The 72,089-nt window shown below is 32.6% G+C and overlaps 2 protein-coding genes across 2 annotated transcripts; both read left to right on the top strand.

Moving 5' to 3' along the window:
• Positions 1 to 838: 838 nt before the first annotated feature.
• LOC108217119 (SKP1-like protein 21) lies at positions 839 to 7,452 on the top strand. Its single transcript, XM_064092146.1, has 7 exons — positions 839 to 964; positions 5,627 to 5,848; positions 5,986 to 6,177; positions 6,275 to 6,385; positions 6,510 to 6,594; positions 7,043 to 7,185; positions 7,327 to 7,452. Exons 1-7 carry the CDS (start codon positions 839 to 841, stop codon positions 7,450 to 7,452), a joined length of 1,005 nt encoding a protein of 334 aa, XP_063948216.1.
• Positions 7,453 to 48,052: 40,600 nt separating this feature from the next.
• On the top strand, positions 48,053 to 54,383 carry LOC135152279 (SKP1-like protein 21). Its single transcript, XM_064092145.1, has 8 exons — positions 48,053 to 48,150; positions 51,865 to 51,937; positions 52,602 to 52,823; positions 52,961 to 53,152; positions 53,267 to 53,377; positions 53,510 to 53,594; positions 53,973 to 54,124; positions 54,258 to 54,383. Exons 1-8 carry the CDS (start codon positions 48,053 to 48,055, stop codon positions 54,381 to 54,383), a joined length of 1,059 nt encoding a protein of 352 aa, XP_063948215.1.
• The last annotated feature ends 17,706 nt before the right edge of the window (positions 54,384 to 72,089 follow it).

The raw sequence follows: 72,089 nt of genomic DNA, 5'->3' as shown, positions 1-72,089 counted from the left end.
TAATAAATTCGACCGGAAATGGTCGAAAATAATAATTTCGACCAGAATGGTCGAAATTAGTTCAAAATTTTTTGAACATAATCATGCGGCAATTTTCCCGCTCAAAATTTTTGGGCGGGAACTTTCCCCCTCAATTTTGTGGTCAAAATAAATTCGACCATATTTGGTCGAAATTATTAATTTCGACCTTTTTTGGTCGAAATTAATAATTTCGACCAAAAATAGTCGAAATTAGTTGAAATGTTTTGGGCGGGAACTTTCCCCCCTTTATTTTGCCATCAAATTTTTCGACCAACTAAAAAAATGGTCGAATTTATGTCTATTTTCGACCAACTAAATTCGACCGGAATTATTTTCGACCAATTAAATTCGACCGGAAGTATTTTCGACCGAGTTTGGTCGAAATAATTATTTTCGATCGTTTACGGTCGAAAATAGCCGCCAGTCGAAATTAACCGGTCGAAAATAACCGCTTTTCTTGTAGTGAAATATATATTTAATTTCATTAAGTCCGAACCTGATCGATTATAATAGCCATACTTTAAAAGACTATAAGAGCTTGTTCATAAATAAGAATAACAATAAACAACAATGAACAAGTGCTTGAGAAGTTGGTACACTATTATTCAATGGTTGTGTGGAAATTGAAGAGTTCCTCAATTTCCAAACTGATGTTGATAATTTTTTTTGATATTATAAGGGATCCTGAAATTAAGTTCGGAAAAATAGTGGTTCGATTGAAGATCGCCACTTCTATATGCGGGTATAAAATTGTTCTTCATAGACAACGACAAAGAAAAGATAATCATAGCCTGGCGGCGAATTAAAAAGGTCGATGATGGATAAGGTTTTAGCACATGACTATGAGCTGGTCTCATTTAAGAGTAGTCATTATGATGATATTGTTCATGTTGATAATGTGTTTGATGAATATCCACAACTAAAACTAGGTAATTCGTTGGAGGTAGAGATAGTTGACAAAGACTAAAAGATAGGATGCAAGGATGAAGATAAAGAGAAACAGGTACAATAAAGATAGTCTAGTCGGTGTTTATGAATACAATAAAGACAATAAACAAAGCGAGTAGTCAAAATTTTTGGATTATGTTGGATGGTGAAAATAATGAGAATTTTATTTTAATATATGTGTGTGTGTCTATATATATATATATGATTATTTAAATAAAACTGCCTACAAAAATTTATGAAGAATCACACAAGATTGTTTGGATTATTCAATTGATCAGTAGTAGAGTATGTAAAAATTCTTTGACTAACATCTACAACTTTGGTAATTTTGATGCGGATGAATGTCAATTAATATTGGATAAGCCGTGTCGGTTTATTTTGAGATTATGTTAGAATAGTTGGAAAAGATAATTAACTTAAGAGATGATAAAACAAATTATGTTTCATACGCATTTGAGGATAAGTAGGCATCTTGAAATTTTCGTTGGGATATATTTTGGTGTTGATTTGTGTAGCTAAAGAGTTTAAATGGATTGGAACTAATTCAATTTACATGGAACTAATCCAGTTACATGTTAATAATGCTTGATCGTGGTTGTGTTGAACTAGTTCAATTGTTGTTGTTATCGTGTATTGACCTTCGAGAGGGTTAAAGTAAAAAGTTTCAATAAGATGTTTATCTACAATGTACCACCATAAAGAGATGAACAATAAGTAGATATAGTTCTTATGTAGATGAGAACTCATGATCAAGCTCTTTAAAGTTGAAGTAGTCTGATGTAGTTGAATTTTCATATATTTATAGATTTTATTTTAAAAACAAAAATGATAAAATTATATATTATAAATCATATGTACTAGGATTAATTAGTCTTATCAAACAAAGAATTGACTATACATATTGTGACTTATAAGTTATAACGTCCAAGAAAGCCCCCAAGATTTTCATATATTTCTCATTTTTTTTATTATTATATTTTTTCATTTTTTATTAGTTATTAATAGTATATTATATTTTTGTTAAACTTTTACATTTATTTATATTTTTAAAATTAATATTAGCAAAATATTTTAATAACACTTTTATTTGAAACCAAATATTATATCATAATATAATAAATAATTAGCATTCTTTTTAGAAATCGTTATCAATGGGTGAAAATTTTTCTCATGGCACTAAATACTTCACTAAACAGGGCGAAACCCCCCACCCCCCCTCCCCCCCCCCCCACCCCCAAGGTTATTCAAGAAAGCCATGAGTTGGAGTATGCTTCATGGAAAATCACTTTCATCTGTTAAAGCTTCGATTGACAATTACATGTCAGGCATGATTATATGTATTGTTTGAACTCATATCTATTTACCATCGGCAGTTGGATTTAGATGGTTGTGATTTATCCAATAAGGGCATGAAATTCTCCATGGAAATAGGTAGAACGGATTGTTAGGAAGTCAAAATGCTGTGTTTAATGTCTCTAGAATGCATGATATGGAAAATAGGCTTGATTGTATTTTTAGAGAAGCCATTAATACTCGGAAGAGGTTAATGGTATTTTATAGGGCGCATCTTTCCTCTTGAGTATATATTTGATTAGTTGGGGTAGGGAATCGTAATTGCATTGATTCATGCTAGTGGGGATACTGGATGTTTTTAATTAATTGATAAAATCCTTATTTGCTTTCGTATAATTAGTTTAATCATCTCGAACTGACTTGCCCTGCTACATTGTTAGGAGGAATTGTTAGAATTATTATTTGATAGGTATACGACAGCCTTGTCACTTGTTGAGTACGTTGTTATAAAGGTGGTTAGTCGTGCACAGTTTATATGGTATTTTGGGAGATCAATACGACTCACATATTTTGGGAGCATTTATTACTCCCCAGGGAGATTAAATAAATGCATATGGCTCATTCTTTAGTAGATTTTATAGATTTACTGTTGAGCCTCCCTGTGGGTCGCGTAAAAGTCCCATACTAATGGAGTTCTTTGACTCCTTATATTCAAAATAAATCTTCTTTATATTTACGATGTGGGACTTCAGAATTGGGTTGACACCCCCTCAACTCCACATTTGTATGATACTGTTTCTTCTTCCCGTAGCCAAGCCCACATAGATTTATATTTTGGCTCCTTCCAAAAGTCTCCTACAAAATGGAGTTCTTTCACGTCTTTGTTCAAGAAACATCTTATTTATTATCACGATTTCATGATTATGTTCTAACTCAAATGATTTTGAATCCTAAATATTTGATTTTTTATTTTCACAACATACGTCCAAAATTTAAAACTACTACGAGCAAGGATATCTCGATATCTTTTCCCCTGAATACTATCCAAAACTAATCCTTCATCAAAAACACTACTATTATCTTTATTCATTCTTCATAATCGACAAATAAATATACGAGCATATATTTCAATTACTTTACCACACCTATTGTGACATTTGAATTTTTAAAGCAAATCCATTTTTCAAAGCTTATTTTTGAAGAATTTTTTCCGCCCCTCAATAAAGCTTCGTAAAAATCAAGTTACATAACCATAGCCACAACGGTAAATAATGTTGGAGAGCTTGTAAAACTGGGTTTGTTTGATTATATTGGTTGTACCCCATTTTTTAACAGTATATATTTTCCAAGTTATACCACCTGAAAAAGAAAAAACTAAAATCTCTAGATGTAACATGGCAAGTTTCATATTTTATAGTCTAACATATTAGTGAGATGGCCTTCTGGTTTGTAGAATACTTTTTATTCTTGGGATGTAAGATACCTATATCTAGGTGGATGTTTGAAAAATTGAGTAGTCCAAATCAATTGCAAATCTTTCCAAGGATAATGTATTTATAAACTCCAACACCATATTTTAAAGGAATTTTAAGTAATATTCGGTATTAAGGATCCTTAATACCGAATATTATAAATAAATTATATATATATATGTTACTTAAAATTATAATTGAGTACCATGAGATTCTAATGAAATATTTAATATACTTGTTAAATACCAATGAATGTTTATTGTTATGCTATCTTTTAAAAGGATTATATATTGTTTACAAGAATGAACAATCTTTAAATATCTAGGATCTCTAAGAATGGAGAATCTTCTAATATCTGTGATTTATGTACTTTTTTTTATTTTCGAGGCTTAGTTGCATTTCTTTTTCATATTTATTCAGACATGTTTTGGGTATGTGTTACATATTTTAGTGAGAAATAATATAAAAAAGATTGACATAATATTAGAAAAGTATCTAACTTTTTTATTATTACATTATCCTATATTCTATTTTGATATCTCTGACTTTTTTTAGATATCTTTTTTACAACTACCATATATGGATCAATTCATTCTACTTTTATTGTCTCTATCATTACAAATTGTTTCACCATTTGTGGAGTCATTGTTTTAAGTGAAGCAACCATTGTTCTTCTGCAACAAAACATCTGGTTAGTGAGTCTCAAGATTTCTTTTATTCTAGTTTTATAATGATGTACTACTGTTTTGTTATATACAATTAATAATATATATATCATAATTTTAGTAATTAAGAGTGTTGTTGTAGCAAGTATGGTTATTTGTTTGACTTCATGATTGAAAACTTTGTTTACATCTCCAAGTACATACAAATATCTCGGTCTTTCACTCCAATATCCTCATATAATGAAAGGTTTTTAATTAATTATTAAATCTGACATAAAAAGTTTCATCCGGTTACAAACTACTTTTACTGGATTTGTTAACATCATCTCTCTTTGACACCATCACTCATGGGTGCATATATAAAAATTCATGAGAAAGTGATATATGATTCATTTATATATTTATATGTAGTGTTAAAATAATTATATTATAATATAGACATTTGAATATATTATGATTTGTTGAATGAATGCAGGTTATCAAATATGCCGGTCACTCTTAACAAATCTTTATTGTCAAAATTGGAAAAAAAACTGAAAGAAGAGGAGGTAACAATAGTTTTCTCATTGTATCACTTAAGATTTTCAATTTCTTTTTTCTCAATAATATTCATGTCTCTTTATGTCCAATATTGATTTGATCAATAAGGGTATACATTTCTTATTTGTTTAGACTATGTGCATGAAAGTGAAATGGTAAGAATGAATACTATAATATTATACTCTCTTAATTAAAAATTTATAATCTTTTTTGACTCTTTAGCATGGTAAAATCATATTAAAATTTGAGTGATTTTAAAAATATTATTTTATTATTTTAAAATACATTATAAAGTGGGTAAATATATTATTAAGATGGAGTAATAACTCACTTCAAAATTTTATAAATATAATGTTATTCATAAATCACTATTGTCTTTTATGTTAAAAATAAATCCTTAGTATTTTTAATATCCTTGGTTAATAGCTGTGAGGATACTCAGGTAAGTTTGGCCTATTCTTTTGTTATTATCATTAGTTTATGTATGTTTAAAATGCTCAAGTCTTACACTACTCTTGCCTATGGGTCTTTAACAACATATGACCAGTGCCAAGCATTTCATGCACTACATGAATTATTCCTCAAACTACATTAGCAATTCAAGTTTTATAGGGCCATTAGTAAACATTGTTGGTGTTGTTGTATATGTTGATGAGTTAATGTCTTGAGATGGTTTTTTACTAACAGGCTGCCAAGTGCACGGTATGGCTTCAAAGTGCTGAGGGAGACATGATAGAATTAGAATCTGAGCTTTGCTGGTTATCCCCCATATTATCCCATTTCTTTAATTGTGGAGTTGGGTTTTCAAGGAGCAACCCCATTTGTCTACCTCCAAAGGTTGCAGCAGAGGGAATGAAATTGTTACGAGATTACTTTCAATTCTTTAATCAACCTAATCAATCTGACGAGGTTATAAGCCCCTTTGCTTGTTTTTTCGGGTTAGGACGGGTTTCCATGCCCGACTAACGCTCATTCTCATTTTTAAAAAGTCTGTAAATCAAGGATAGAAATAATTTAAAAGTAATATATGTTTGTTCATTGACCAGGAGTGCGATTTGTTTTTTGATAAATTTCTGAAAAAGGACACACCGACTCTCCTAAAGTTGGGTCATGCTGCCAATTATCTTCAAGTGGAAGGAGCAATGGATACAATCTGTGATGCACTTGCTCAAAACATTGGTAGCAACTCAGGGGATGTGAAGAAAAAATTCATGAATTATTTTGAGAAGTGTGCAAAGGTTTTTTTTTTTTTACTTGCACCCACCATGTTAAGTACTTGTTTTTGGATGCCATGTTCCCTTTCCTTTTTTGTGTTGACTTTATCCATTGCTATAGGAACAAGTGCTCGAGCCTCAGAAAAATTTGAATGGTGATTCGCGTATTAGACTTTCAAATAAACTGTTGGCAAAACAAAAGAAAGAGCTCAAAGGCCTACATGATGTGAAGGTAAAAATCTTACGTCATCTTTCACTGATTAGCAAAAATATTCATATTATTAACAACTTGAATATATTCCTTAATATCTATATATTTTTATCATTCTTTAATTATTTTCTTGTTGGTTTGATAGAAAGGGGAGGGAAAAGACCAAGCTCATAAGCATGAAGAAAGTTCAATTGATGACCTCGTTTCTTTTATTAACCGGGGAGATGGAGGTATCTCTATTTTTTCTAACTAATTTAGCATGTGTGCCTTATATTCTCTTGAATAAAGGCAAATCAACATTTTCACATATTTTATATATATTAGCCATTCTTGAGCTCCTCCTCAGGTTTGTCTACATTTTCAAAGTAACTAAGACATCCTAAAATGATTTGTAATACGTACAAGTATTCATCTTAAGTGTGTCTAAATTGTCAAAGTAACTAATACATCCTAAAATGATATCTACAATATACATGCATTTATCTTTTGTTTTCTCGAGTAGAAAGTAATGAGCCACTTTTATAGTCTGTATATGGTTTAATGGCAGTGTTGAGTTTTTTTTTAAATATTTCTTAGTACCCTAGTGTTCTTTATTGTAGTTTTAAAGATACATGGTGTTTTTTCTTTTTTATATTTAAAAAATGCGATCATCAAATTTTTAATTTATCATAATGGCAGATTCCAAGGGGACTGGAACTTTGAAGCAAAAGAAGAAAAAGAACCGTAACAAAGGGAAGGAGAAATTGAAAACTTCTTTTGACAGTGTCATTCCTTCATCTGTAGCATTGGCTACAAAAAATGTCACTGACAATGGTGAAGAGGTGAGCCACCTAATTTTCAATTTGATATTGTTGGTTATTTCTTGCACTTCTTCCTAATAGTGCACTGTGTTGTGTGCTGCCTGATATCTTCGGGGGTTGATTCTTAGTATGTAATAATTTGTATATTCACACTCTTTTCAGGACATACATGATTCTGCTTTTGCAAACCATAGTGGTACAACTACCGATTCATTAAAACTATTGGGCACTCAAATTGAGAGCTCTAGTGTTGAGGGTGACACTGATGATGATAGGTTTGGCTATTAACACTTTTGTTTTCAACTTTCCAATTTTTGTTTTTTATTTTTGAGAGCTTTAATGTTGAGGGCTTGACACTGATGATAATAGGTTTGGCTATTAAGGGAGGTACTTAAGAACTATATACCCTTTTTAACAAAAAGGTCCGCAGTGTACTCATAAAAACCTGCCTTCATTGCTGGTTGAAACTTTTTGCACAATAGGCATCAAACTCAACTCTAGCTTTCAAGATTTATTACTCAATTCTCGCATTTATTTTCAACCACTACACACGGAAAACAAGTTCACATCCATAAACTAGTTCTTGTTAAAGTTTTCTAGGTTTAGCTCTTGTTAACTAGAATGCTATATTGCATCTTTTCTTACATATATTCTTATATTTGAAAACAAATATACTTTTCAATTATTTTCGATAATGTTATGACGTTCTCCTTATGCTTGTCAAAAGTAACAATAATAGTGTACCAGGTGCGGTCAAAACTATGTGAGTATTACTTTCTTGTTATTTATATTTTACCTGATTTACTTTTATTTTTCACCGCTAACATGCTCCGGCCATTTTCAGGGAATTAGTGGAGTCATTTAAACGACGATTAACCAGTATTGTTTGTCCCAAAAAAAGGCTCGTTCTTAATGATGAAATAAAGGCACTCATAAGGTACAAATTTTTTAAAAATCTTTGATTTTATAGTAATATTCTTTAAAATTGCTAAAAGCATTTCCAATGGTGCTCTTAAACCACTCTTTAAAACATAATATAATATGTGGCTTTTAGTGAGTTAAGACATTGAATAAGATGACAACTCCAATGCTCCTCTTTATGCATACTCTTTATTCATATTTTATTCATATGAGAGAGAAAAGTGAAAGAGAGACAAAGGTTGGATGTGAAGTGAGAGAAAAATTAATATTATATTCATGAATAAAAAGTTAGGAGCTACTAGAGGCTCTTTAAAAAGAGGAGAGATGATAGGCTCTTAAATTTTTAAAGAGCTTCTAGGAGCCCATTGGAGCACTATTTTTTGATTTGCTATTTAAATTCAAGGATAAGAGCTTGTTTAAGAGTCTCAATAGAGTTGCTCTAATCTAGTCCTTAAAAGTTTTCTCGATGTAGCTATACTTATATGTTAAGTTTCTCTAGGGAGGGCATTAATTCATTCAAATCATTTTGTTCAATATTTTTTGTCTTGTTGTCAAAGGTTAATTCAATGATAAAATAATTATATAGTACAAGTTAAGTTATGTGTGTTGGATTACTATAAAATTAACATTAAACATGAAAGTCTTAATTATGCTTTTACACGATGAGATGAGGAATGTATTACCGAAAATGGAATAAATTTCCCTCTTTTCACGTTAATTATATCTTGATTTAGTTTATTACACGATTAGTTTACGACTCAAGCATGATAAATTATCGCCATCATACAATTTACTATATTTCATGGTTCTTTTTAATTAGGCTCTGACATGATGCCAAAATTAATTTATAAATTCACCAACACATTTGCTCTTAAAAAGATTCTTTAAGCACCGTTGTATCTTTACTAATTTAAACATTATGGTGTCACCTTTACAAACAAAATTCTTATGCGTGACAATTAAGTTTGGAATTGCAGGACCAGACTACTTTCCTGCTTCATGGAAAGTAATTTTTCTATGTCAACACCTCTGGAGAATAGCTTATGAGTGGATGCTTTTGATGTTGAAGTTATATATTGAAGGTAAAATTGGTGGAAATTGGTTGTGAAGAAGTGTACACACAGACCAGCCCAGAGGGAGGGTATCCAGGTGGACGGATCAGGGTTCAAAAAATTAGGTCCAAAAATTGTACAGTTCATGTATTATCACTAGTATTACATCAGTAAGAGGAAAAATAACTTTTAACTTTTTATTATTTTAAACTCGTGTACATTCATATGCATTCACAGGTAAATATAATCAAGCATATGTTTGATCTTTTGTTTTTGTACATCCATTAACACATTAACTTGACAAAGTTGTTAATTGAATTATTGTTAAAACTTGGTTGTTTTAAAGTTATTTTCTTATTGAAGTAGACTAAATTTGAGTTTCCATTAGTACAAGTTCTATGTTATGAAATTTAACATAGTAAAAAATATTAGGGCCCATTCTCTTTTCGCCTTTGGCCCTCAAAAGGTATGGAACGACGCTGAGTACACATAGTATTATTATTAGTTTCTTCTTATACAGTGCTAAGTATCATTGGTGGTCAGTGTAGATAATTTGAATATTTTCGGTTGTGGTCTCTAATGAAGTTATCATGCTCTAGTCACATGTACTTTTTTATCAATTATTTTTATAAATATTTTTTTTTGAAAGAAAGGTGTTAATCTAATAATAAAAGGCCATACGGCATCTACACCAATGATCGAGTCGAACAAACAGTAAATTGCAATCGCCTGTTCTCACAAAGAGACAGTTAAACGATATTTTGAAGAAAATGTATGTACAAATACAAGTACCCGCTTCATGCATTCTCGTTGAATTACTGGTACCCTCTTCATCATGCCCCGATAGAGCTATCGACCAGAACTGTGATTCCATACAAACTTTCATCACCAAATTAAACCCCGCTTACAATTAAGAAGCGAAAAACAAAACTCTCACCAGGGAGAGAAAACAACCTTAGATGGAACCACAGAAACAAGAGGAATCCGCCTGAAAATCCACCCACTTGAAATAGAGAAGAAAGACAGCGAAATCTCCGATGGTTTTAGATCTAAGAATCCCCCGAAAATAGATCTGGAGCAGAACCACAAAAACAAGAAAAATCGGACTGCAACTCACCCGCTTGGAAGAGAAACAACGAAATCTCCGATGGCTCTGGATCTAAGTTTCCCGAAAAGAAATATTATTTAAAAACTAAGAATAAAACAAAGTAGTTAACTGATTCGGGGCTGTCCACCGGTGAAAACCGATGGAAGCCCCAGGCGGCTACGACAAGAGAGAGGTTAGAGAGAATTAGGGTTTTTTTCGAGAGAGAAGGTTATAACTTCTAAGGGCAAAACTTTTAATTATAAATATTTTTAAGATCCAAGTCACATATTTTTATTATAAAAAGTTTAACATTACTTTGTCGGATCGACCAGGACTTTAACTAATGAGTTAGCTATTTATAACATCCAAAATCCTCTACTTAGATAGTATTTTGGCCTTTATAAACACAAGAAGGCAACTAATATATTCGAATTTTCTAGCTTTTTTGGACTAATGGGTGGTGGATTGGTGGATCTGTATGCATTTGTTGTAGGATTTAATATTAGAATATTATTTATATCAATTAAAAAAGAAAATGGTAGAGGCTTTGAAATATAACATGTCAAGTTTCATATATAATAGTTTATAAGATTAGTGAGAATGCCCGGGTTGAACCATAACAACTATGGTGTTATAGCTTAGTTATTCAATTGGTTAAATTAAATAAATATTAACTTTTGTCTCATCATTCATATGGTGATATACACAAATATAATCCATTCGTGTAAACATTTTTAGTTACGGAAAGAAAAGATTCCTCTTAAATTTATCAACAGATTATATATCCATTACTTTCCATCAAATTAACAAGATTGTGCTTAAAAATACAACATTCTTAGATATCTTTTATGACTCTTGTGTTCTGTCCTTTTTTAATGGGTCGTCACTATTTCTTCTAGACACATTTCCGTTCCATAATTACAAATGATAATAATTAAGAATCGTTTTTTCAAAAAAAAATCCATTCATCACATAATTTATTTCTATATAATTAGGCACCTTTTGAGCATTTACTTCATTATAGAGTTTGAAGAGTAGATTGGTCTTGAAAAAAATTATATTTTGGACTTTGATACCTAAATAAAAATGGGTAAAAGTTTAATGATTGCTCAAAAGTGTTTGATTTTTAAGAATGATAATGAGATTTTCTTCATGCAATTGGGTATATGGAAAAACCACATCATTACCATGTGGCTGGTGCTTTTACTACTTGATTGATTATTTTCATGATGCAAAAGAAAAAAAGAAGCAAAAATATTATAATCTTGCGCTAAATGCAATTTGCAATACAAACGCCGGAACTCATTGCAAATTGCTGCTACAAAGTAGTTTATGTGGAGCACCTTTAAAACCTCCAGTTTCAGGAGATGGTGCGATTTTCTGGGCGAAGCCGCTACAAAATGAAGTGAAGATCACAGTTGATGCAGCAATATTTGAGTCTCATGGAGTTACGGGTATAAGCTTTGTTGTTCGTGATCATGAAGGTCAGCTCCTCTCAGCTAAAACCAGATGCTTCCCTGAGGTCATGCACCCAACCTTAGCTGAAGCTTTATCAGTAAAAGAAGCATTAAGCTGGGCTAAAGAGTGGCCGAATAACACAGTCATTGTTGAGTCGGATTGTTTAGTGGTAGTTCAAATGATCAGAAGCACTACTCCTTTGCGCTCTCGACTTGGCAAGATAATAGTGGATTGCAGAGACTTAGTTCATGAATTAAACAACAATATCAAGTTGTATTTTATTAAGAGGTCTGCGAATATGGCGGCCCATAAATTAGCCTATAGATCATAAATAAGATGTTTTAGGATTAATTAGTCTTATCAAACTAAGCATTGACATACATTTTGTGACTTATAAGTTAATTATAACGTCCAAGAAAGCCCCCAAGATTTATTTAGAAAAAAAAAAAGAAAAGAAAGCCCCCAAGATTTTCATATATTTCTCAATATTTTTTATTATCATATATTTTATTTTTATTAGTTATTAAATAGTATATTATATTTTTGTTGAACTTTTACATTTATTTAAAATTTTAAAATTAATATTAGAGAAACAAACTTTTAACACTTTTATTGGAAACCAGATATTATATTTAATATAATAAATAATTAGTATTGTTTTTTGAAATTCTCATCAATTGGCTCAAAATTTGCTCAGGGCATCTCCGACAACTTTAACCAATAAGCTCAAGTTCTCTTTGATAAAAAGTTGAGAACTAAAGACTTCATTAAACAAAGCAGCCCCCTCAGAGGTTATTCAAGAAAGCCATGAGAGGATTGTATATTGTCTACCATTACAAACAATCTTCAAATATCTATGATCTTATACAATCAAGAATCTTCAAATAAAAGTATCAATTTTTTTGTTATTATCACATTATACTTGTAACATGTTTACAACTTATTGAATATCACTACTTTAGCAAATAACATCACTAGGACACTGCTGAACATGTTCTAGATGCTAAAGTAGTTTTCACGAAAGCAGTAGTGATTTTGTTGATGTTCTCTTGTTTGCTTAAATTGCTTATGGGGACGATAGTCAGACGTCTCACCAACCACCCTCATCCTTCACATCAATGAGTACATATTGGTAGCTTCAAAAATTTATATGGAAGCGCAGTGAATCTAAAATAGGAAAATCAGGTTTACTTCTGAATCAAGCAAGTGGAATCATTTGTCATAAATGATGATTTGCAAGTGATTCCTTACATTTACAATTCAACACTTGAATCATTTGAAACTTGTCAGGTGCAGAACCTGGAGAACGAAATGGTATATTCAAATTCCACCCCCATATATCAACATCAACATGTTTTTCATTAATGAACTTCAGGCTGGAACTCTAGGGGATTGGACCAAATGCTAGGGTCTTGTTGCAACTTCTAGAGGTTAACAAATAAGCGTGTGCTAGCTGAAATATTGAAGCCTGCTACAGTGCCATCTTCTGTTGCTTCATGGGGTGTATTAAGTGGTGCAGCTGGGTATAATCGTAATGTTTCCTTTGCAATGACTCAAAAGTAAGTTAGATTTTTCATATCTGATTCATTTTCCTGTCGATTCTTTTTAACATGCTTTTCCAATTCATCTTGAGCTTTTCTTAGCACGTGGCAGTTGTTAAGTAGCAATGAGAGTGCCCATGTAAGCGTGAGTACCATTGCTATCTCATATCCACCTATGAGAAGACTCTGCAGATAGCAGTCCAATGAAATATCTTAGTAAAAACTAATTAATCTTAATATTAATTAAGATTAATTAGTTTTACTAGAGGAATTCAAATATTAATGAAGTACTAGAGGAATTTACTTTACAACCAGAAGTTGATGAAGAATCAGTTAAATTACTGTCGCATTTTTTGTTGAAGGTGTTGGGCATAAAAATCTGAGCTTCAGGGTCAGATTCCCTGATAGATAGCATAACATGCATAAAGTCTTGCTCCGATCCATTGATGCTTGAAAGTTTCCTTCTTTTTTTTTTTTTGCTCCTCCATCCACCCCTCAAGTATGTTATTCATAGCTATAAGCTGTTTATTATCTAAGTCCCTGTCCAATTTTTATCAATAATGTGATCTTTAAACTTTTAAACTTTTCTAATTTGCACCATTTCATTATTAAAAGTCCACTAACACACATTAGTCAATGCTTATGTGGCAAATAAAAAAATTAAAATTAAAACATTAAAATCTGACTTGTTATCTTATGTGGAAAAAATTAAAAAATCAAACATTCATATTTTATTATTACAAAATAAAATTAATTTTGGGCATGCACAACTACCGAGTTCGTACAAAAATATTAGAAAAGCCTCTCAAAAAATAGAAGCGCCCATTATTCCCATTAATTGATCTTGAATTATTTCAATTTACACTCATACTTCGTTGGCATTCTCTTCATACCTACAGCATGCTAACCTCGAATTCTCCTTGGATGTTGATGGGTGATTTTAATGCTATGTACAGAATGATACTGAGATGCAAGGGGGTGTTGTTAGTCAGTCTCCTCCTATGCAAGTATTTTAATATTGTGTTAATTTGATTTAGGTGCAAGACTTGTCTTATTCTGGTATTCATTTCACATGGGCAGGGGGTCGGCATGGTGTTGGGGGCTGTTAAGAAATTAGACAGAGTGATGGCCAATATGCATTCTCTTCAAAATTTTGAAGGGGTTCCAATCAAAGTTTCTTCCGAGGGGAGTTGGTAATCGTAGCCTAGCCATAGTGGACTTGCAGCAGATTAAACGGAAGTATAAGAGACCTTTTAAATTTTAATTTTCTGGCTTTTCGTAATAATTTTCTAGAATTGGTTTAAGGGGTATGGATTAAAAGAATTGGAGTTGTTCATATTTACCAGGTTACGCAAAAATTGCATAGATTAAAAAGAATCTTTATATCTAAATCTTTGAGGGGTGGTAACTTATTGGAGTGGCGTGATATGTTAATATCTAAGTTGATGGACATTCATCAGCAGTTGGATTTAAATACGTTTGATGAGGATTTGAGGGTGCAAGAAGGATCTGTTTCCAGATATTATAGAGCTTGCAAGTTAGAGGAGGAAAGGTTTCTGAAACAGAAGGCTAAAGTTCGCTGGCTAAAGGTGGGGGATCTAAATTCTAAGGTTGTGTTAACTTGGAGTGAATGGAACGGAGGGAGAATGGAATGAATTTCATTCCTCCAATCATTCTAATCTTACTATTTTAACTATAACTCTAACCCACATGTTTTGGAAGGAATGCTCATTCCATTTTTACATCATGTTTCTTCACAATCTTTCTCACAAAAAATTTAACTACATTCATATTTTGTCACTATTATTTCATACCTTCTTCTTTCTCCTTAAAACTTCTATATAATTTTTCATTCCATTCTCTCCTCATTCCATTCCATAAAGTGAACACAACCTAAATTACTTCACAGGAGTCTTCAGGTTAGAGCGATGCGAAAAACAGTGCTAGAAATTACTAATGAGGATGGAGAAGTTCATCAAGGGGATTGTATGAATGCCCACTTTGTAGAATTTTACAAGAAGCTGATAGGTACAAGGGATGATTAATTGTGACAAATGTTTGGGGTTGAAGCCTTCTGCCAATAAATTAGAGCTTTCTTCTGTTTCCGATTTGGTCATGGAGGTCTCTAATGAGGAAATTAAATATTTTTGCAATGGAGATGATAAAGCTTCAGGTCCGGATGGGTATTCTGCATTTTTTTCAAAAGCTTGGCTTGTTATTGGAGATGATGTGTATGCGGCACTTAAAGAATTTTTCATTACCGGAAAGTTGCTTATAGAAATGAACTCTACTTTGATTGCTTTAATTCCTAAGACGGATCAGCCTACAGTGGTTGGAGAGTATCCCCCGATTGCTCTCTGTGTTGTGATTTATAAGTGCATTACTAAATCATTGCTAATCGTATTAAAGGTTGTTTGTCTAATTTGGTAGATGATACTCAGAATGCTATTATTCCAGGGCGTCAGATTAATTATAATATTTTACTTACTCAGGAGATCTTGAAAAATTATAATAGGCAGGTGGGTTTTCCTGGATGCGCATTTAAGATTGATATTAAAAAAGTTTATGATAGTGTTTGGTGGGAATTTCTTATTGATACTCTTCGGCTCTTTGGGATTCGTGAGTGCATCTCCATGCCGTCCTATTCTGTTATTCTCAATGGTCAGATACATGGTTATTTTCAGGGGTGAAAAAGGTTTCCGTCAGGGAGATCCTTAATCTCCGTATTTGTTTATATTGGTTATGCAAATGTTATCTTTAATGATAAAAAGGAGAATAGCGGAGGAAGGGGTGTTTAAATTTTATCCCAAGTGTGCTAAGCAGAGAATCACTCATCTTTCTTTTGCGGATGACTTGTTTTTATTTAGTGCTGCTGATCCCTATTCTGTTCAGATTTTGAAAGATTCGTTGGATGAGTTTGGGAGGTGTTCAGGTCTCTGGCTAAATAAAGAGAAGAGTAATGTTTTCTTTGGTAATGTTCCTAATGAAGATAAATTGCTGATTCAAGCTATTCTGGAATTTAATGTTGGTTCTCTGCCAGTTCGGTATTTGGGTGTGCCTTTAATCTCAACCAGGTTATGGGTAAATGATTGTAAACCTCTAATTCAAAAAGTTCGAGATAGAATTAATTCTTGGGAAAATAAGTGGTTGACATATGCTGGAAGGGTGCAGCTTGCTACGTCGGTGTTGATGTCGTTGCAACTTTATTGGGATTCTATTTTTCTCCTTCTGATTTCTGTTACAAAACATGTTCAGAAATTAATTAGAGGTTTTATCTGTGGTGGAACGGATGCCTCTAAAGGCAGGGCTAAAGTTGCATTAAGGTGGATTCATGAATTTAGGATTCTTGGAAGAAGTTTTTGGGACGTGAAGGAAGCATGGGATTCTTCTTGGAGCTGGAAAATATTCTAGCTTTGAGGGAAGAGGTGAGGCAGTTTATTCAATCGAAGCTAGGGGATGGTCAGAGGATAAATTTTTGGTTTGATTTGTGGGCCTTGAATAAGCCGTTATCTTCGTTTTGCAGTCGGAGACATTCCCAAGATGGGCATGAATAAATTTGGTAAAGTTGCTGATGTTTTTGCTGATGCGAATAGAGAGTGGCCACCAGATCTTCTAGAAAAAATTCCTCTCCTTCAGGGTGTCCCCTCGTTTGGCAGATCACAGTGATAAGGTGGTGTGGGTTTCGAAATCAGGGAAACCAACGTCTTTTCTGTGATGGATTTTGTGATTCCATTGACCATTTGTTTTTTGGCTGTGGTTTTGTATACGCATTCTGCTAGAATTTCAAAATAGGGGATATTGTTTCGTGTATGGTGACAATTGGGTGGAGTTTATTCGTATGTCTGCTGATTAGTGGAGGGGGGGAGTCTCTGCATGGTTTCATTAATAAGCTGGTGTTGGCAGCTGTAGTTTTTCATATTTGGCAAGAAAGAAATAGAAGATTATTTCAGCCCAAACTGAAGTTTTTCATAGTGGAGTGTCAGTTGGTGCTCTGTTCTATATATTTGGCTAGTTTTTGTTTGTTTCCTGATCCGTTGGAGAGCCTGTAATTTTTTCTTCTGTTGGTAGGTGTAGTTGCTGACTAAGTGCTCTGTGCTTAGTCTTTTTGTTTGAGAGGAGTCCTCTCTTGTATATTTCTTTCTTTTGTTATAACAATTTGACGAGGTGCGGTCCTCATTTACCAAAAAAGAAACAGAGAGACAGTAGAGAGTTGGCCTGAAACAGGAATATTACTGCTAATCATATATTTCCTCTTACTGAAGAAACAGCTTCAAAAATTACTTGGAATAGAACTATTGTCTCTGTAGAGTACAAATACTACCTAATATTCTAATTTGTTAAGACTCTAAAGAGTAGATTCCTAGAGAATTGAGATTTCAAAGAGTAAACAGATGACACTAACTGTCCATATCCTGCTATATAAATGTACACTAGCTGTCCAGATCCTGCTGTATAAATGTTATATCTAGATATATCCCAAGGCTGATCTTGCACTCTGAACTCATTTTTGTGCAGGCTCCAAATTTGTTGTGGGAATCTCTGACATGTACATCAGTTTTAACCAATGGCCTCAAGTACTCTCTATCGAAAAATCAAAAGCCGAAACTTCACCAGACTAGCCAAGTCCAAGGAATTGTTAAAGAAGGTAAAGGTAGAGAAGTAGAAATTCAGGCTCGACAAATTAATATCTAATATATTGTAACCTGAATTTACTGATATTGTCTCCTTTTGTGATCACTAGAAGCTCTTGTGCATTGGACTTGATATGCAAAGTTAAAATGTGAGAAGAGTAAAGGGAACATGAGATATATCTCAGGCTCCTTTCCTGAGATATGATATAATACTGCGCCTTTCATATGGTAATCTGTTTTTTTTGTTCTCCCACTTGGTCGCCTGATGTAAAAACTAGTTTTGATTTTATGATTAAAGAAACAGAATTATTAAAACCAAGCATAATAATCAAATCTCAGATTCATTTGGGTTGATCATATCACTTAAAGTATGTTTTCAAAGTGTACAAGTGGAGTTGCCTTATTTTCCAAACTTAAGATTTTAATCTCATTTTCATATCAGAAACAAGTAAGAACATGGAGAGAGGAAACTCATTTTCACTTTTGTGGAAGGATAGACCTTACTTTTTCATTTATGTGGGTGTAAAATAAGAGCATTAACATGGATGGAAAAGAGAACGGTGAAGTGGAGAAAGAATGCGCGTAGTTTTGTATCATATCTCAGGAACCGAGATGGGATATATCTCAGGTTCCTAATTTCTCATCTGAGAAATATTATTGCTAAACATTGCACAACCAGATGCAAGTTGAATTTCACATTTTACAAGTTAAAGAATATATGGAGGCAACTATTTAAGTTACAAGAGCACTTGGTGGACGTGTATTTTGGCCGTGACGTCACTTTCAATATTAGAGATTCAAAACATTCAATTGGAATACTAAATTTTGAAAGTCGTCACAGAATGTGCAATTCCGTTCATCCTATTTAATTTTGTTAGATTTTTTTAGGGGTATTTGTTTATTTTCATTTCACTAATGACTTTTTGGATTATTTAATGAAGTAGACAATCCGAAAATATTACGCAGACGTCTTCAGTAAATCCTAATTCATTATTTAGTGTGGGTGTTATGAATATAATTTTATTCATAAATGACTTCAACACAAGCAAGTGGTAACTTACTTAGTAAGAGCAAAGATCACTTTATGTACCTGTATTTTGGTCATGACACCATTGTCAATATTAAAGTTCCAAAACAGTCAATTGGAATACCAAGTCTTGAAAGTCGTCAGATAATGTGCAATTCCGTCCATCCCAATTAACTCCATTAGATTTTTTGGGGTATTTTTATATTTTCATGCCACTAATGACTTTTTGGATTATTTAGTAGAGTAGACAGTCCAAAAATATTAGGCAGTCATCTAGAAATCATAATTCATTATTTAGTGAGGGTGTTAATAATTAAAAGATTAGTTATGATATATCAAAATATTGTGTAACATTCGGGGATTGTATGCTCTATTCAATAGGATAGAGAGTTGTTTAGATGAACAAAAAAAATCAAATATCCCCCAAAAATCTACCAAGTTGATTGGGATAGACGGCGTTGCACATTCTCTGGCTAACGAAAAGTTTGGTGTTTCAATTGATTGTTTTTATATCTAATCTTTTGTCTTTTTTGGGTTATATCTTGTTGAGTACGTTGTTATAAAGGTTGTTAGTCGTGCCCATATTTTTGGGATGTTGGTGTGTTATATTTAGATATTTTTGTGTGTCTTGATACGGGTTTCAGTAGTTTTTCGTAGTACAATTTATATGATATTTTGGGAGATCAATAAGACTCACATATTTTGGGAGCATTTATTACTCCAGTATCAATTAATGTAACTGAGCATTTATTACTCCAGTATCAGTTAATGTGACTGATAGTTTTCTTGTCTCACAGCTGATGTAGGTCAGATTGCTCAAGAAAATTCACCCGGGAGATTAAATAAATGCATATGGCTCATTCTTTAGTAGATTATATAGATTTACTATAGATTTACTATCTGTTATAGATAAAAAACGAGGGGTGTGAGCGATTCGTGCTTTGGACTGATCTCGGTGCGTGATGCCTACGTATCTTCTGCTTGGAGAAGAATCAAGTCCAAAATGTAGTTCTAGTTGTGAGGGGTAGAGCCCTTTATGTAGATGTTTCGGAGTTAGAAGCTGAATAGAAGTATGATTCCAGGTATCAGACTTCTTACCGAAGTATGCTTCGGAGCAAGAGATAAGATAGAACTCTTATCCTTGAGTGTTGATGTTTATCTTGGATTCTCGAACGTTTATCCATGAGAGTTAGTTACATCGCTAGACTTAACTTCGTAGCTGGACCTTTATATGGGCTTCGGGCCCAGTGGAGTCCTTCTCACGATCCATATATATTTGGTTTGGAACCTTATTGGGCCAGAGCTGGATTTCACATAGTTAAACTGGTTGTTTGGGCCTTTGTTGGATCGGGCCGTAATATCTAATTAATCCAATCCCCATCACTATCCAAAATAATCCTTCATCAAAAACACTACTATAATCTTTATTCATTCTTCATAATCGACAAATAAATATACGATCATATATTTCAATTAGTTTACCACACTATTGTGACATTTGAATTTTTAGAGCAAATCCATTTTTTAGAGCTTATTTTTGAAGAATTTTTTCCGCCCCTTAATCATAGCTTCCTAAAAATCAAGTTACATAACCATAGCCACAATGGTAAATAATGTTGCAGAGCTTGTAAAACTGGGTTTGTTTGATTATATTGGTTGTACCCGATTTTTTAAAAGTATATATTTTCCAAGTTATACCACCTGAAAAAAAAAAACTAAAATCTCTAGAAGTAACATGGCAAGTTTCATATTTTAGAGTCTACAAGATTAGTGAGATGACCTTCTGGTTTGTAGGATACTTTTTATTCTTGGGATGTAAGATACCTATATCTAGGCGGATGTTTGAAAAATTGAGTAGTCCAAATCAATTTCAAATCTTTCTAAGGATAATGTATTTATAAACTCCACCACCATATTTTAAAGGATTTTAAGTAATATTCGGTATTAAGGATCCTTAATACCGAATATTATAAATAAATTATATATATATATATATATATATATATATATATTACTTAAAATTATAAATGAGTACCATGAGATTCTAAAGAAATATTTAATATACTTGTTAAATACTAATGAATATTTATTGTTATGCTATCTTTTAAAAGGATTATATATTCTTTAGAAGAATATTGAACAATCTTTAAATATCTAGGATCTCGAAGAATGGAGAATCTTCTAATATCTGTGATTTATGTACTTTTATTATTTTTGAGGCTTAGTAGCATTTCTTTTTCATATTTAGTCAGATATATTTTGGGTACATGTTACATATTTTAGTGAGAAATGATATAAAAAAGATTGACATAGTATTAGAAAGGTATCTAACTTTTTTTATTATTACATTATCCTATATTCTATTTTGACATCTAGACTTTTTTTAGATATCTTTTTTACAACTACCATATATGGGTCAATTCATTCTACTTTTATTATCTCTATCATTACAAATTGTTTCACCATTTGTGGAGTCATTGTTTTAAGTGAAGCAACCATTGTTCTTCTGCAACAAAACATCTGGTTAGTGAGTCTCAAGATTTCTTTTATTCTGGTTTTTATAATGATGTACAACTGTTTTGTTATTTACCATTAATAATATACATATCATAATTTTAGTAATTAAGAGTGTTGTTGTAGCAAGTATGGTTATTTGTTTGACTTCATGGTTGAAAACTTTGTTTACATCTCCAAGTACATACAAATATCTCGGTCTTTCACTCCAATATCCTCATATAATGAAAAGTTTTTAATTAATTATTAAATTTGACATAAAAATTTTCATCCCGCTACAAACTACTTTTATTGGATTTGTTAACATCATCTCTCTTTGACACCATCACTCATGGATGCAAATATAAAAAATTCATGAGAAAGTGATACATGATTCATTTATATATTTATATGTAGTGTTATAATAATTATATTATAATATAGACATTTGAATATAATATGATTCGCTGAACGAATGCAGGTTATCAAATATGCCGGTCACTCTTAACAAATCCTTATTGTCAAAATTGGAAAAAAAGCTGAAAGAAGAGGAGGTAACAATAGTTTTCTCATTGTATCACTTGAAATTCTCTTTTTTCTCAATAATATTCATGTCTTTTTATGTCCAATATTGATTTGATCAATAAGGGTATACATTTCTTATTTGTTTAGACTATGTGCATGAAAGTGAAATTGTAAGAATGAATACCATAATATTATACTCTCTTAATTTAAAATTTATAATCATTTTTGACTCTTTAGCGTGGTAAAATCATATTAAAATTTGAGTGATTTTAAAAATATTCTTTTATTATGTTAAAATACATTTTAAAGTGGGTGAATATATTATAAAGATGGAGTAAATAACTCACTTCAAAATTTTATAAATATAATGTTATTCATAAATCACTATTGTCTTTTATGTTAAAAATAAATCCCTAGTATTTTTAATATCCTTGGTTAATACTCGGTAAGTTTGGTCTGTTCTTTTGTTATTATCATTAGTTTATGTATGTTTAAAATGCTCAAGTCTAATTACACTACTCTTGCCTATGGGTCTTTAACAACATATGACTAGTGCCAAGCATTTCATGCAGTATATGAATTATTCCTCAAACTACATTAGCAATTCAAGTTTTATAGGGCCATTAGTATACATTGTTGGTGTTGTTGTATATGATGATGAGTTAATGTCTTGAGATGGTTTTTTACTAACAGGCTGCCAAGTGCACAGTATGGCTTCAAAGTGCTGAGGGAGACATGATAGAATTAGAATCTGATCTTTGCTGGTTCTCCCCCATATTATCCCATTTATTTAATTGTGGAGTTGGGTTTTCAAGGAGCAACCCCATTTGTCTACCTCCAAAGGTTGCAGGAGAGGGAATGAAATTGTTACGAGATTACTTTCGATTCTTTAATCAACCTAATCGATCTGCCGAGGTTATAAGCCCCTTTGCTTGTTTTTTCGGGTTAGGACGGGCTTCCATGCCCGACTAACACTCATTCTCATTTTTAAAAAGTCTGAAAATCAAGGATAGAAATAATTTAAAAGTAATATATGTTTGTTCATTGACCAGGAGTGCGATTTGTTTGTTGATGAATTTGTGAAGAAGGACACACCGACTCTCCTAAAGTTGGGTCATGCTGCCAATTATCTTCAAGTGGAAGGGGCACTGGATACAATCTGTGATGCACTTGCTCAAAACATTGGTAGCAACTCCCAGGATCTGAAGAAAAATTTCATGAATTATTTTGAGAAGTGTGCAAAGGTTTTTTTTTTTTTTTTGACTTGCACCCACCATGTTAATTAAGTACCTGTTTTTGGATGCCATGTTCCCTTTCCTTTTTTGTGTTGACTTTATCCATTGATACAGGAACAAGTGCTCGAGCCTAAAAAAAATTTGAATGGTGATTCGCGTATTAGACTTTCAAATAAACTGTTGGCAAAACAAAAGAAAGAGCTCAAAGGCCTACATGATGTAAAGGTAAAAATCTTACGTCATCTGTCATTTTTCACCTGATTAGCAAAAATATTCATATTATCAACAACTTGAATATATTCTTTAATATCTATATATTTTCATCATTCTTTAATTATTTTCTTGTTGGTTTGATAGAAAGGGGAGGGAAAAGACCAAGCTCATAAGCATGAAGAACGTTCAGTTGATGACCTCATTTCTTTTATCAACCAGGGAGATGGAGGTATCTCTATTTTTTCTAACTAATTTATAGCATGTGTGCCTTATATTCTCTTGAATAAATGCAAATCAACATTTTCACATATTTTATATTAGCCATTCTTGAGCTCCTCCTCAGGTTTGTCTAAATTGTCAAAGTAACTAATACATCCTAAAATGATATCTACAATATACATGCATTTATCTTTTGTTTTCTCGAGTAGAAAGTAATGAGCCACTTTTATAGTCTGCATATGGTTTAATTGCAGTTTTGAGTTTTTTTAAAACATTTCTTAGTACCCTAGTGTTCTTTATTGTAGTTTTAATTAAAGATACATGGTGCTTTTTCTTTTTTAAATTTAAAAAATGCGATCATCAAATTTTTAATTTATCATAACGGCAGATACCAAGGGGACTGGCACTTTGAAGCAAAAGAAGAAAAAGAACCGTAACAAAGGGAAGGAGAAACTGAAAACTTCTTTTGATAGTGTCATCCCTTCATCTGTAGCATCAGCTACAAAAAATGTCACTGACAATGGTGAAGAGGTGAGCCAGGTAATTTTCAATTTGATATTGTTGGTTATTTGCACTGCTTCCTAATAGTGTACTGTGTTGTTTGCTGCCTGATGATATACTTCCGGGGTTGATTCTTAGTATGTAATAATTTGTATATTCACACTCTTTTCAGGACATACATGCTTGTGCTTTTGCAAACCATAGTGGTACAACTACTGATTCATTAAATCTATTGGGTACTCAAATTGAGAGCTCTAATGTTGAGGGTGACACCGATGATGATAGGTTTGGCTATTAACACTTTTGTGTTCTTAACATAATATCAATCAATGCTAGATTTAATGTTGACGGTGACACTGATGTGAACTTTCCAATATTTGTTTTCTATTTTTGAGAGCTTTAATGTTGAGGGCTTGACACTGTGATGATAGGTTATATACCCCTTTTAACAAAAAAAGTCTGCACTGTACTCATAAAAACCTGCCTTCATTGCTGGTTGAAACTTTTTGCGGGCATCAAACTCAAGTCCAGCTTTGAAGCTTTATTACTCTATTCTCGCATTTATTTTCAACCACTACACACGAAAAACAAGCTCACATCCATAAACTAGTTCTTGTTAAAGTTTCCTAGGTTTAACTTGTTAACTAGAATGCTATATTGCATCTTCTCACATGTATTTTTATATTTCAAAATAAACATCCTTTTCAATTATTCTCGATAATGTTATGGTGTTCTCCTTATGCTTGTCAAAAGTAACAATAATAGTGTAAAACATGCTGTCAAAACTATGTGAGTGTTACTTTGTTGTTATTTACTGTATATTTTACCTCATTTACTTTTATTTTCCACCCGTAACATGCTCTGGCCATTTTCAGGGAATTAGTGGAGGCATTTAAACGACGACTAACCAGTATTGTTTGTCCCAAAAAAAGGCTCACTCTTAAAGATGAAATAAAGGCACTCATAAGGTACAATTTTTTTAGAAATCTTTGATTTTATATTAATATTCTTTAAATTTTCTAAGAGCATCTCAATGGTGCTCTTAAACCACTCTTTAAAATATAATATAATATGTGGCTTTTAGTGAGTTATGACATTGAATAAGATGACAACTCCAATGCTCCTCTTTATACATACTCTTTATTCATATTTTATTCATATAAATGAGAGAGAAAAGTGAAAAGAGAGACAAAGGTTGGATGTGAAGTGGGAGAAAAATTAATATAATATTCATGAATAAAAAGTTAGGAGCCACTAGAGGCTCTTTAAAAGAGAGATGAGATGATAGGCTCTTAATTTTTTAAAGAGCTTCTAGGAGCCCATTGGAGCACTATTTTTTGATTTGCTCTTTAAATTCAAGAATAAAAGCTTGTTTAAGAGTCTGATTGGAGATGCTCTAATCTAGTCCCTAAAAGTTTTTTCCATATAGCTATACTTATATGTTAAGTTTCTCTAGGGAGGGCATTAATTCATTCAAATCATTTTTTTAATATTTTTTATCTTGTTGTCAAAGGTTAATTCAATGATAAAATAATTATATAGTACAAGTTAAGTTATGTGTGTTGGATTACTATAAAATTTAATCTTGTAACATTAAACATGAAAGTCTTAATGTGCTTTTACATGATGAGATGAGGAATGTATTACCGGAAATGGAATAAATTTCCCTCTTTTCACGTTAATTATATCTTGATTTAGTTTATTACACGATGAGTTTACGACTCAAGCATGATAAATTATCGCCATCATACAATTTACTATATTTCATGGTTCTTTTTAATTAGGCTCTGACATGATGCCAAAATTAATTTATAAATTCACCAACACATTTGCTCTTAAAAAGATTCTTTAAGCACCGTTGTATCTTTACTAATTTAAACATTATGGTGTCACCTTTACAAACAAAATTCTTATGCCTGACAATTATGTTTGGAATTCCAGGACCAGACTACTTTCCTGCCTCATGGAAAGTAATTTTTCTATGTCAACACCTCTTGAGAATAGCTTATGAGTGGATGCTTTTGATGTTCAAGTTCATATATTGACAGTAAAATTGGTGGAAATTGGTTGTGAAGAAGTACACACAGGCCCGGCCCAGAGGGAGGGTATCCAGGTCCACGGATTAGGGTTCAAAAAATTAGGTCCAAAAATTGTACAGTTCATGTATTGTTACTAGTATTACATCAGTAAGAGGAAAAGTTAATCAAGCATCTGTTTAATATTTTGTTTTTGTACATCCAATAACACATTAACATGACAAAGTTGTTTTTCATAGTTGTTATTTGAATTATTGTTAAAACTTGGTTGTTTTAAAGTTATTTTCTTATTCAAGTAGACTAAATTTGAGTTTCCATTACTGCAAGTTATATGCTATCAAATTTAACGAAGTAAAAAAAATTAGGGCCCATTCTCTTTTGGACCTCAAAAGGTATGGAACGGCCGTGAGTACACATAGTATTATTATTACTTTCTTCTTATACAGTGCTAAGTATTACTTTTTCGGCTCGACAACGACTTTAACTAATGAGTTAGCTGTTTACAACATCCAAAATCCTCTACTTAGATAGTATTTTGGCCTTTATAAACACAAGGTAACTAACATATTCGAATTTTTTGGCTCTTTTGAACTAACGGGTGGTGGATTGGTGGATCTGGTATGCATTTGTTGTAGGATTTAATATTAGAATATTATTTATATCAATTAAACAAGAATAAGGTAGAGGTTTTGAAATATAACATGTCAAGTTTCATATATTATAGTTTAAAAGATTAGTGAGAATGCCCGGGTTGAACCATAACCAATATGGTCTTATAGCTTAGTTATTCAATTGGTTAAATTAAATAAATATTAACTTTTGTCTCATCATTCATATGGTCATATACACAAATATATTCCATTAGTGCAAACATTTTTAGTTACCGAAAGGAAAGATTCCTCTTAAATTTTATCAACAGATTATATATCTATTACTTTCCATCAAATTAACAAGCAGATTCTGCTTAAAAATACAACATTCTTAGATATTTTTTATGACTCTTCTGTTTTGACCTTTTTTAATGGGTCGTCACTATTTCTTCTAAACACATTTCCGTTCCATAATTACAAATGATAATAATTAAGAATCGTTTTTTCAAAAAAATCCATTCATCACATAATTTATTCCTATATTATTAGGTAACTTTTGAGCATTTACTTCATTGGAGAGTTTGAAGAGTAGATTGGTCTTGAAAAAATTATATTTTGGACTTTGATACGTAAATAAAAGCTGATAAAAGTTTAATGATTGCTCAAAAGTGTTTGATTTTTAAGAATGATAATGAGATTTACTTCACGCAATTGGGTATATGGAAAAACCACATCATTACCATGTGGCCGGTGTTTTTACTACTTGATTGATTATTTTCATATGATGCAAAAGAAAAAAGGAAGCAAAAAAGTTATCATCTTGCACTAAATGCAATTTACAATACAAACGCCGGAACTCATTGCAAATTGCTGCTAAGGCTTGGGAGTATCTTTCACAATGGTCGACAGCTCAGAGTAGGTTATGTGAAGCACCTTTACAACCTCCAGTTTTAGGAGAGAAGCAAAAATGTTATCATCTTGCACTAAATGCAATTTACAATACAAAAGCCGGAACTCATTGTAAATTGCTGCTAAGGCTTGGGACTATCTTTCACAATGGTCGACAGCTCAGAGTAGGTTATGTGGAGCACCTTTACAACCTCCAGTTTCAGGAGATGGTGCGATTTTATGGGCGAAGCCGCTACAAAATGAAGTGAAGATCACAGTGATGCAGCAATATTTGAGTCTCATGGAGTTACGGGTATAAGCTTGGTTGTTCGTGATCATGAAGGTCAGCTCCTCTCAGCTAAAACCAGATGCTTCCTTGAGGTCATGCACCCAACCTTCGCTGAAGCTTTATCAGTAAAAGAAGCATTAAGTTGGGCTAAAGAGTGGCCGAATAACACAGTCATTGTTGAGTCGGATTGTTTAGTAGTAGTTCAAATCACTACAACAGATTCAGCATCACACAACGGTTTTTGCCCGTTGTCTGAGACCATGGAAAACCGTAGTCTATCGAGACGCCGTCTGATATGCGTATCAGACAACGGTGCACACCGTTGTGTGATAGTGCTGAACACGATGCTTTACGTTAAGCAAGCTGTTGTGTAACATCCAGAACCAACAACGTTTTCTCTTAAACGTGCTGTTGTTAGAAATTCTTCTTAACAATAGTTTCTTTCAAAAATGATGTTGTTAGCGAGGATATCCAGAACAGTTTTAGTAGCTCTCCAGACTTGTTGGAAAGTGGATGATACAACGATACTTAAGGAAGTCATGCTTGTTGTTTATGCTTGACTACAACGGTTTCTGATATAAGGGTTCTTGTTTAAGAACTGTTCTTACAATACTTTTTCTTTTCAACTGTTGTGCTAAATCCTTCATACATCAATTTTCCCCACAAAATAGCTTGACGAATATGTCTTTAGACAACGTTTTGTTTAGAAAGGACCACTTTTGTAAGGACCCTTCTCACAATATGAGCATTTACAGGGTGTTGTGTGAAATCTCTTGTACAACGGCTTATGGTCAAAAAAAGCTCGTCCAAATATATGTTTACACAAGGCTTTTGGTTTTTTGTAAAGTTGTTTGTACATTTCTTAGACAACGGATTCCATCTTCAATTGCCTTTGTGTTTACTCATCTTAGACAATGGTTTTTGCTTTCATTACTCTTGTAAATCATTGGTTTAGACAGTGTTTTTATAAGAAGGGGATGATTGTTTAAGTTCTATGAGACAATATTCTTTTATCACTGTGAGCATTGTATTATGTTATATATAACAATTGTCATCTATATGTCCCATTAGCTAAAAGTATAAAAGACAATGGTTTTTATCAAAGTGGCCGTTGGATCATGTGACTTTTAACAATGGCCATATACATGTCCCCATTAGCTAAAAATGAAACAGACAATACTTTTGCATTACAGAATTTACGAATCTAGGCTAGAGAATGAAATCAATGCCGTCAAAAATTAGTAAATAAAATATTCATTACCAACATCAAAAGCCACCACGTACCAAAAATATTCACAATTTATCCAACAATGTTTCCAACCAAACACAAAAGCCAAACCGATTCAAAAACCAACGAATATCCACCAACTAATATTCACATATCATCCAACAATACAAACCAAGGTAAACGCACCTAACCAATTCAAAAACCCACCAACAAATATCTACCATTCTTGACGCGACAATGTATTGTATTTTCGAATGCACATATCCAAAAAAGACATTCATGGATATAACTTAAGTCTAAATTCAGGCAAAATAAACCATGTAATAAGTCCCAATATATATATATATATATATATGTGTGTGTGTGTGTGCGCACGCGCGCGGGCATCCGAAAATAATCAGTCCTCTACGCAGCCTAACTAGCAAGCTGTCTCATGAAGTACTTTGCCGAGGCACTCCTGATCTCATTGAGATCATCATTATCAAAGACAAGGTTGCTCCTCGCGCCCACTGAAATAAGGAAAATTGTTAGAGAAATTCATAGTTTTTAGCACAAAACACAAGAACATAAAAATAGAAGGTTTATACCTTGGAAGCAAACTTGAGTTCCTTGTCTATACATATTTCTCTCATATAAAGCATCACAAAAAGACCACAATCAGTGGTCCCAGTCTCGGTAGGAACACCCTGAAAAATAAAACTATCACATGTCTACCCTACACTTATGGAGATCAATGAATTTACTAAGACTTGGATTATAAAAATAATTATACCGCTAAATTCTCCCAATTTATTTTCTTCTTCAGAAACATCTTCACATCCTCCTTGTAAATTTCTATGCCACTACAACAAAATTTAATAAATGAGCATAAAGACATCTCTTCAATTAATTAAGAATTAATAGATCTTCGTACTCACTTGTTAACAACTTCAATCCATTCTTCATTTGCAATTCGCCGCTTTAACGGGTCCAAGTGATAAACCATTTGTGCATCGGGATTTACAACAGTAAGTGCCCAGTGGTTCCTAGACAATAAAAACCAAGCAATATATAGACTTAAACATGTCCAAAAATAAGACTTTATGCTAATAATATACATGGTAAAAAGGAGACAAAAATGTGTACTTACATGTGGTGATATGGCAAAAGAAAGACTTGGGATGGCTTAGCATTTTTGAATCTGAGAGCAAGAGCGCGTGACCTCGCTGCTGGAGTACCACAACCAAGAGCCCCAATCTTGGCTGGATCAACAAAAGATATCATGTCTGTCATTTTGTGCTTTCTTAAATTTTCCTAGAGTATGCTGTATAAAAAAAGTAGAAAATCATAACCAAAAAGTAAAAATTTCATTCAACAACTAAAAGAAAAGACAACAAAAAATTAGAATAGGAGCACTCACTTGATAAACATGCAAATGAGAGTTCCTGATATTTCACCTCCAAAGCACACAACACTTATGTCGGATTTAAACAAACACTTTTTATCAGTTGATTCAAAAGCTTCTTCGGATAACTTGAAAGACTGTGAACGACCATCCTTCAGAGCATCGCTTTCCCAAAGCCACAATTTTTTGAAAGTAGGAGGGAAGTCATTCACCTTCTTCATTTTTCTTGGGTCATTCTTCTTGCCTCCCTGTAAGGATATTTATAATTCTTACAACTAATTAATGTAGAATATATATAGCTATTAGTACATTATATTTAGCTATTTTTCTCAAATAGCACACCATATTTAGCTATTTTTCTCAAACATGTAGCTATTTTTCTCAAATATTACACTATACTTAGCTATTTTTCTCAAACATGTAGATTTGAACAAGATAAATGACAAAGAGAAGATGGAGCTGTTAAGTACCTTCACTGCTTGAGACTTCACTCGATCACTGTTTGCCTTCACTTCCCGTAACATGTTTCTCGGCCAGGTAATGAAAGTTCCAACAGCTTGATCTACTGTGATGATTTCATCGTCAATTGGGAATGGGATCTCAGCAGCTCCCTGGATAACATGAGTAATTGATACTCGTACGTTATCTCCTCCAAGTGGCTTCCCATGAAGAACAGCAGTGACAAAGTCAACTGTTGCATGAGCAACAATGTTGGTTGGGGTTCCAATTGCCAACTCCCATAGAATACCTTCATTTTCCTCAGCCACTTCCACATCGTTGTCCTCACCTACAAAAGACTCAACTCCCTTCTCTTCACCACTGTTCTTTAATTCAGCAACATCTTTTTCTTTAATCTTGTCCTTCTCTTCATCATCAACTTCCTCAACATTAATCTCAGCATCAATCTCAGCATCTTCCTCTTTAGCAGAGTAATTGAGATCCAATTTCTTTTTAACAGCCGGCAATTCCAGGACATTTTCATGTCTGCCTTTTGAACAACTTCCTTGTTGTGATCCAATATTTGGACTCCCATCAATCTTTTTACCTAAAGATTCTTTCAGTTTTGACATCTCTGCAGCCCAAAATTCATCTCTTTCTTTGATGATCCTGTTAGTCTCATCAGCCATAAACTTTTAAATACCTTCTTGGATCTTTTCTAAATTTTTGGGCTTTTTCTCTTCTGTCTTGGCAGATTAAAATAGTTGGATTGCTCAACATAACTCCCCTGACCACGCACCCGTCCTCGGTGCTCAGAGTTACCAAGAACCTTGGTCAAGACATCATTAGTGCCTTCCTCTGTCACTTCCCCCTCCTGAACTTTCTTCTTCATCTTTTCTTCTAATTAAACAAAAAGTAATAAGTCATCATTTATAAGCCATATTTGAACAGAAAAAGTAAAACTCTAAGATAACCAAAACTTAACATAATTATCACATATGGAACATAAAAATAGACAGTATCCAAATTTTATTTGGTAAACAAGAACTTACAATTTCTTCAGCTATGGTTTCAAGTTTTTCTGTCTTGTACTTCCCATCTTTATCAAGTTTTTCAAGTTTTTCTTCAGCCATGTACTTGCTCGGTCTATCTCGATTTCAGGATCACCACCAGACTACATATTCATTTAAAAAAATAAAATCAGAACATAATTAAACAATGTAATTGTAATTAAAATCACTTATATTGATCACTAACCATTTCCTGTTCGAGGTTTGCATAACCCTTGCGAGACATGTAGTGACCATATGTATTCATGCTCCTTATCCTTTTATGTTTATTGTGTAATTCCTTCATAAAAACATAAAAAATATTAGCAACACAGATATCTCCCAATGGGTATGCAACAATTTGTAAATGAAATAAATTAAAAACTCACAAGGAAATCAGCAGATAAACGATCAGCTACAAAGATATCCCAGTGTGCCTTCTCAATGAATGTATAGTCTGCTGGAGGAGATTCAAGCAACACCGGTTGATTACGATATGGAAGAACATAAGTCGTTGTTAAACGGCTCTTGAATTCTCTCCACTTCTGGAACGCAGATTTCAACACAATCCGCCTTGTTGTTAATGGTATATCGAATGCCATCTACATACATAATCATATTCAATAAATTAGTAGGTATTCAAGAATCAATAAAATTTAGAAACATCATTTAGTTTAAGTGATGCAACTAAATTTACCTGCACAAAGTCCCATATTTTATTTGTTTTCTTTCGGAACTCGTTTCCAAGTTTCATACCAGATTGGGGCCTTAGTTCTCGCAAGAACCCCAATATAGGACTGCATCTCTGTGGCAACTTTACCATATGGCTCACCCTTTGCATTGAAAGAAACCGCTAACTTGATTCCCAACATCTTACGCCTAATAATCCTATGCATCGTAACAGGTCCTCGTTTCAAATGCTTAACTCCTTCTTCGTTATCTATAGGCCCTTCTTCCCCTTGTTTCCGCTTCTTACTCAGTTGCCGTTGTAGATTTTTAGAAATGGCCTTCTTCTTTTCAGATTGAGGTGAAGAACTCTGGGGGGAAGACTCTGAACTAGCTGTGTCTCCTGCAGAAGACACAGCCAGTTGAGAGTCTGTGGACCAAATCCCGATGAAACCAGAAAATGATGATATTGATGATGATATTTCTTTTGATTCTGCTAATGCATTTAACCATGTTCAATCTGAACATGAACCACTTTATCCGGGGTGAGAAGGATTTACGAAGATGAAGGCTTTGGTAAAGTTATATAACTTGAAAGCAAAACACCAAGTATCAGATGGTTGCTTCTCTGAACTTCTATTGTTGGTTGTTCTATGCTCCCGGAAGGCAACACCTTCCCTTCTTCATTTAGTGAAGCAAAAAAAAGCTTGTGCGCTTTAGGAATGGAGTATGAAAAAAATTCACGTATGTCCAAATGATTGTTTATTGTATCGTGGAGAAAAGGATGAAGATGAGACACGTTGTCGTGTTTGTCAAGCCTCTGGATGGAAGTTGAACAAAAAAGGAGAAGAATTAGAAGGGGTTCCAGCAAAAGTTTTATGGTATTTTATGTTGATACCACGTTTGAGGACTTTATTCAGTTCTGCACAAACAGCCAAGGACTTGAATTGGCATGACACGGAGAGAATAAATGATGGTAAGTTACAAGAGCACTTGGTGGACGTGTATTTTGGCAGTGACGTCACTTTCAATATTAGAGATTCAAAACATTCAATTGGAATACTAAATTTTGAAAGTCTTCACAGAATGTGCAATTCCGTTCATCCTATTTAATTTTGTTAGATTTTTTTAGGGGTATTTGTTTATTTTCATTTCACTAATGACTTTTTGGATTATTTAATAAAGTAGACAATCCGAAAATATTACGCAGACGTCTTCAGTAAATCCTAACTCATTATTTAGTGTGGGTGTTATGAATATAATTTTATTCATAAATGACTTCAACACAAGCAAGTGGTAACTTACTTAGTAAGAGCAAAGATCACTTTATGTACCTGTATTTTGGTCATGACACCATTGTCAATATTAAAGTTCCAAAACAGTCAATTGGAATACCAAGTCTTGAAAGTCGTCAGATAATGTGCAATTCCGTCCATCCCAATTAACTCCATTAGATTTTTTGGGGTATTTTTATATTTTCATGCCACTAATGACTTTTTGGATTATTTAGTAGAGTAGACAGTCCAAAAATATTAGGCAGTCATCTAGAAATCATAATTCATTATTTAGTGAGGGTGTTAATAATTAAAAGATTAGTTATGATATATCAAAATATTGTGTAACATTTGGGGATTGTATGCTCTATTCAATAGGATAGAGAGTTGTTAGATGAACAAAAAAAATCAAATATCCCCCAAAAATCTACCAAGTTGATTGGGATAGACGGCATTGCACATTCTCTGGCTAACGAAAAGTTTGGTGTTTCAATTGATTGTTTTTATATCTAATCTTTTGTCTTTAATGGGTTATATCTTGTTGAGTACGTTGTTATAAAGGTTGTTAGTCGTGCCCATATTTTTGGGATGTTGGTGTGTTATATTTAGATATTTTTGTGTGTCTTGATACGGGTTTCAGTAGTTTTTCGTAGTACAGTTTATATGATATTTTGGGAGATCAATAAGACTCACATATTTTGGGAGCATTTATTACTCCAGTATCAATTAATGTAACTGAGCATTTATTACTCCAGTATCAGTTAATGTGACTGATAGTTTTCTTGTCTCACAGCTGATGTAGGTCAGATTGCTCAAGAAAATTCACCCGGGAGATTAAATAAATGCATATGGCTCATTCTTTAGTAGATTATATAGATTTACTATAGATTTACTATCTGTTATAGATAAAAAACGAGGGGTGTGAGCGATTCGTGCTTTGGACTGGTCTCGGTGCGAGATGCCTACGCATCTTTTGCTTGGAGAAGAATCAAGTCCAAAACGTAGTTCTACTTGTGAGGGGTAGAGCCCTTTATGTAGATGTTTCGGAGTTAGAAGCTGAATAGAAGTATGATTCCAGGTATCAGACTTCTTACCGAAGTATGCTTCGGAGCAAGAGATAAGATAGAACTCTTATCCTTGAGTGTTGATGTTTATCTTGGATTCTCAGACGTTTATCCATGAGAGTTAGTTACATCGCTAGACTTAACTTCGTAGGTGGACCTTTATATGGGCTTCGGGCCCAGTGGAGTCCTTCTCACAATCCATATATATTTGGTTTGGACCGTTATTGGGCCAGAGCTGGATTTCACATAGTTAAACTGGTTGTTCGGGTCTTTGTTGGATCGAGCCGTAATATCTAATTAATATCCAATCCCTATCACTATCCAAAATAATCCTTCATCAAAAACACTACTATAATCTTTATTCATTCTTCATAATCGACAAATAAATATACGATCATATATTTCAATTACTTTACCACACTATTGTGACATTTGAATTTTTAGAGCAAATCCATTTTTTAGAGCTTATTTTTGAAGAATTTTTTCCGCCCCTTAATCATAGCTTCCTAAAAATCAAGTTACATAACCATAGCCACAATGGTAAATAATGTTGCAGAGCTTGTAAAACTGGGTTTGTTTGATTATATTGGTTGTACCCGATTTTTTAAAAGTATATATTTTCCAAGTTATACCACCTGAAAAAGAAAAAACTAAAATCTCTAGAAGTAACATGGCAAGTTTCATATTTTACCGTCTACAAGATTAGTGAGATGACCTTCTGGTTTGTAGGATACTTTTTATTCTTGGGATGTAAGATACCTATATCTAGGCGGATGTTTGAAAAATTGAGTAGTCCAAATCAATTTCAAATCTTTCTAAGGATAATGTATTTATAAACTCCACCACCATATTTTAAAGGAATTTTAAGTAATATTCGGTATTAAGGATCCTTAATACCGAATATTATAAATAAATTATATATATATATATATATATATATATATATATATTACTTAAAATTATAAATGAGTACCATGAGATTCTAAAGAAATATTTAATATACTTGTTAAATACTAATGAATATTTATTGTTATGCTATCTTTTAAAAGGATTATATATTCTTTAGAAGAATATTGAACAATCTTTAAATATCTAGGATCTCCAAGAATGGAGAATCTTCTAATATCTGTGATTTATGTACTTTTATTATTTTTGAGGCTTAGTAGCATTTCTTTTTCATATTTAGTCAGATATATTTTGGGTACGTGTTACATATTTTAGTGAGAAATGATATAAAAAAGATTGACATAGTATTAGAAAGGTATCTAACTTTTTTATTATTACATTATCCTATATTCTATTTTGACATCTAGATTTTTTTTAGATATCTTTTTTACAACTACCATATATGGGTCAATTCATTCTACTTTTATTATCTCTATCATTACAAATTGTTTCACCATTTGTGGAGTCATTGTTTTAAGTGAAGCAACCATTGTTCTTCTGCAACAAAACATCTGGTTAGTGAGTCTCAAGATTTCTTTTATTCTGGTTTTTATAATGATGTACTACTGTTTTGTTATTTACCATTAATAATATACATATCATAATTTTAGTAATTAAGAGTGTTGTTGTAGCAAGTATGGTTATTTGTTTGACTTCATGGTTGAAAACTTTGTTTACATCTCCAAGTACATACAAATATCTCGGTCTTTCACTCCAATATCCTCATATAATGAAAAGTTTTTAATTAATTATTAAATTTGACATAAAAATTTTCATCCCGCTACAAACTACTTTTATTGGATTTGTTAACATCATCTCTCTTTGACACCATCACTCATGGGTGCAAATATAAAAAATTCATGAGAAAGTGATACATGATTCATTTATATATTTATATGTAGTGTTATAATAATTATATTATAATATAGACATTTGAATATAATATGATTGGCTGAAGGAATGCAGGTTATCAAATATGCCGGTCACTCTTAACAAATCCTTATTGTCAAAATTGGAAAAAAAGCTGAAAGAAGAGGAGGTAACAATAGTTTTCTCATTGTATCACTTGAAATTCTCTTTTTTCTCAATAATATTCATGTCTTTTTATGTCCAATACTGATTTGATCAATAAGGGTATACATTTCTTATTTGTTTAGACTATGTGCATGAAAGTGAAATTGTAAGAATGAATACCATAATATTATACTCTCTTAATTTAAAATTTATAATCATTTTTGACTCTTTAGCGTGGTAAAATCATATTAAAATTTGAGTGATTTTAAAAATATTCTTTTATTATGTTAAAATACATTTTAAAGTGGGTAAATATATTATAAAGATGGAGTAAATAACTCACTTCAAAATTTTATAAATATAATGTTATTCATAAATCACTATTGTCTTTTATGTTAAAAATAAATCCCTAGTATTTTTAATATCCTTGGTTAATACTCGGTAAGTTTGGTCTGTTCTTTTGTTATTATCATTAGTTTATGTATGTTTAAAATGCTCAAGTCTAATTACACTACTCTTGCCTATGGGTCTTTAACAACATATGACTAGTGCCAAGCATTTCATGCCGTATATGAATTATTCCTCAAACTACATTAGCAATTCAAGTTTTATAGGGCCATTAGTATACATTGTTGGTGTTGTTGTATATGATGATGAGTTAATGTCTTGAGATGGTTTTTTACTAACAGGCTGCCAAGTGCACAGTATGGCTTCAAAGTGCTGAGGGAGACATGATAGAATTAGAATCTGATCTTTGCTGGTTCTCCCCCATATTATCCCATTTATTTAATTGTGGAGTTGGGTTTTCAAGGAGCAACCCCATTTGTCTACCTCCAAAGGTTGCAGCAGAGGGAATGAAATTGTTACGAGATTACTTTCGATTCTTTAATCAACCTAATCGATCTGCCGAGGTTATAAGCCCCTTTGCTTGTTTTTTCGGGTTAGGACGGGCTTCCATGCCCGACTAACACTCATTCTCATTTTTAAAAAGTCTGAAAATCAAGGATAGAAATAATTTAAAAGTAATATATGTTTGTTCATTGACCAGGAGTGCGATTTGTTTGTTGATGAATTTGTGAAGAAGGACACACCGACTCTCCTAAAGTTGGGTCATGCTGCCAATTATCTTCAAGTGGAAGGGGCACTGGATACAATCTGTGATGCACTTGCTCAAAACATTGGTAGCAACTCCCAGGATCTGAAGAAAAATTTCATGAATTATTTTGAGAAGTGTGCAAAGGTTTGTTTTTTTGACTTGCACCCACCATGTTAATTAAGTACCTGTTTTTGGATGCCATGTTCCCTTTCCTTTTTTGTGTTCCTTTTTTGTGTTGACTTTATCCATTGATACAGGAACAAGTGCTCGAGCCTAAAAAAAATTTGAATGGTGATTCGCGTATTAGACTTTCAAATAAACTGTTGGCAAAACAAAAGAAAGAGCTCAAAGGCCTACATGATGTAAAGGTAAAAATCTTACGTCATCTGTCATTTTTCACCTGATTAGCAAAAATATTCATATTATTAACAACTTGAATATATTCTTTAATATCTATATATTTTCATCATTCTTTAATTATTTTCTTGTTGGTTTGATAGAAAGGGGAGGGAAAAGACCAAGCTCATAAGCATGAAGAACGTTCAGTTGATGACCTCATTTCTTTTATCAACCAGGGAGATGGAGGTATCTCTATTTTTTCTAACTAATTTATAGCATGTGTGCCTTATATTCTCTTGAATAAATGCAAATCAACATTTTCACATATTTTATATTAGCCATTCTTGAGCTCCTCCTCAGGTTTGTCTAAATTGTCAAAGTAACTAATACATCCTAAAATGATATCTACAATATACATGCATTTATCTTTTGTTTTCTCGAGTAGAAAGTAATGAGCCACTTTTATAGTCTGCATATGGTTTAATTGCAGTTTTGAGTTTTTTTAAAACATTTCTTAGTACCCTAGTGTTCTTTATTGTAGTTTTAATTAAAGATACATGGTGCTTTTTCTTTTTTAAATTTAAAAAATGCGATCATCAAATTTTTAATTTATCATAACGGCAGATACCAAGGGGACTGGCACTTTGAAGCAAAAGAAGAAAAAGAACCGTAACAAAGGGAAGGAGAAACTGAAAACTTCTTTTGATAGTGTCATCCCTTCATCTGTAGCATCAGCTACAAAAAATGTCACTGACAATGGTGAAGAGGTGAGCCAGGTAATTTTCAATTTGATATTGTTGGTTATTTGCACTGCTTCCTAATAGTGTACTGTGTTGTTTGCTGCCTGATGATATACTTCCGGGGTTGATTCTTAGTATGTAATAATTTGTATATTCACACTCTTTTCAGGACATACATGCTTGTGCTTTTGCAAACCATAGTGGTACAACTACTGATTCATTAAATCTATTGGGTACTCAAATTGAGAGCTCTAATGTTGAGGGTGACACCGATGATGATAGGTTTGGCTATTAACACTTTTGTGTTCTTAACATAATATCAATCAATGCTAGATTTAATGTTGATGGTGACACTGATGTGAACTTTCCAATATTTGTTTTCTATTTTTGAGAGCTTTAATGTTGAGGGCTTGACACTGTGATGATAGGTTATATACCCCTTTTAACAAAAAAAGTCTGCACTGTACTCATAAAAACCTGCCTTCATTGCTGGTTGAAACTTTTTGCGGGCATCAAACTCAAGTCCAGCTTTGAAGCTTTATTACTCTATTCTCGCATTTATTTTCAACCACTACACACGAAAAACAAGCTCACATCCATAAACTAGTTCTTGTTAAAGTTTCCTAGGTTTAACTTGTTAACTAGAATGCTATATTGCATCTTCTCACATGTATTTTTATATTTCAAAATAAACATCCTTTTCAATTATTCTCGATAATGTTATGGTGTTCTCCTTATACTTGTCAAAAGTAACAATAATAGTGTAAAACATTTTGTCAAAACTATGTGAGTGTTACTTTGTTGTTATTTACTGTATATTTTACCTCATTTACTTTTATTTTCCACCCGTAACATGCTCTCGCCATTTTCAGGGAATTAGTGGAGGCATTTAAACGACGACTAACCAGTATTGTTTGTCCCAAAAAAAGGCTCACTCTTAAGGATGAAATAAAGGCACTCATAAGGTACAATATTTTTAGAAATCTTTGATTTTATATTAATATTCTTTAAATTTTCTAAGAGCATCTCAATGGTGCTCTTAAACCACTCTTTAAAATATGATATAATATGTGGCTTTTAGTGAGTTATGACATTGAATAAGATGACAACTCCAATGCTCCTCTTTATACATACTCTTTATTCATATTTTATTCATATAAATGAGAGAGAAAAGTGAAAAGAGAGACAAAGGTTGGATGTGAAGTGGGAGAAAAATTAATATAATATTCATGAATAAAAAGTTAGGAGCCACTAGAGGCTCTTTAAAAGAGAGATGAGATGATAGGCTCTTAAATTTTTAAAGAGCTTCTAGGAGCCCATTGGAGCACTATTTTTTGATTTGCTTTTTAAATTCAAGAATAAAAGCTTGTTTAAGAGTCTGATTGGAGATGCTCTAATCTAGTCCCTAAAAGTTTTTTCCATATAGCTATACTTATATGTTAAGTTTCTTTAGGGAGGGCATTAATTCATTCAAATCATTTTTTTAATATTTTTTATCTTGTTGTCAAAGGTTAATTCAATGATAAAATAATTATATAGTACAAGTTAAGTTATGTGTGTTGGATTACTATAAAATTTAATCTTGTAACATTAAACATGAAAGTCTTAATGTGCTTTTACATGATGAGATGAGGAATGTATTACCGGAAATGGAATAAATTTCCCTCTTTTCACGTTAATTATATCTTGATTTAGTTTATTACACGATGAGTTTACGACTCAAGCATTATAAATTTTCGCCATCATACAATTTACTATATTTCATGGTTCTTTTTAATTAGGCTCTGACATGATGCCAAAATTAATTTATAAATTCACCAACACATTTGCTCTTAAAAAGATTCTTTAAGCATCGTTGTATCTTTACTAATTTAAACATTATGGTGTCACCTTTACAAACAAAATTTTTATGAGTGACAATTATGTTTGGAATTCCAGGACCAGACTACTTTCCTGCCTCATGGAAAGTAATTTTTCTATGTCAACACCTCTTGAGAATAGCTTATGAGTGGATGCTTTTGATGTTCAAGTTCATATATTGACAGTAAAATTGGTGGAAATTGGTTGTGAAGAAGTACACACAGGCCCGGCCCAGAGGGAGGGTATCCAGGTCCACCGATCAGGGTTCAAAAAATTAGGTCCAAAAATTGTACAGTTCATGTATTGTTACTAGTATTACATCAGTAAGAGGAAAAGTTAATCAAGCATCTGTTTAATATTTTGTTTTTGTACATCCAATAACACATTAACATGACAAAGTTGTTTTTCATAGTTGTTATTTGAATTATTGTTAAAACTTGGTTGTTTTAAAGTTATTTTCTTATTCAAGTAGACTAAATTTGAGTTTCCATTACTGCAAGTTATATGCTATCAAATTTAACGAAGTAAAAAAAATTAGGGCCCATTCTCTTTTGGACCTCAAAAGGTATGGAACGGCCGTGAGTACACATAGTATTATTATTACTTTCTTCTTATACAGTGCTAAGTATTACTTTTTCGGCTCGACAACGACTTTAACTAATGAGTTAGCTGTTTACAACATCCAAAATCCTCTACTTAGATAGTATTTTGGCCTTTATAAACCCAAGGTAACTAACATATTCGAATTTTTTGGCTCTTTTGAACTAACGGGTGGTGGATTGGTGGATCTGGTATGCATTTGTTGTAGGATTTAATATTAGAATATTATTTATATCAATTAAACAAGAATAAGGTAGAGGTTTTGAAATATAACATGTCAAGTGTCATATATTATAGTTTAAAAGATTAGTGAGAATGCCCGGGTTGAACCATAACCAATATGGTCTTATAGCTTAGTTATTCAATTGGTTAAATTAAATAAATATTAACTTTTGTCTCATCATTCATATGGTCATATACACAAATATATTCCATTAGTGCAAACATTTTTAGTTACCGAAAGGAAAGATTCCTCTTAAATTTTATCAACAGATTATATATCTATTACTTTCCATCAAATTAACAAGCAGATTGTGCTTAAAAATACAACATTCTTAGATATTTTTTATGACTCTTCTGTTTTGACCTTTTTTAATGGGTCGTCACTATTTCTTCTAGACACATTTCCGTTCCATAATTACAAATAATAATAATTAAGAATCGTTTTTTCAAAAAAATCCATTCATCACATAATTTATTCCTATATTATTAGGTAACTTTTGAGCATTTACTTCATTGTAGAGTTTGAAGAGTAGATTGGTCTTGAAAAAATTATATTTTGGACTTTGATACGTAAATAAAAGCTGATAAAAGTTTAATGATTGCTCAAAAGTGTTTGATTTTTAAGAATGATAATGAGATTTACTTCACGCAATTGGGTATATGGAAAAACCACATCATTACCATGTGGCCGGTGCTTTTACTACTTGATTGATTATTTTCATATGATGCAAAAGAAAAAAGGAAGCAAAAAAGTTATCATCTTGCACTAAATGCAATTTACAATACAAACGCCGGAACTCATTGCAAATTGCTGCTAAGGCTTGGGAGTATCTTTCACAATGGTCGACAGCTCAGAGTAGGTTATGTGAAGCACCTTTACAACCTCCAGTTTTAGGAGAGAAGCAAAAATGTTATCATCTTGCACTAAATGCAATTTACAATACAAAAGCCGGAACTCATTGTAAATTGCTGCTAAGGCTTGGGACTATCTTTCACAATGGTCGACAGCTCAGAGTAGGTTATGTGGAGCACCTTTACAACCTCCAGTTTCAGGAGATGGTGCGATTTTCTGGGCGAAGCGGCTACAAAATGAAGTGAAGATCACAGTGATGCAGCAATATTTGAGTCTCATGGAGTTACGGGTATAAGCTTGGTTGTTCGTGATCATGAAGGTCAGCTCCTCTCAGCTAAAACCAGATGCTTCCCTGAGGTCATGCACCCAACCTTCGCTGAAGCTTTATCAGTAAAAGAAGCATTAAGTTGGGCTAAAGAGTGGCCGAATAACACAGTCATTGTTGAGTCGGATTGTTTAGTAGTAGTTCAAATCACTACAACAGATTCAGCATCACACAACGGTTTTTGCCCGTTGTCTGAGACCATGGAAAACCGTGGTCTATCGAGACGCCGTCTGATATGCGTATCAGACAACGGTGCACACCGTTGTGTGATAGTGCTGAACACGATGCTTTACGTTAAGCAAGCTGTTGTGTAACATCCAGAACCAACAACGTTTTCTCTTAAACGTGCTGTTGTTAGAAATTCTTCTTAACAATAGTTTCTTTCAAAAATGATGTTGTTAGCGAGGATATCCAGAACAGTTTTAGTAGCTCTCCAGACTTGTTGGAAAGTGGATGATACAACGATACTTAAAGAGGTCATGCTTGTTGTTTATGCTTGACTACAACGGTTTCTGATATAAGGGTTCTTGTTTAAGAACTGTTCTTACAATACTTTTTCTTTTCAACTGTTGTGCTAAATCCTTCATACATCAATTTTTCCCACAAAATAGCTTGACGAATATGTCTTTAGACAATGTTTTTTTTAGAAAGGACCACTTTTGTAAGGACCCTTCTCACAATATGAGCATTTTCAGGGTGTTGTGTGAAATCTCTTGTACAACGGCTTATGGTCAAAAAAAGCTCGTCTAAATATATGTTTACACAAGGCTTTTGGTTTTTTGTAAAGTTGTTTGTACATTTTTTAGACAACGGATTCCATCTTCAATTGCCTTTGTGTTTACTCATCTTAGACAATGGTTTTTGCTTTCATTACTCTTGTAAATCATTGGTTTAGACAGTGTTTTTATAAGAAGGGGATGATTGTTTAAGTTCTATGAGACAATATTCTTTTATCACTGTGAGCATTGTATTATGTTATATATAACAATCGTCATCTATATGTCCCATTAGCTAAAAGTATAAAAGACAATGGTTTTTATCAAAGTGGCCGTTGGATCATGTGACTTGTAACAATGGCCATATACATGTCCCCATTAGCTAAAAATGAAACAGACAATACTTTTGCATTACAGAATTTATGAATAAAATATTCATTACCAACATCAAAAGCCACCACGTACCAACAATATTCACAATTTATCCAACAATGTTTCCAACCAAACACAAAAGCCAAACCGATTCAAAAACCAACCAATATCCACCAACTAATATTCACATATCATCCAACAATACTAACCAAGGTAAACGCACCTAACCAATTCAAAAACCCACCAACAAATATCTACCATTCTTGACGCGACAATGTATTGTATTTTCGGATGCACATATCCAAAAAAGACATACATGGATATAACTTAAGTCTAAATTCAGGCAAAATAAACCATGTAATAAGTCCCAATATATATATATATATATATGTGTGTGTGTGTGTGTGTGTGTGTGCGCGCGCATCCGAAAATAATCAGTCCTCTACGCAGCCTAACTAGCATGCTGCCTCAAGAAGTACTTTGCCCAGGCACTCCTGATCTCATTGAGATCATCGTTATCAAATACAAGGTTGCTCCTCCGCGCCCACTGAAATAAGGAAAATTGTTAGAGAAAGTCATAGTTTTTAGCACAAAACACAAGAACATAAAAACAGAAGGTTTATACCTTGGAAGCAAACTTGAGTTCCTTGTCTATACATATTTCTCTCATATAAAGCATCACAAAAAGACCACAATCAGTGGTCCCATTCTCGGTAGGAACACCCTTAAAAATAAAACTATCACATGTCTACCCTACACTTATGGAGATCAATGAATTTACTAAGACTTGGATTATAAAAATAATTATACCGCTAAATTCTCCCAATTTATTTTCTTCTTCAGAAACATCTTCACATCCTCCTTGTAAATTTTTATGCCACTACAACAAAATTTAATAAATGAGCATAAAGACATCTCTTCAATTAATTAAGAATTAATAGATCTTCGTACTCACTTGTTAACAACTTCAATCCATTCTTCATTTGCAATTCGCCGCTTTAACGGGTCCAAGTGATAAACCATTTGTGCATCGGGATTTACAACAGTAAGTGCCCAGTGGTTCCTAGACAATAAAAACCAAGCAATATATAGACTTAAACATGTCCAAAAATAAGACTTTATGCTAATAATATACATGGTAAAAAGGAGACAAAAATGTGTACTTACGTGTGGTGATATGGCAAAAGAAAGACTTGGGATGGCTTAGCATTTTTGAATCTGAGAGCAAGAGCGCGTGACCTCGCTGCTGGAGTACCACAACCAAGAGCCCCAATCTTGGCTGGATCAACAAAAGATATCATGTCTGTCATTTTGTGCTTTCTTAAATTTTCCTAGAGTATGCAGTATAAAAAAAGTAGAAAATCATAACCAAAAAGTCAAAATTTCATTCAAGAACTAAAAGAAAAGACAACAAAAAATTAGAATAGGAGCACTCACTTGATAAACATGCAAATGACAGTTCCTGATATTTCACCTCCAAAGCACACAACACTTATGTCGGATTTAAACAAACACTTTTTATCAGTTGATTCAAAAGCTTCTTCGGATAACTTGAAAGACTGTGAACGACCATCCTTCAAAGCATCACTTTCCCAAAGCCACAATTTTTTGAAAGTAGGAGGGAAGTCATTCACCTTCTTCATTTTTCTTGGGTCATTCTTCTTGCCTCCCTGTAAGGATATTTATAATTCTTACAACTAATTAATGTAGAATATATATAGCTATTAGTACATTATATTTAGCTATTTTTCTCAAATAGCACACCATATTTAGCTATTTTTCTCAAACATGTAGCTATTTTTCTCAAATATTACACTATACTTAGCTATTTTTCTCAAACATGTAGATTTGAACAAGATAAATGACAAAGAGAAGATGGAGCTGTTAAGTACCTTCACTGCTTGAGACTTCACTCGATCACTGTTTGCCTTCACTTCCCGTAACATGTTTCTCGGCCAGGTAATGAAAGTTCCAACAGCTTGATCTACTGTGATGATTTCATCGTCAATTGGGAATGGGATCTCAACAGCTCCCTGGATAACATGAGTAATTGATACTCGTACGTTATCTCCTCCAAGTGGCTTCCCATGAAGAACAGCAGTGACAAAGTCAACTGTTGCATGAGCAACAATGTTGGTTGGGGTTTCAATTGCCAACTCCCATAGAATACCTTCATTTTCCTCAGCCACTTCCACATCGTTGTCCTCACCTACAAAAGACTCAACTCCCTTCTCTTCACCACTGTTCTTTAATTCAGCAACATCTTTTTCTTTAATCTTGTCCTTCTCTTCATCATCAACTTCCTCAACATTAATCTCAGCATCAATCTCAGCATCTTCCTCTTTAGCAGAGTAATTGAGATCCAATTTCTTTTTGCCTTTTGAACAACTTCCATGTTGTGATCCAATATTTGGACTCCCATCAATCTTTTTACCTAAAGATTCTTTCAGTTTTGCCATCTCTGCAGCCCAAAATTCATCTCTTTCTTTGATGATCCTGTTAGTCTCATCAGCCATAAACTTTTGAATACCTTCTTGGATTGTTTCTAAATTTTTGGGCTTTTTCTCTTCTGTCTTGGCAGATTAAAATAGTTGGATTGCTTAACATAACTCCCCTGACCACGCACCCGTCCTCGGTGCTCAGAGTTACCAAGAACCTTGGTCAAGACATCATTAGTGCCTTCCTCTGTCACTTCCCCCTCCTGAACTTTCTTCTTCATCTTTTCCTTTAATTAAACAAAAAGTAATAAGTCATCATGTCATCATTTATAAGCCATATTTGAACAGAAAAAGTAAAACTCTAAGATAACCAAAACATAACATAATTATCACAGATGGAACATAAAAATAGACAGTATCCAAATTTTATTTGGTAAACAAGAACTTACAATTTCTTCAGCTATGGTTTCAAGTTTTTCTGTCTTGTACTTCCCATCTTTATCAAGTTTTTCAAGTTTTTCTTCAGCCATGTACTTGCTCGGTCTATCTCGATTTCAGGATCACCACCAGACTACATATTCATTTAAAAAAATAAAATCAGAACATAATTAAACAATGTAATTGTAATTAAAATCACTTATATTGATCACTAACCATTTCCTGTTCGAGGTTTGCATAACCCTTGCGAGACATGTAGTGACCATATGTATTCATGCTCCTTATCCTTTTATGTTTATTGTGTAATTCCTTCATAAAAACATAAAAAATATTAGCAACACATATATCTCCCAATGGGTATGCAACAATTTGTAAATGAAATAAATTAAAAACTCACAAGGAAATCAGCAGATAAACGATCAGCTACAAAGATATCCCAGTGTGCCTTCTCAATGAATGTATAGTCTGCTGGAGGAGATTCAAGCAACTCCGGTTGATTACGATATGGAAGAACATAAGTCGTTGTTAAACGGCTCTTGAATTCTCTCCACTTCTGGAACGCAGATTTCAACACAATCCGCCTTGTTGTTAATGGTATATCGAATGCCATCTACATACATAATCATATTCAATAAATTAGTAGGTATTCAAGAATCAATAAAATTTAGAAACATCATTTAGTTTAAGTGATGCAACTAAATTTACCTGCACAAAGTCCCATATTTTATTTGTTTTCTTTCGGAACTCGTTTCCAAGTTTCATACCAGATTGGGGCCTTAGTTCTCGCAAGAACCCCAATATAGGACTGCATCTCTGTGGCAACTTTACCATATGGCTCACCCTTTGCATTGAAAGAAACCGCTAACTTGATTCCCAACATCTTACGCCTAATAATCCTATGCAACGTAACAGGTCCTCGTTTCAAATGCTTAACTCCTTCTTCGTTATCTATAGGCCCTTCTTCCCCTTGTTTCCGCTTCTTACTCAGTTGCCGTTGTAGATTTTTAGAAATGGCCTTCTTCTTTTCAGATTGAGGTGAAGAACTCTGGGGGGAAGACTCTGAACTAGCTGTGTCTCCTGCAGAAGACACAGCTAGTTGAGAGTCTGTGGACCAAATCCCGATGAAACCAGAAAATGATGATATTGATGATGATATTTCTTTTGATTCTGCTAATGCATTTAACCATGTTCAATCTGAACATGAACCACTTTATCCGGGGTGAGAAGGAGTTACGAAGATGAAGGCTTTGGTAAAGTTATATAACTTGAAAGCAAAACACCAAGTATCAGATGGTTGCTTCTCTGAACTTCTATTGTTGGTTGTTCTATGCTCCCGGAAGGCAACACCTTCCCTTCTTCATTTAGTGAAGCAAAAAAAAGCTTGTGCGCTTTAGGAATGGAGTATGAAAAAAATTCACGTATGTCCAAATGATTGTTTATTGTATCGTGGAGAAAAGGATGAAGATGAGACACGTTGTCGTGTTTGTCAAGCCTCTGGATGGAAGTTGAACAAAAAAGGAGAAGAATTAGAAGGGGTTCCAGCAAAAGTTTTATGGTATTTTCCGTTGATACCACGTTTGAGGACTTTATTCAGTTCTGCACAAACAGCCAAGGACTTGAATTGGCATGACACGGAGAGAATAAATGATGGTAAGTTACAAGAGCACTTGGTGGACGTGTATTTTGGCCGTGACGTCACTTTCAATATTAGAGATTCAAAACATTCAATTGGAATACTAAATTTTGAAAGTCGTCACAGAATGTGCAATTCCGTTCATCCTATTTAATTTTGTTAGATTTTTTTAGGGGTATTTGTTTATTTTCATTTCACTAATGACTTTTTGGATTATTAAATAAAGTAGACAATCCGAAAATATTACGCAGACGTCTTCAGTAAATCCTAATTCATTCTTTAGTGTGGGTGTTATGAATATAATTTTATTCATAAATGACTTCAACACAAGCAAGTGGTAACTTACTTAGTAAGAGCAAAGATCACTTTATGTACCTGTATTTTGGTCATGACACCATTGTCAATATTAAAGTTCCAAAACAGTCAATTGGAATACCAAGTCTTGAAAGTCGTCAGATAATGTGCAATTCCGTCCATCCCAATTAACTCCATTAGATTTTTTGGGGTATTTTTATATTTTCATGCCACTAATGACTTTTTGGATTATTTAGTAGAGTAGACAGTCCAAAAATATTAGGCAGTCATCTAGAAATCATAATTCATTATTTAGTGAGGGTGTTAATAATTAAACGATTAGTTATGATATATCAAAATATTGTGTAACATTCGGGTCAAAATATTGTGTAACATTCGGGGATTGTATGCTCTATTCAATAGGATAGAAAGTTGTTAGATGAACAAAAAAAATCAAATATCCCCCAAAAATCTACCAAGTTGATTGGGATAGACGGCGTTGCACATTCTCTGGCTAACGAAAAGTTTGGTGTTTCAATTGATTTGTTTTATATCTAATCTTTTGTCTTTTTTGGGTTATATCTTGTTGAGTACGTTGTTATAAAGGTTGTTAGTCGTGCTCATATTTTTGGGATGTTGGTGTGTTATATTTAGATATTTTTGTGTGTCTTGATACGGGTTTCAGTAGTTTTTCGTAGTACAGTTTATATGATATTTTGGGAGATCAATAAGACTCACATATTTTGGGAGCATTTATTACTCCAGTATCAATTAATGTAACTGAGCATTTATTACTCCAGTATCAGTTAATGTGACTGATAGTTTTCTTGTCTCACAGCTGATGTAGGTCAGATTGCTCAAGAAAATTCACCCGGGAGATTAAATAAATGCATATGGCTCATTCTTTTGTAGATTATATAGATTTACTATCTGTTATAGATCAAAAAACGAGGGGTGTGAGCGATTCGTGCTTTGGACTGGTCTCGGTGCGAGATGCCTACGTATCTTTTGCTTGGAGAAGAAGAATCAAGTCCAAAACGTAGTTCTACTTGTGAGGGGTAGAGCCCTTTATGTAGATGTTTCGGAGTTAGAAGCTGAATAGAAGTATGATTCCAGGTATCAGACTTCTTACCGAAGTATGCTTCGGAGCAAGAGATAAGATAGAACTCTTATCCTTGAGTGTTGATGTTTATCTTGGATTCTCGGACGTTTATCCATGAGAGTTAGTTACATCGCTAGACTTAACTTCGTAGCTGGACCTTTATATGGGCTTCGGTCCCAGTGGAGTCCTTCTCACAATCCATATATATATTTGGTTTGGACCGTTATTGGGCCAGAGCTGGATTTCACATAGTTAAACTGGTTGTTCGGGTCTTTGTTGGATCGGGCCGTAATATCTAATTAATATCCAATCCCTATCACTATCCAAAATAATCCTTCATCAAAAACACTACTATAATCTTTATCCATTCTTCATAATCGATAAGTATATAAATATACGATCATATATTTCAATTACTTTACCACACTATTGTGACATTTGAATTTTTAAAGCAAATCCATTTTTTAGAGCTTATTTTTGAAAAAAATTTTCCGCCCCTTGATCATAGCTTCCTTAAAATCAAGTTACATAACCATAGCCACAATGGTAAATAATGTTGCAGAGCTTGTAAAACTGGGTTTGTTTGATTATATTGGTTGTACCCCATTTTTTAAAAGTATATATTTTCCAAGTTATACCACCTGAAAAAGAAAAAACTAAAATCTCTAGAAGTAACATGGCAAGTTTCATATTTTAGAGTCTACAAGATTAGTGAGATGACCTTCTGGTTTGTAGGATACTTTTTATTCTTGGGATGTAAGATACCTATATCTAGGCGGATGTTTGAAAAATTGAGTAGTCCAAATCAATTTCAAATCTTTCTAAGGATAATGTATTTATAAACTCCACCACCATATTTTAAAGGAATTTTAAGTAATATTCGGTATTAAGGATCCTTAATACCGAATATTATAAATAAATTATATATATATATATATATATTACTTAAAATTATAAATGAGTACCATGAGATTCTAAAGAAATATTTAATATACTTGTTAAATACTAATGAATATTTATTGTTATGCTATCTTTTAAAAGGATTATATATTCTTTAGAAGAATATTAAACAATCTTTAAATATCTAGGATCTCCAAGAATGGAGAATCTTCTAATATCTGTGATTTATGTACTTTTATTATTTTTGAGGCTTAGTAGCATTTCTTTTTCATATTTAGTCAGATATATTTTGGGTACGTGTTACATATTTTAGTGAGAAATGATATAAAAAAGATTGACACAGTATTAGAAAGGTATCTAACTTTTTTTATTATTACATTATCCTATATTCTATTTTGACATCTAGACTTTTTTTAGATATCTTTTTTACAACTACCATATATGGGTCAATTCATTCTACTTTTATTATCTCTATCATTACAAATTGTTTCACCATTTGTGGAGTCATTGTTTTAAGTGAAGCAACCATTGTTCTTCTGCAACAAAACATCTGGTTAGTGAGTCTCAAGATTTCTTTTATTCTGGTTTTTATAATGATGTACTACTGTTTTGTTATTTACCATTAATAATATACATATCATAATTTTAGTAATTAAGAGTGTTGTTGTAGCAAGTATGGTTATTTGTTTGACTTCATGGTTGAAAACTTTGTTTACATCTCCAAGTACATACAAATATCTCGGTCTTTCACTCCAATATCCTCATATAATGAAAAGTTTTTAATTAATTATTAAATTTGACATAAAAATTTTCATCCCGCTACAAACTACTTTTATTGGATTTGTTAACATCATCTCTCTTTGACACCATCACTCATGGGTGCAAATATAAAAAATTCATGAGAAAGTGATACATGATTCATTTATATATTTATATGTAGTGTTATAATAATTATATTATAATATAGACATTTGAATATAATATGATTCGCTGAACGAATGCAGGTTATCAAATATGCCGGTCACTCTTAACAAATCCTTATTGTCAAAATTGGAAAAAAAGCTTAAAGAAGAGGAGGTAACAATAGTTTTCTCATTGTATCACTTGAAATTCTCTTTTTTCTCAATAATATTCATGTCTTTTTATGTCCAATATTGATTTGATCAATAAGGGTATACATTTCTTATTTGTTTAGACTATGTGCATGAAAGTGAAATTTTAAGAATGAATACCATAATATTATACTCTCTTAATTTAACATTTATAATCATTTTTGACTCTTTAGCGTGGTAAAATCATATTAAAATTTGAGTGATTTTAAAAATATTCTTCTATTATGTTAAAATACATTTTAAAGTGGGTAAATATATTATAAAGATGGAGTAAATAACTCACTTCAAAATTTTATAAATATAATGTTATTCATAAATCACTATTGTCTTTTATGGTAAAAATAAATACCTAGTATTTTTAATATCCTTGGTTAATACTAGGTAAGTTTGGTCTGTTCTTTTGTTATTATCACTAGTTTATGTATGTTTAAAATGCTCAAGTCTAATTACACTACTCTTGCCTAGGGGTCTTTAACAACATATGACCAGTGCCAAGCATTTCATGCTCTACATGAGTTATTCCTCAAACTACATTAGCAATTCAAGTTTTATAGGGCCATTAGTATACATTGTTGGTGTTGTTGTATATGTTGATGAGTTAATGTCTTGAGATGGTTTTTTACTAACAGGCTGCCAAGTGCACAGTATGGCTTCAAAGTGCTGAGGGAGACATGATAGAATTAGAATCTGATCTTTGCTGGTTCTCCCCCATATTATCCCATTTATTTAATTGTGGAGTTGGGTTTTCAAGGAGCAACCCCATTTGTCTACCTCCAAAAGTTGCAGAAGAGGGAATGAAATTGTTAAGAGATTACTTTCGATTCTTTAATCAACCTAATCGATCTGCCGAGGTTATAAGCCCCTTTGCTTGTTTTTTCGGGTTAGGACGGGCTTCCATGCCCGACTAACACTCATTCTCATTTTTAAAAAGTCTGAAAATCAAGGATAGAAATAATTTAAAAGTAATATATGTTTGTTTATTGACCAGGAGTGCGATTTGTTTGTTGATGAATTTGTGAAGAAGGACACACCGACTCTCCTAAAGTTGGGTCATGCTGCCAATTATCTTCAAGTGGAAGGGGCACTGGATACAATCTGTGATGCACTTGCTCAAAACATTGGTGGCAACTCCCAGGGTCTGAAGAAAAATTTCATGAATTATTTTGAGAAGTGTGCAAAGGTTTTTTTTTTTTTGACTTGCACCCCCATGTTAATTAAGTACCTGTTTTTGGATGCCATGTTCCCTTTCCTTTTTTGTGTTCCGTTTTTGTGTTGACTTTATCCATTGATACAGGAACAAGTGCTCGAGCCTAAAAAAAATTTGAATGGTGATTCGCGTATTAGACTTTCAAATAAACTGTTGGCAAAACAAAAGAAAGAGCTCAAAGGCCTACATGATGTAAAGGTAAAAATCATACATCATCGGTCATCTTTCACCTGATTAGCAAAAATATTCATATTATTAACAACTTGAATATATTCCTTAATATCTATATATTTTCATCATTCTTTAAATATTTTCTTGTTGGTTTGATAGAAAGGGGAGGGAAAAGACCAAGCTCATAAGCATGAAGAACGTTCAATTGATGACCTCATTTCTTTTATTAACCAGGGAGATGGAGGTATCTCTATTTTTTCTAACTAATTTATAGCATGCGTGCCTTATATTCTCTTGAATAAATGCAAATCAACATTTTCACATATTTTATATTAGCCATTCTTGAGCTCCTCCTCAGGTTTGTCTAAATTGTCAAAGTAACTAATACATCCTAAAATGATATCTACAATATACATGCATTTATCTTTTGTTTTCTCGAGTAGAAAGTAATGAGCCACTTTTATAGTCTGCATATGGTTTAATTGCCGTTTTGAGTTTTTTTTAAAAATTTCTTAGTACCCTAGTATTCTTTATTGTAGTTTTAATTAAAGATACATGGTGCTTTTTCTTTTTTAAATTTAAAAAATGCGATCATCAAATTTTTAATTTATCATAACGGCAGATACCAAGGGAACTGGCACTTTGAAGCAAAAGAAGAAAAAGAACCGTAACAAAGGGAAGGAGAAATTGAAAACTTCTTTTGATAGTGTCATCCCTTCATCTGTAGCATCAGCTACAAAAAATGTCACTGACAATGGTGAAGAGGTGAGCCAGGTAATTTTCAATTTGATATTGTTGGTTATTTGCACTGCTTCCTAATAGTGTACTGTGTTGTTTGCTGCCTGATGATATACGTCCGGGGTTGATTCTTAGTATGTAATAATTTGTATATTCACACTCTTTTCAGGACATACATGCTTGTGCTTTTGCAAACCATAGTGGTACAACTACTGATTCATTAAATCTATTGGGTACTCAAATTGAGAGCTCTAATGTTGAGGGTGACACCGATGATGATAGGTTTGGCTATTAATACTTTTGTTTTCTTAACATAATATCAATCAATGCTAGATTTAATGGTGACGGTGACACTGATGTGGACTTTCCAATATTTGTTTTCTATTTTTGAGAGCTTTAATGTTGAGGGCTTGACTCTGTGATGATAGGTTATATACCCCTTTTAACAAAAAAAGTCTCCACTGTACTCATAAAAACCTGCCTTCATTGCTGGTTGAAACTTTTTGCCGGCATCAAACTCAAGTCCAGCTTTCAAGCTTTATTACTCAATTCTCGCATTTATTTTCAACCACTACACACAAAAAACAAGCTCACATCCATAAACTAGTTCTTGTTAAAGTTTCCTAGGTTTAACTTGTTAACTAGAATGCTATATTGCATCTTCTCACATGTATTTTTATATTTCAAAATAAACATCCTTTTCAATTATTCTCGATAATGTTATGGTGTTCTCCTTATGCTTGTCAAAAGTAACAATAATAGTGTAATACATGCTGTCAAAACTATGTGAGTGTTACTTTGTTGTTATTTACTGTATATTTTACCTCATATACTTTTATTTTCCACCCGTAACATGCTCTCGTCATTTTCAGGGAATTGGTGGAGGCATTTAAACGACGACTAACCAGTATTGTTTGTCCCAAAAAAAGGCTCACTCTTAAAGATGAAATAAAGGCACTCATAAGGTACAATTTTTTTAGAAATCTTTGATTTTATATTAATGTTCTTTAAATTTTCTAAGAGCATCTCAATGGTGCTCTTAAACCACTCTTTAAAATATAATATAATATGTGGCTTTTAGTGAGTTATGACATTGAATAAGATGACAACTCCAATGCTCCTCTTTATACATACTCTTTATTCATATTTTATTCATATAAATGAGAGAGAAAAGTGAAAAGAGAGACAAAGGTTGGATGTGAAGTGGGAGAAAAATTAATATAATATTGATGAATAAAAAGTTAGGAGATACTAGAGGCTCTCTTTAAAAGAGAGGAGAGATGATAGGCTCTTAATTTTTTAAAGAGCTTCTAGGAGCCCATTGGATCACTATTTTTTGATTTGCTCTTTAAATTCAAGAATAAGAGCTTGTTTAAGAGCCTCATTGGAGATGCTCTAATCTAGTCCCTAAAAGTTTTTTCCATATAGCTATACTTATATGTTAAGTTTCTCTAGGGAGGGCATTAATTCATTCAAATCATTTTTTTAATATTTTTTATCTTGTTGTCAAAGGTTAATTCAATGATAAAATAATTATATAGTACAAGTTAAGTTATGTGTGTTGGATTACTATAAAATTTAATCTTGTAACATTAAACATGAAAGTCTTAATGTGCTTTTACACGATGAGATGATGAATGTATTACCGGAAATGGAATAAATTTCCCTCTTTTTACCCTCAGGTTATATCTTGATTTAGTTTATTGCCATCATACAATTTATCATATTTCATGGTTCCGACTCAAGCATGATAAATTATTGCCATCATACAATTTACCATATTTCATGGTTCTTTTTAATTAGGCTCTTACATGATGCCAAAATTAATTTATAAATTCACCAACACATTTGCTCTTAAAAAGATTCTCTAAGAACTGTTATATCTTTTACTAATTTAAACATTATGGTGTCACCTTTACAAACAAAATTCTTATGTGTGACAATTATGTTTGGAATTCCAGGACCAGACTACTTTCCTGCCTCATGAAAAATAATTTTTCTATGTGAACACCTCTTGAGAATAGCTTATGAGTGGATGCTTTTGATGTTCGAGTTCATATATTGACAGTAAAATTGGTGGAAATTGGTTGTGAAGAAGTACACACAGGCTCGGCCCAGAGGGAGGGTATCCAGGTCCAGGTTCGAAAAATTAGGTCCAAAAATTGTACAGTTCATGTATTGTTACTAGTATTACATCAGTAAGAGGAAAAGTAACTTAAACTTTTTATTATTTTAAACTCATGTGCATTCACAGGTAAATATAATCAAGCATCTGTTTAATCTTTTGTTTTTGTACATCCAATAACATATTAACATGACAAAGTTGTTTTTCATAGTTATTATTTTAATTATTGTTAAAACTTGGTTGTTTTCAAGTTATTTTATTATTGAAGTAGACTAAATTTGAGTTTCCATTACTGCAAGTTCTATGCTATCAAATGTAACCAAGTAAAAAAAATTATGGTCCATTCTCTTTTGGCCCTCAAAAGGTATGGAACGGCGGTGAGTACATATTAGAATATTATTTATATCAATTAAACAAGAATAAGGTAGAGGTTTTGATATATAACATGTCAAGTTTCATATATTATAGTTTCAAAGATTAGTGAGAATGCCCGGGTTGAACCATAACCAATATGGTCTTATAGCTTAGTTATTCAATTGGTTAAATTAACTTTTGTCTCATCATTCATATGGTCATATACACAAATATATTCCATTAGTGCAAACATTTTTAGTTACCGAAAGAAAAGATTCCTCTTAAATTTATCAACAGATTATATATCTATTACTTTCCATCAAATTAACAAGCAGATTGTGCTTAAAAATACAACATTCTTAGATATTTTTTATGACTCTTCTGTTTTGACCTTTTTTAATGGGTCGTCACTATTTCTTCTAGACACATTTCCGTTCCATAATTACAAATGATAATAATTAAGAATCGTTTTTTCAAAAAAAATCCATTCATCACATAATTTATTCCTATATTATAAGGCACCTTTTGAGCATTTACTTCATTGTAGAGTTTGAAGAGTAGATTGGTCTTGAAAAAATTATATTTTGGACTTTAATAGGTAAATAAAAGCTGATAAAAGTTTAATGATTGCTCAAAAGTGTTTGATTTTTAAGAATGATAATGAGATTTACTTCACGCAATTGGGTATATGGAAAAACCACATCATTACCATGTGGCTGGTGCTTTTACTACTTGATTGATTATTTTCATATGATGCAAAAGAAAAAAGGAAGCAAAAATGTTATCATCTTGCACTAAATGCAATTTACAATACAAACGCCCGAACTCATTGCAAATTGCTGCTAAGGCTTGGGAGTATCTTTCACAATAATGGACAGCTCAGAGTAGGTTATGTGGAGCACCTTTACAACCTCCAGTTTTAGGAGAGAAGCAAAAATGTTATCATCTTGCACTAAATGCAATTTACAATACAAACACCGGAACTCATTGTAAATTGCTGCTAAGGCTTGGGACTATCTTTCACAATGGTCGACAGCTCAGAGTAGGTTATGTGGAGCACCTTTACAACCTCCAGTTTCTGGAGATGGTGCGATTTTCTGGGAGAACCGCTACAAAATGAAGTGAAGATCACAGTGATGCAGCAATATTTGAGTCTCATGGAGTTACGGGTATAAGCTTGGTTGTTCGTGATCATGAAGGTCAGCTCCTCTCAGCTAAAACCAGATGCTTCCCTGAGGTCATGCACCCAACCTTCGCTGAAGCTTTATCAGTAAAAGAAGCATTAAGAAGCTTTATCAGTATAAGCTGTTTATTATCTAGGTCCCTATCAATTTTTATCAATAATGTGATCGTTAAACTTTTAAAATTTTCTAATTAATTTGCACCATTTCATTAAAAGTCAACTAACACACATTAGTCGATGCTTATGTGGCAAATGAAAAAATTAAAACATTAAAATCTGACTTGTACCTTATGCGGAAAAAAAATTAAAATTAAAACATTAATATTTTACTATTACAAAATAAAATTATTTTGGGGCATGCACAACTACCGAGTTGGTACAAAAATATTAGAAAAACCTCTCAAAAAATAGAAGCGCCCATTATTCCCATTAATTGTTCTTGAATTATTTCAATTCACACTCATACTTCGTTGGCATTCTCTTCGTACCTATGGCATGCTAACCTCGAATTCTCCTTGGATGTTGATGGGTGATTTTAATGCTATGTATTCTGAGATGCCTGCTATGCAAGAATTTGAAGATTGTGTTAACTTGATTTAGGCGCAAGACTTGTCTTATTCTGGTATTCATTTCACATGGGCAGGGGGTCGGCATGGTGTTGGGGCTGTTAAGAAATTAGACAGAGTGATGGCCAATATGCATTCGCTTCAAAATTTTGAAGGGCTTCAATCAAAGTTTCTTCTGAGGGGAGTTAGTAATCGTAGCCTAGCCATAGCGGACTTGCAGCAGAGTAAACGGAAGTGTAAGAGACCTTTAAAATTTTATAATTTTCTGGCTTTTCGTGATAATTTTTTAGAATTGGTTTAAGGGGTATGGATTAAAGTTAGAGGAGGAAACGGTTTCTGAAACAGAAGGCTAAAGTTCGCTGGCGGCTAAAGGTGGGGGATAAAAATTCTAAATTATTTCACAGGAGTCTTCAAGTTAGAGCGATGCAAAAAACAGTGCTCGAAATTACTAATGAGGACGGAGAAGTTCATCAAGGGAATTGTATGAATGCCCACTTTGTAGAATTTTACAAGAAGCTGATAGGTACAAGGGATGATTGTGACTAATGTTTGAGGTTGAAGCCTTATGCTAATAAATGAGAGCTTTCTTCTGTTTCTGATTTGGTCATGGAGGTCTCTAATGAGGAAATTAAATATTCTTGCAATGGAGATGATAAAGCTTCAGGTCCGGATGGTTATTCTGCATTTTTTTTAAAAGCGACGTGGCTGTTGTTATTGGAGATGATGTGTATGCGGCACTTAAAGAATTTTTCATTACTGGAAAGTTGCTTATAGAAATGAACTTAACTTTGATAGCTTTAATTCCTAAGACGGATCGGCCTACAGTGGTTGAAGAGTATCCCCGATCTCTGTATTGTGAATTATAAGTGCATTATTAAATCATTGCTAATCGTATTAAAGGTTGTTTGTCTAATTTGGTAGAAGATACTCAGAATGCTATTATTCCAGGGCATGGGATTAATTATAATATTTTACTTACTCAGGAGATCTTGAAAAATTATAGGGCTTTTTTTATTCATAACCAAGTTTAAAAGAATTTTTTCGAAAATACTACCACCTTCTAAAACAAATTGCAAAAATACTATATTCCTAAAAACATTTCCAAAAATACTATCTTTTTGAAAATATTTCCAAAAATACGGTGGTTGCATATGCAACCATATATGCAACTGCAATTCCTTATTTCAAGTTCCAGTTTTCAAATGTCATTTTCCACCTCATCTTTGGAAATCAAAAATGATATTTGAAAACTGGAACTTGAAATCAGGAATTGCAGTTGCATACATGGTTGCATATGCATCAACCGTATTTTTGGAAATATTTTCAAAAAGATAGTATATTTGAAAGATTTTAGAGAAGATAGTATTTTTGAAAATAAGATTGAAAAAACAGTATACAAGGTAAATTCCCAAAATTATAATAGGCAGGTGGGTTTTCCTGATGTGCATTTAAGATTGATATTAAAAAAGTTTATGATAGTGTTTGGTGGGAATTTCTTATTGATGGACTATTTAAGTTACAAGAGCACTTGGTGGACGTGTATTTTGGCCGTGACGCCACTTTTAATATTAGAGATTCAAAACATTCAATTGAAATACTAAGTTTTGAAAGTCGTCAGAATGTGCAATTCCGTTCATCCCATTTAACCTCGTTAGATTTTTTAGGGGTATTTGTTTATTTTCGTTTCACTAATGACTTTTTGGATTATTTAATAAAGTAGACAATCCCAAAATATTACGCAGTCTTTAGTAAATCCTACTTCATTATTTAGTGTGGGTGTTAATAATAAAAAATTTAGGATATATGAGAAAATTGCATAATATTTGGGAGGGTGTCTGCTTTATTAAATAGGCTAGAGAGTTGTTAGACGAACGAAAATACGTTAATATCTCCAAAAAATCAATGAGAAATTGGGATAGACGGAATTACACATTCTCTGACGAATTTTAGAATTTGATATTTCAATTGATTGTTTTTTCGTTTTTTCTTCTAGTGATTCGTTGTCTGATTCGTATTTTCTTGTAGTGAAACTTCAAAACTGAAACTGGTGTCACCACGAGAAGTCCAGGCACACAAAACGTACTTTACTGTTAAGTTATTCATAAATACGGGCTCTTTCTGAAAAATGTGGAGATCAATATTGATGATACGAAGTCTTTTCAGTATTTTATCCATGGGGTTATGCTTTGATAACTATCCTTACCACAACAATTATCTGAGAACTAGAAATACTCCAAAAAATTGCAGAAATTGCTGAAGCTATATAAAAAGGCAGTATAGTCTATTCCAATGACATGCGAATGACGGTAAAGAAAGCATTTTTATACTAAGACTTTATCTTTTGTCATTACCGATGGTTTCAACACTTTTTTTTAAAGGAAATCCGGTTTCACCACTTGAATACTAGAAAATAACATACTTAAAGAATTTGTGGTTGAAAAAATACATTTATCATTTTGTTCTAGTAAGATAGGACAAAAATTGCTACGATTGTCTCCTCTAATTGTTTTCCTAGAATAATTTCACCTTTATCTAGTTGAAATATATTTGTGTTTATTATATATTTTTTTTTGATTTTAGCATATATTATAGATCTCCTCGAGTTCTCAGTTTTGTTAACTTCTCTGTCAGATATATTTTCTGAGACAAACAGAAAACCTGTTCACCTGTTTCATTTACTTAGTCTACTATATGTTGAATAGCATGATGTTTTTGTGAAACAATCTGTTATAAACGAACAATCAGAAAAATCATGCATGTGTGTGTAACAGACTCTGGATACAAACAACAAAGGAAAACCCAAAACTAAAGGATACTGAAATCTTAAGTTTGTGAAATTGTCTTCTCAAAGCGTTATAATGCGTCCCAAGATTTTTTCAAAATAAATATCTTATCAAAATGAGTCGGTGTTGTTTTATATTTATTGACTGCAATAATGTATTACAAACCGTGCCAAGTGATGGTGTATTATTATAGAGATGGTTATGCACACAATTTTTACATTAAAATTTTGTATGACTTGTAGAAACATGAGATTGCTAGGTATGTACCTTTTACATAGAAATTGTAGAGCATCAAATTTTTGTGTTGATAAATATATACATTCATTATTTGGTTGGGGATATTATTTAACATCACTTTTTTGTACAATCAGTGTCTTAGAGAAACACAACCGACACTATTAAATAATTTTGTCCTAGTTGTGTAAATAAAAGAAATACAAAACATTAATAGAAAACAAATATTTTCTATACAAAACTACAAAGTTTTCCGAATAAGAAACAATTGAAAAGTTTTATTTGTTTCTAAAAACATTTGTGGACTCAACTATGTAACAATAATATTGATTAATATAATTCTGCAAAACTAGATATAAAATTATTTCTTTAAGAAGAATCGTTGTCGTCACCATGAACAACAACACGTGTTATTTATTACTCCCTCCGTCCCTTTTTAGTTGTCATATTTGTTTTTGTGCCGGTCAAATTGATCAAATTTTGATTAAAATTCATTAATATTTTATTAATGGATAAAGTAGAAAAAATATGTCATGGGAAAATTTTTTTAATCTACTTTAAGATGTAATTTTCAGTTTTTTAAAATAAAGAAAGAGTGACTTAATATCTTTGGTCAAAAATTAGTCAATTTGACCAACAAAAATATAGAATTGTAACAACTAAAAAAGGAATGTAGGGAGTAATTTAAAACTTTTAGTCATGTTTGACTCTTTAGTGGTGAGAGGGTACTAAAATTTGAGTAATTTGAAAAATATTCTTTTGTAATTTAAAAAACACATTTGAAAGTGGGTAAAATATACTATAAAGATGGAGTAATTATTCAGTTCAAAATGTTATGAATATAATCTTATTCATAAATGACTATATCACTCATATTAAAAATAAATCTGGAACATTTATAATAGTATCATATTCATTAATATTCTTAATCATCTTAATATCTATAAAATATATCTATATTAAATTCAACTATATTTTTTCCAAAAATATTGGTGAATCAAAGTTTTAATTATAAATAACTATGACTATTCTCTGTATATATATATTTGGTCTATTTTTTGTTATCATTAGCTTGCGTTTCATGAGCTACATGAATTATTCCTCAAACTATAATATCAATTCAAGTTTTATGGGACAATTAGTATAAATTGTTGGTTTTGTTGTATATTTTGACGAGTTACTATCTTGAGATGATTTTTTTACGAATAGGCTACAAAGTGCACACTATGGGTTGAGACTGCTGCCAGAGACATGACAGAATCAGAATATGATCTTTTCTGGTTATCCCCAATGATATGCCATTTAATTTATTGGATTGTGGAGTTGGGTTTTCAAGGGGCAACCTCAGTTGTCTACCTAATCGCAACCATTGGGTCTTTAAATGGGAGAGGCAACCATTGCCTCTTTAAATGGGAGAGGGGACATGTCATCCGAAAACAGGTACTCAACATGGTATTTGAGATCATAATACGTGAATAACCATTCAAATTTTTTTGAGGCACGAGCACTTGTCCCTACATCAATTGACAAAGCAACACAAAAAAGGACGAGGGAATATGTCATGTGAAAATACGTACTTAACGTGGTGGGTGCAAGTCAAAAAAACCTTTGCGCACTTCTCAAAATATTTCATGAAATCTTTCTTTACATCCTGCGAGTTGTTACCAATGTTCTGAGCAAGTGCATCACAGATCGTATCCAGTGCTCCTTCCACTTGAAGATAATTTGCAGCATGAGCCAACTTGAGGAGAGTGCATGTGTCGTTTTTGAGAAATTCATCAACAAACAAATCGCATTCCTCGTCAATAAACAAATATATATTAAAATTAATATATGTTTGTTCATTGACCACGAATGCGATTTGTTTGTCGATGAATTGCTCAAACAAGACACACGCATTCTCCTCAAGTTGGCTCATACTGCAAATTGTCTACAAGTGCAAGGAGCAGCGGATACCACCTGCCATGCACTTGCTTGGAACATTGGTAACAACTCACCGGATATAAAGAAAGATTTCATGAAATATTTTGTGAAGTGTAGAAAGTTTTTTTTTTTGCTTGCACCCACCATTTTCAGTACCTGTCTTGAAAGAATACATCACAATTTGGTTTCAATGAGGGATAAGAAAATAGCATATGATTGTACAGTTTCTTTTTAGAGATAATTTTTCTTCTTCTATAGTTTAATTATATTCTATAGAGTAGTTTTCTGAACAGATTCTTGATCTGCTTAAGTGCTCATTCTTGTCCAAGGCTCCTCTGTCAGAGATATATTTCGGAAAGTGCACCAAGTCACCGGTTACAATCATTCAGAATCGAATTCGGACAGAGGATACTACTGAGAAGAAGATGACAGCTAAAGTATTTGTGGCGCCGAATTTTCACTTTTATGGAAGGATAGACCTTACCTTTTCGTTTTATGTAGATGTAAAATGAAGAGGATTAACAGGGATGAAAAAGAGAACGGTGAAGTGGAGAAAGAATGGGCCTAGTTTTGTATCATATTTCAGGAACGAAGACCAAATATATCTCAGGTTCGTAATTTCTCATCTAAGAAATATTATTGCTGAATATTGCACATCCATATGCAAAAATTTGGATTGAATTTCACTTTTTGTGTAGTATTATTAAAATATTATTATAATATATGATAACATATTTGACTATATGATATGATTTGTTGAATGAACACTGGTCATCAAATATGCGGGTCACTTTTAAAAAATCCTTATGGTCAAAAATGGAAAAAAAAAAAAAAATAGAGGGAACATGAGGTATAACAACATTGTTCTCATTGTATCAATTGAACTTTTTAATTTATTTTTCATGAATAATGTTATTTTCTTTTTATGTCCATTGATTTGATCAATAAGATTATACATATCTTATTTGTTTAGACTATGTGCATAAAATTGAATTTCAAGAATGAATCTAATAATAATATTTTACTCTCTTAATTTAAAATTTATAGTCTTGTTTGACTCGTTACTAGTAAGTGCGAACTAAATTTTGAGTGATTTTAACAATATTCTTTTGTAAATTAAAAAATATTTTCGAAAATGGATAAATATATTATAAAGATGGAGTAAAAATTCATTTCAAAATGTTTTCAATATAATCTTATTCATAAGACTATAGTCATTTATATTGAAAATAAATCTCGAGTATTTTTAATAGTATCATATACATTAATATTCTTATTCATCTTAAAATCTACAAAATATAATCATATTAAACTGAAATATTTTTTCATAAAGGTTGAGTAAATGAAATTTTAAATCGTGATTCAACGTTTTAATTATATGGGTGGCGATATCCTTGGTTAATAAGTACTATTATACTCTATAAGTTAGGCCTATTTTTTGTTATCATTAGTTTTTGTATGTTTAAAATGATTATGTCTTGCACTAAGTATGGGTGTTTAAGAACATATAACCAATGCCAAGCATTTTGTGCACTGCATGAATTATTCCTCAAACTACTATATCAATTCAAGTTTTATGGAAAAATTAGTATATATTGTTGGTCTTGTTGTATATTTTGATGGGTTACTGTCTTGAGATTGTTTTTTACTTGCAGGCTACAAAGTGCAGACTATGGCGGTATGGCTTCAAACCCCTGCCCGAGACAATATAGAATTAGAATATGATCTTTGCTGATTATCTCCCTATGCATGATATGCCATTTATTGGATGGTGGATTTGGGTTTTCAAGGGGGAACCCCATTTGTCTACCTAATGGCAACAATTCCCTCTTTAAATGGGAGAGGGAACATGTCATCCGAAAACAGGAACTGAACATGGTGGGTGCAAAGTAAAAAAAAACATTTGTCCACTTCTAAAAATATATCATGAAATCTTTCTTACACGAGGTGAGTTGTTACCAATGTTCCGAGCAAGTGCATGGCAGATTGTATCCACTGCTCCATCCACTTGTAGACAATTTGCAGCATGAGCCAACTTGAGGAGAGTGCGTGTGTCCTGTTTAAGAAATTTATCGATAAACAAATCGCATTTGTGGTCAATGAACAAACATATATTAAATTAATATATGTTTGTTAATTCATTGACGAGGAATGCCATTTGTTTGTCGATGAATTTCTCAAAAACGACACATGCACTCTCCTCAAGTTGGCTCATGCTGCAAATTGTCTACAAGTGCAAGAAGCAGTGGATACGATATGCCATGCACTTGTCGGAACATTGGTAACAACTTCGAGGATGTAAAGAAAGATTTCATGAAATATTTTGAGAAGTGTAGAAAGGTTTTTTCTTTTACTTGCACCCACCATGTTCAGTACCTGTTTTAGGAGAAAATACATTACAACTTGGTTCCAATGAGGTATAACAAAATAGCATATGATTGTACAATTTCTTTTTAGAATTACTTCTTCTTCTTACTATAGTTTAATTATTTTCTAAATAGTAGTTTTTTTCTGAACAGATTATTGATCTGCTTAAGTGTTCATTCTTGTCCAAGACTCCTCTGTTACAGATATATTTCAGAAAGTTTACTCCTCTGTAAAGGTATTTGTGCAGAAGTCGGTTAAGAAAATATAGTTAGCTCATAGTCCGCCTCCTCACTATTCCTGTTGGGAAAGCCATTAGTATGTTTAATAAAGACCTAATCCTAAATTATCTATGCACTCATGCTGATCATATGTTTCCTCTTACTGAAGAAACAACTCTGGAGAGTACAAATACTATCTAACATTCTAATTTATTCAGACTCTAAAGAGCAGATTCCGCGAGAATATACATTTCAAAGTCCAAAGGATGAAAGAGGATTTGTAAGAGGATCAACAAAGTTTATGGTGACAGATGACTTGGTTGTTACAATATTACCATCAATGTCTTGTTTCTCGTATTTCCAAAGATTGAATGTGGCTCCGCGTGATCATATTGAGGAACAGGTGATGAATATCGGCATGGAAGAGGTAATGAGAAAAGAACTTTACATAAGTTAGAGAGTGGATAGACGAATGAAAAGACCGGCCCTAATATTCCAAAAAATGTAACAAGTTAATTAGGATAGACGCGATTGCACATTGTGTAACAAATTTTAATGTTAGGTATTTCAATTAATATTTTTTTTAAACTCCGATATTGAAACTGGTTTCACAATTGACAGGTACACAAAGTGCACTTTACTCTTAAGTAATTCATAATTAGTAGCTCTTTATGAAAAATGTGGAGATCAATTCTTTTTAGTATTTTATCCTGGGGCTATGCTTTGATAACTATCCTTACCACAACAATTATTATCTGAGAACTAGAAATATTGCAAGAAAATTGCAGAAATTGTTGAAGCTTTACGATCAACAAAGGCATTATAGTCTATTCCAGTGACATGTGAATGACGGTAAAAAAAATCATATTTATACTGAGACTACATCTTTTGTCATTAGCATTTTCATATATTTGCTAACAATCTGTTCTCAACACAATTTTTTTAAAAGGAAACCAGGTTTCACCACTTGGAATACTAAAAAGTAACAGACTTAAAGAATTTGTGGTTGAAAAAATACATTTATCATTGGTTCCACTAAGATATGACAAATATTTCTACGATTGTCTTTTGCTGTTCTCTTTTCTTAATATAATTTCACCTTTATCTAGTTAAAATATTTTTCTGTTTATTATATATTTTTTCTCTTTGAGCATACATTTTAGATCTCCTCAAGTTCTGAGTTTTGTAGACTACTTATCATATGACGACATATTTTCATATGTTGTCAAATGGGAAAACCAAAACAATGATTGAATTAACAAATTTCAGACTACGTCTTTTGCTGCAGGTGTCATTGGTGACAACTCCATTTTGAACCGATGGCCAACAGCCTGAAGAACGTCATAGATATTGTCCACAAACACTCTATGTAAAGGATGAAATCTGGAGCATAGGAGTCAATAATGACATACAATGCATAAAAAAAAATGAAAATCAAACTTCCTTGTTGTCAAGTACCATTCTACGTCCCCTAGCTCGCCAAATTGCTTCCCGTATTTGATTTGGGTCCATGGTATCTTTGGGCCACAATTCTGCTAACTGTAAAGCATAAAGGACTCAACCTTTTAGTACAGATAATGAAGATAACAATTTAAGAAATAAAGCAAGCAAATCTGCTGAGTAATATATAAATTATATATATACAAAGCCAGATAAGAAATTGGTGGAAAATATACCACACTTAAAAACTGAAATAACAAGATTATACTGAACTTCCAATTCGAAAAACCATTCAGAAAGTGTGACCTGCTTTAAGTCCTCTTTTCAGCAATTCTTACCAAATGAAGTCTGAGGCAAGGATAATTTGCTTGATATCCTTTAGTAAAATGGCAAATGATCGAAGCTGATGGATACGAAAACCAGTAAGAACTATAAACACCTAAAATTAAAATTTAATCTTTTCTATTTTTATGTGATAGCGATCTCCATACATGACATCCACATCAAATTACTTTTCGAAGAGTTGAATAATTTAGAACTGATCCATCAGAAAGTAAAACGGGTTAAATGGCGTTTTGGTCACTCAACTGACCGAAAACTTGCAATTGGGTCATCCAACTCAAAAAGCTTTCAGTCACATCATCATACTCCTAAAAATTTTCGTTCAGATCACTGGCCGTTACAACCCGTTAAAAATTTGACGGAAAGCTGACTACAATATTTATAAAACTCATCAAAAGTCTTGGACCCCAGAAACATAAGTTGATATAATTATAAAATTGAACCTCAAAAAATTTGGACCTAGAGACATATTTTAGTTGTAATTTATAATTGACAGATAGGTCATGGGGCCGACAATTAGAATATGATCATGGTAAGCCCTCCTCATAGCACCTTGAGCTTTTAGGAGAATTGGTCATTTAACATATGTTAGAGCAAGTCCAATAGGTTTGCTAAATCAAGTCTTAAATCCAAAAATAGGGAATATGGGATAAAATTGCACTCCAACACTATGCTAGTGATGTGCTAAATCACTAGCACAAGCCTCCCCTTCCCTATTTTTAGAATATGCTAGCCACTTCTAAACTATTTTTATCATTAAAATATTCATTTCCCTCTCTTCTTTTTTCCTCTTTCCCTCTTTTTTAATGTTATTATAATAATATGGAATGGATATAGGGAGTACTATTGGAGCTCATGTGCTAAATCTTGTGCTAAATCACTAAGACATATTATTTTATAATATTTTTAGGGATCCTCTTAGCATAGTGTTGGACTTGCTCTTATGCCCCAAAAGATGGGCGTCCGTGATCCACTCTCGACCCATAAATGGGCTTTCGAGTGAGGGGGAATGTTAGAATATGATCCTGCTAGGGGATGATAAATTGGCAGATCAGATATTCTCTTCTAACCAATTTTTTATGATTTTTTTAGAGTGATTGACACTTTGCACCCCTTATGTTTAGCCGCTTTTTCAATTTGGTCTCAAACAATTTTTTTTGGCAGTATGCATCATAAAGTTTGAAAAGCGCTTCGCTTTGCACACATTGACCACTCTCCGTTTAATTGACCGTTAAAGTTAACAGACATGTGATTTACACTTTGCACCCCACAGTTTTAATTTTTTTTCATGATACCCTGATGTCCGATCATTTCGACCAAATCCTTTTTAGTCTGTTTGAAATCACTGCATTTTGCTTTCCTAGCATATATGTCCTCAAGTATCATTTCCTTCAATATTTTCTGTAAACAAAAGACAATTCGAACAAAACACGGAAACAAGAGTCACTACAGAAGGATCGATGTTGACCTTTGTAAGAAATTAGAAAATATATGTACACTAAGTCACCAAATTATTATCAATTCTACATCAACACATCTTTTGCCAATTCTACATGTGGTACACCTCTCTTTATAAGTGTCAATTACTTTATATATATGTTTTCTAGGTATAATAGTAAATTTGGAATTATATGTTTTATGTGGAGCCAATATTTAGAATGTTCTTCAATTTTATCAATAATAAGTCAATTAAGTTATATTATGCGAATATCTATTCCCAAAATTAGTATTAATGTAATCCTTTACAATCTGTCAGCATCAGAAAATAATATCTGAAATCGAATATTTAGAGACTGAACAGCTTAATTAGAAGACATAAATTGTGCAACCATGTGCAGGACTTTGAATAAAAGTTGATGGGATAGATTAAACAGTGACACCCAACTGATATGGTGGTAGAAAATTTATATTGGGGATAATATGTAGACAAAAAATAACATTTCCTAGTTGGCTCAAAAGTGCACAATGGAAATAAGACAATTCTACCAATTTTGTTGAGAAAAGAAAACTAACAACGAAAACACTATACAACCTCAATCACATTTTTTAATTGCTATTTTTATAGTATCAATATATTTACTAAGAATTAATCTAATGTATTTGTAAACACCATATACATAACTTATCCTCATTATGAATTTCATTCTTCCCTTCAAAAGTTTGTTATTTTTTTTATCTAATAAAGACACTAAATATTTAGAGAATTATGCAGGAGGAAGATAAAACACATGAAAGTGAACAATTCCCCACCAAACCCAAAAAGGGTGAAACATAGCCATGGTTAAGACCACCAACCCAATGCTTGTATTAAGCCTATAACAATCAATTATATTCTTATTTAATCTTTTTCTTTTCTCACCCACTTATTTTTCTCTAAAGATATATTATCCTCATTCAAACGAATTTTTATTCAGAATTTTGTTGAGAATAGAAATTAGATTCCATTAGTTTTACTAAAGCTATAAATATACATCCCTCCTCTCATCCTCCACTAATTTCTTTCCTCGGCAATATTTGATACACATGCCTACAAGTATGTTGTGTTTGGATGGGATGGATTAATTTTGATAGAATGAAATGAGATTAGAAAGACTTAATGCTTAAATGTAAAAAAATAAATCTTCAGGCCTTATTTTGTCCCTTTATCTTCACTTATTACATTCCATTGCATTCTCCCACCACAAAATTATTCGTTAGACACAAAGGTAAATAGAAGCAATAAAGAGAAGCTTGTTTTCGAACCCAATTAATATTTTGGCATACCAAAATTTGAAAAGAAAATTTAGTTACTATAAATCCACTACAACTCATTCTTAACTACTAGCTTACGGTCGTGTCAAGGCACTGATTTAAATAAACTTTTTAAAACTTATTCATTAGAACTATAATACTTTTTTATTTTGTTACATTATCATCTCCTAATTTATTTACACTAATGTTATTGTTATGGATCAAAAATCGAGGGGTGAGCTTCGTGCTTTTTCACTGCTCTCGTGAGTCGAAACTCAAACGAGGCCTTACGAGATGCCTACGTATTCTCAGCTGGATGAAGAATAAGTCAAAAATGTAATTCTAGATTTGAAGCGTAGAGCCCCTTATATAGTGATCTCTAGTTAGAGTCTGATCAGATGTAGGATCTCAGGTGTTAGAGATATTGTAGAAGTAGGAGATTGAGTTTGAAATAGCATAAGACTGATCATTGATCCTTATCTTGAATTCTTGGAGGTTATCTAGGACTCTAGATAGTCATCTGAAAGTCAGAGTCTTTGTAGGATTATTGAAGTGCTAGACTCATCAATCTGACTCCTAGTAAGATTAGGATTCGAGGTTCGGGCCTACGGACTGGGGCTTGTGCCTTGAGGTTGGATATATAGCCCATGTTTCTCAAACGTGGATGTCCAACGGGCTTTTTATTGCCTCAATTTACTGCTATGAATTTTGGATGATTGATCACGAACCCGGGCTTCGTTCTTGGGCTTTTATCACACTTGAGCTTTTTATAATCCAATAATTATTAGGATTAATTTCAGACCCATCTGAGTTATTTAGATATAAAATTTTCTATTTATTAAAATCTACATCTAATTTTAAAATTTGATTTCTTCTAAAGATATTATTTTAAGATACATGTTATGATATAAAATTATTTGAGAAATGATCTTTCTTATTTTAGTAGAAACATAATGTTGTTTTATGATTTCAAAAGAGATGGAAAAAATATACACCACAAAAATTTCACTGTTTCGGTCCTTTTATTATGTTGCATGGACACTTTTTTAAATCCTAACAATGAGTGTGGCTTAATTCTGAGCAGGGTTTGTGTTTATCACGGCATTGCGTTATTCATCTTTATGGCAATCTTGTTAACGGCGGAGCTTGAATTAAATTCCATATTAATATGGATTTAACTAATAATATGAATATGAACGGCTTATTATTTATATTATCAAACATAACAGGGATTTTACAGACTTGTTTGGTAAATAAAATTATTTCAATTTTAAAAATTAAAATGGATAATTATGTTGGTTATGTGGCTTCATTCTCAGCCGGCTATGCGTTTGGCATGACAGTTATCACCACATCTTTCATCTTTATTGCAATTTTGTGAAAGACAGGCTCAATCTCATTTGCTATTAATACGTATTTGGCTAATGATATCAAAATAAACTCTTTATTTATTTATATTTTGAAACATGATAGCGATTTTATAAAGAGGGTTTCATAAATTAAATTTTTTGAGTTTTAAATATTAAAATGGATAGTTTTGTTTGTGATGTAAGAATAATCATTATATACAAAATTCTCATCCACACTCATACACTACACCAATTCTGGCCATTTACGACGGATATCTTACGACGGAATAAGCGGAGCGCAATACTTACGACGGAACACAAACATTCGTCGTATTTTCTCGTCAATACTTACGACGTAACAACCTTCCGTCGTATGTTTTGCTAGAA

This window comes from Daucus carota, chromosome 4 (genome assembly GCF_001625215.2).
Source record: "Daucus carota subsp. sativus chromosome 4, DH1 v3.0, whole genome shotgun sequence".
Classification (NCBI taxonomy): domain Eukaryota; kingdom Viridiplantae; phylum Streptophyta; class Magnoliopsida; order Apiales; family Apiaceae; genus Daucus; species Daucus carota.
The sequence above is the reverse complement of the archived record's forward strand: the minus strand, read 5'-3'. Positions and strand labels throughout refer to the sequence as shown.

Coding starts and splice junctions, on each gene's coding strand:
- LOC108217119 (XM_064092146.1), top strand. CDS start 839: ATGGATAAGGTTTTAGCACATGACTATGAGCTGGTCTCATTTAAGAGT. Junction 5,849..5,985: donor AACCTAATCAATCTGACGAG/GTTATAAGCCCC, acceptor TTCATTGACCAG/GAGTGCGATTTGTTTTTTGA. Junction 6,386..6,509: donor AAGGCCTACATGATGTGAAG/GTAAAAATCTTA, acceptor TTGGTTTGATAG/AAAGGGGAGGGAAAAGACCA.
- LOC135152279 (XM_064092145.1), top strand. CDS start 48,053: ATGAAACCAGAAAATGATGATATTGATGATGATATTTCTTTTGATTCT. Junction 51,938..52,601: donor AAAAGCTTAAAGAAGAGGAG/GTAACAATAGTT, acceptor TTTTACTAACAG/GCTGCCAAGTGCACAGTATG. Junction 54,125..54,257: donor ATGGTGAAGAGGTGAGCCAG/GTAATTTTCAAT, acceptor CACTCTTTTCAG/GACATACATGCTTGTGCTTT.